The sequence below is a fragment of the Saccostrea cucullata genome, unplaced genomic scaffold (assembly GCF_032062105.1).
Source record: "Saccostrea cucullata isolate Sc308-1 unplaced genomic scaffold, CSIRO_AGI_Scuc_v1 ctg3877, whole genome shotgun sequence".
Classification (NCBI taxonomy): Eukaryota; Metazoa; Mollusca; class Bivalvia; order Ostreida; family Ostreidae; genus Saccostrea; species Saccostrea cuccullata.
In genome coordinates, this window is record NW_026936069.1 from 1 (window position 1) to 70,020 (window position 70,020).

General features: G+C 33.0%; 3 protein-coding genes across 3 annotated transcripts; all 3 read right to left on the bottom strand.

Annotated features, from left to right (window-relative positions):
• Window positions 1-10,833: 10,833 nt before the first annotated feature.
• LOC134244708 (uncharacterized) lies at window positions 10,834-37,613 on the bottom strand. Its single transcript, XM_062726964.1, has 5 exons — window positions 36,848-37,613; window positions 32,624-32,687; window positions 12,076-12,182; window positions 11,056-11,258; window positions 10,834-10,968 (listed from the first exon to the last, which is right to left on the bottom strand). The coding sequence occupies exons 1-5, from the start codon at window positions 37,611-37,613 to the stop codon at window positions 10,834-10,836; spliced, it is 1,275 nt and encodes a 424-aa protein (XP_062582948.1).
• A 5,202-nt stretch (window positions 37,614-42,815) lies between these two features.
• LOC134244706 (uncharacterized) lies at window positions 42,816-49,655 on the bottom strand. Its single transcript, XM_062726961.1, has 4 exons — window positions 49,439-49,655; window positions 47,960-48,304; window positions 44,349-44,480; window positions 42,816-43,231 (listed from the first exon to the last, which is right to left on the bottom strand). The coding sequence occupies exons 1-4, from the start codon at window positions 49,653-49,655 to the stop codon at window positions 42,816-42,818; spliced, it is 1,110 nt and encodes a 369-aa protein (XP_062582945.1).
• Window positions 49,656-58,427: 8,772 nt separating this feature from the next.
• On the bottom strand, window positions 58,428-63,254 carry LOC134244707 (uncharacterized). The gene is made up of 2 exons (XM_062726963.1): window positions 62,687-63,254; window positions 58,428-59,092 (listed from the first exon to the last, which is right to left on the bottom strand). The coding sequence occupies exons 1-2, from the start codon at window positions 63,201-63,203 to the stop codon at window positions 58,686-58,688; spliced, it is 924 nt and encodes a 307-aa protein (XP_062582947.1). The 5' UTR covers window positions 63,204-63,254; the 3' UTR covers window positions 58,428-58,685.
• Window positions 63,255-70,020: the final 6,766 nt, after the last annotated feature.

The following is a 70,020-nucleotide window of genomic DNA, read 5'->3' on the forward strand; positions in this document are numbered from 1 at the left end:
CCAGTGGTTCCTGAGAAGTTGAAAATGTGAAAAGTTTTACAGACGAATGGACTGATCAACAACGGCTAATTAATGGATAATAGGTCCTGGGTCCCCCTTGCTTGTCGTAAAAGCGACTAAATGGGGCGGTCCTTTGGATGAGACCGTATAAACCGAAGCCCCGTGTCACAGCAGGTGTGGCACGATAAAGATTCCCCCCTGCTCAAAGGCCGTAAGTGCCGAGCATAGGCCTAAAGCAGCCCTTCACCGCCAATAGTGACGTCTCCATATCAGTGAAATATTCTGGAGAGGGACGTTAAACAATATACAATCAATCAATCATAACACAGACACAGGATTGGATCAGTGATAATGGAGGGGTTTTACGTGGTCTTTGATCGACAGAACAACAGAATAGGGTTTTCTGACACAACATGTCCTGCAGTGGCCAAAATATATAACGAGTCACAAGTGTAAGGACCTCACAAATTTTCAGGTTAGTATGTAAGACTTCATCTCTGACACTACAGGTCCTAGAGCGTGGTTGCCCAAGTGTCTGCCTTTTTAATAATGATTGCACAGTTTGGGTCTGATTTGAATGAAAATGTAAACTAAGTTGTAAAATATAATTAAATGAATTTGTATCTTTGCATAATTGATGCTGAATCGCTGATCAAGAATTTTGCCAAAGTTAGTACTAAAAAACATCAGATGGCGTCAATGATCAATGCTCAATTTGAGAAATGTGCTATGTAAAGCTTCTCGGTAACATGTAAAATGGATCTTTTACTTCTTTCAAGTTTGATCTGTCATAGATGAGCTGATCACGTCTGCAAATGCCATTTTATCGATCCTATAGCTGGGGTAACTCTGATTGTACAGCATTTTAGGCCATCTTAACCGGCGTGCAGTGTTTTAGATAAAATATTGGTTTTACATATAACTCGTTTTGTATATAATTGCCGCTATTCTTATTCCAGGTACGGTTTAAAACTGTGCCTATGTAGCCAAACCCTGGTCACTGTGGTTTACGTATTAGCAGGGATCTGTGGAGCCTGTGAACTGCCTTTGTTTATTCTATAGACAGAAGAGAGACATAATTCTGACAGAGACTCCAATTATTAAATTGATGAACCAAACTGTATGCATGATTCTTAATTAAATGTAGATGATTTTGTCGTGATAGAGTCTTCTAGTGATGAGGGTTAAATTTGTAAGTGGTTGAAAATAACTAGGTATTCTTTTTACCGTGGAATAATTATTTATAGAATTGTAGTGGGAAGTGTTTTAATTGCTTTATTTTATTAAAAAAGTTATAACAATATTCTGGTTTAACAATAAGTATATCCATGTCATCTTCAAGTTCTGTATAGAAATTCGGATCTTTTTTTATAGATACCTGACACTATAATCAAAATTTCATCTAATGTAGGCTATAGGAACAAGGCATAATATGGTTGTTCCCCAATATAGTTTGAATATATATATTTCAGTGGAGCACTAATGATAAATTATATTTTTTTGGGGGGGGGGTTAAGAACTGGAATGATTGAATACGTAGTGCCTGCATTATCACGATGTTAGAAATTACTGCTTGATTTTTGTAACTTTATACTGAAATATAGTCTGTACTGTTGTGAGATGTGTATTGTTTCATCATGTATATTATTAGTAACATTAAGTTTCTTGAACATTCCAGAGTGGTCAATATGTTTGGTCATTTTTTTCTTTATTCATGTCCAGAACTTTCCAGGAATATCATGTATTTACAATTTCTAGAATATTCTAGATTTATGATACTGTATAAATACCCTGTCAATTCGATGCAGAGAGAAATTTGTCGTATAAGCATCATTGAGGTATTACTGGGATATATTTTCACTGGGACATTGTGTGCAGCAACGGACACTCTGATGTATGTATTTTTAGATTTTTGCTAAGTTTGTACTTAATGATTTGTATATTACTGTAAATAAATTATTGTTAAGTTTAAACTGTGTGATTGATCTTTGCTGGCATTTAGGGTTATTCTGACCCATAACAGAATTGGGGGCTCGTGCGGGATCAAGAATTTTTTTTGCATTTTTGCAGTTTATTGTCAGAATTTTGTTTAGTGAACCGTTAAATTTAATTATAAGCCAGCAGAAATCAACATGGTATTTTCGGTCACAAACTTTCTTAGTTCGCCAAGTGTTCAGGTTTTTGATACGTTAAAAAATGATGACTTGATCGCATTAGGTTTGCATCTTGGGTCAGATGTTAAATCTTCTCAGAAAAAGCAAGACATTAGAATAAAGGTTGCAAACAAATTAGTAGAAGAAAACATCTTTGAAAAATATGAATTTCCAGAATATACAGTTAAATCAGAATTAGGCTCTTACAAAAATGGCAGAATATCAGTTTCAATTAGAGTTAGAGAAAATGCGATTTGAAAGAGAAAAATTAGAAAGAGAAGATCGAGAAAGAGAAAGAGAAGAACGAGAGCTTGAACGAAAATTTGAATTAGACAAATTAGAAAGACAAGAGCGAGAAAGAGAGCGTGAAATGAACTTTGAATTAGAGAAATTAAAATTACAGAACCAACCAGAACCGTCAGTTGTCAAAACTGAATTTGACGCAGCAAAAAATATTAGGTTAGTTCCAAAATTTCAAGAAAAATCTGTAGACAAGTATTTTCCCCAATTCGAAAAAGTCGCAGAGAATCTTAAATGGCCACGAAATGTTTGGTCAACAATGTTACAAAGTGTACTGGTTGGCAAAGCAGCTGAGGTATACTCTGCACTAGGGGTAGCTGAAAGTTCAGACTATGAGAAGGTCAAAGCAGCAATATTAAAAGCATATGAATTAGTACCTGAAGCGTATAGACAAAAGTTCAGAAAGTATAGAAAGTTTGATAATCAAACATTTGTTGAATTTTCACGAGAGAAAGAAGATTTATTCGATCACTGGTTCAGATCTAAGAAACTTGATAAAACTTTTGCTAATTTACGCCAAGTCATCCTGGTAGAAGAGTTTAAGGAATGTGTTCCTCAAGATTTGAAAACGCATTTAGAAGATAAGAATGTGAAAACTCTTGAAGAGGCAGCAGTCATATCTGATACTTATGCCCTGTCTCATAAAAAGAATTTTGTATCAAGATCTCAGAATAGCAGTAATTCTACCAATTCAGACACGTATAAAAAGAGTGGTTCAGGGTCTCAGTCTTTCACAAGTTCCCAGTCTACATCACAAGGTGGTTCTAAGTCCGGTCCAGGACGTTTTGAAGGATCTTCTGGAATAAGGTAGCTTCCTACTTTGTAGTTATACTAAGAAAAAAGGTCATCTGATCAGTGAATGCTTTAAACTTAAGAGAAAAAATGATTTTGATAAAACTCAACCACATGCTTGTGCGGCAGTTAGAGGTGATAGAGAAGCCTTAGTTTCGATTTGTTCTGACACTCCTGATGTCCAGGGTTCACAGTCCAGTTCTATTGATTCTATGGAGGATTATAAGCCCTTTATGTCTCAGGGATTTGTTTCACTCAGTGACTCTAGCGAAATAAAACCTGTCCAGATTTTGAGAGAGATACTGGTGCTGCACAGACGTTATTGTTAGAGGGCGTGCTTCCTTTGTCTGAGCAGACTTCTACTGGTGGGTCAGTTTTATTACAGGGTGTGGAGCTAGGCGTCATTGATGTTCCCCTGCATAGAATTAGTTTGAAGTCAGATTTAGTTACTGGACCTGTTATCGTAGGTGTTCGACCTACTCTTCCTGTTCCAGGCATTTCTTTGTTGCTAGGCAACGATTTAGCTGGTGGAAAAGTTGTACCAGATCCTATAGTTTGTGAGAAAATCACTCCAGATGTTATGTGCGATAATGAAGATGATGACATTTATCCAGCCTGTGCTGTTACTAGAGCGATGGCCAGAAGACGAGAAATGGAGGCAGACCATAATCAAGCCTTTGACGAGACAGATTCCTCTGTTGATATTGATTTGAATGACACTTTCTTATCTGACCTTGATTGCACTCAAACAAGCATGGAACCACACAATATCAAGAAGCAAGAGAAGAAAGAACTTTTACCAAAATTTGGTGGTGAGGATGATGAGTTGCATCCACTAGTTAGCCAAGGCAAGGACATCCTCAGCCGAGAACGTCTACTCTCTGAACAACATAAAGACCCAGATATCATTCAACTTAGTAATAGGGCACTTCCACCAGAAGAGGCCACTAAAGTTGGAGAATGCTTCTATATGCAAGATGGCATCCTTATGCGAAAATGGCGACCACCTGACGCCTCTCCAGATGAAGTGTGGCGTGTTGTTCACCAGATAGTGGTCCCAGCTGCTTATCGTCGAGATGTCATGAGTTTAGCTCACGATACACCTATGGCTGGTCATTTAGGTATCAATAAGACTTATAATAGGATTTTGAGTCATTTTTATTGGCCTAAGCTAAGGAAGGATGTTTCTGAGTTTTGTAAGTCGTGTCATGTCTGTCAGATGGTAGGTAAACCGAATCAGAAGATACCATCCGCCCCTCTCCAACCAATTTCAGCTTTTGAAGAACCGTTTAGTCGAGTGTTGGTGGATTGTGTAGGACCTTTGCCTAGGACCAGATCTGGGAACCAGTATTTACTTACCATTATGTGTACATCCACTCGATTCCCTGAAGCCATACCTCTTAGGAATATAAAGGCAAAGAGCATAGTTAAGACCCTAACCAAGTTCTTCAGTTTTGTAGGAGCACCAAAGGCAATTCAGTCGGATCAAGGCTCAAATTTTATGTCGGGGTTGTTCCAACAAGTCATGCATGAGTTGGGTATTAGGCAGTATCGATCAACTGCTTATCATCCTGAGTCCCAGGGAGCGCTAGAACGTTTTCATCAAACCCTAAAAACAATGCTGAAGACCTATTGTTACCAGTATGAAAAAGACTGGGATGAAGGGGTTCATCTTGTACTATTTGCTGCACGAGAAGCAGTCCAGGAGTCTCTTGGGTTCAGTCCTTTTGAATTGGTGTTCGGTCATACAGTTAGAGGTCCTTTGAAATTGTTGAAGGAAAAGTGGCTGACTGAGACTAGTGATCTTAATCTTTTAGATTATGTGTCTGATTTCAAAGAAAAACTTTTCAATGCTTGTAAATTAGCACAAGAAAATTTGAAGGGTTCTCAGATGAAAATGAAAATGTGGTATGACAAAGATGCCAGAAATAGGGTGTTTAAGCCAGGTGATAAGGTTCTTGTATTTTTACCTATTCCTGGTCATCCTTTACAGGCCAGATTTTATGGCCCTTATGAAATTGAAAGCAAGATCAGTGATGTAAACTACGTAGTTAAGACACCAGGTCGACGTAAAGATAAACGGGTTTGTCACATTAACATGTTAAAAGAGTATTTTGAAAGGTGTGACCGAAATTCTGTAAAACCAGTTTCCACTTTAGCCAACGCTAAGACTGTACAAAATTGTATTAAGAGTGATACGAGTGTAGAGATGAATGAGAAAGATTGTAATCAGAGTGTCCGCTTGAAAAACTCAGAAATTTTGGCTGATTTTGATGCCAAACTTGGACATTTGAACATTCACCAAAAAGAACAAGTTAAAAACTTGATGAATAAGTACCATCAAATCTTCTCGGATGTTCCAAAGAAAACTAATGCAGTTTGTCATGATGTCATAGTGAGTGACGTTCTGCCTATCAAACAACATCCGTACCGTCTGAATCCAATAAAATTGCAGTACCTAAGAAGGGAAGTGCAGTATATGTTGGACAATGACATTGTTGAACCTAGTAAAAGTAATTGGAGCTCACCGTGTATTCTTGTACCAAAACAGGACGGTTCCTACCGATTATGTACAGACTTTAGAAAGGTGAATTCTGTTACCAAAACTGATTCATATCCAATACCTAGAATCGATGACTGTATTGACAACATTGGAAACGCGAAATTTGTCAGTAAATTTGACCTGTTGAAAGGCTACTGGCAAGTACCGTTAACAGAAAGAGCAAAAGAAATATCTGCTTTTGCTACACCAGATGGACTTTACCAGTATAAAGTAATGCCTTTTGGCATGAAAAACGCACCGGCTACATTCCAAAGGATGATTCACTCCCTTCTTCAAGACCTTGAGGGATGCGAGGCCTACATTGATGATGTCATCATATACAGCGACACATGGGACGAACATCTCCGAATCATGCGTGCTTTATTTGACATTTTAGCTAAAGCAAACTTAACTGTGAACCTTGAGAAGAGCGAATTTTGTCATGCCTATGTAGAGTATTTAGGTCATAAAGTAGGTCAAGGTTATGTTACACCTATTATGGCTAAAGTGGAAGCTATTGCAAAGTTCCCGATTCCTACAAACAAGAAAGAGTTAATGAGGTTTTTGGGCATGGCTGGGTTTTACAGAAAATTTTGTCCAGATTTTTCCTCAGTTGTAAGTCCACTTACAAATCTTTTACAAAAGAGGGTTAATTTTGAATGGACAAAGGACTGTGAAAAATCCTTCCATAAAATCAAATCTGTCCTTATGAGCAACCCAGTTCTGTCAACTCCAGATTTTTCGAAGCAATTTAAGCTTACTGTTGACGCTAGTGATGTTGGAATCGGGGCAGCTTTGTTTCAAGAACATAGTGATAATGTAGATAGAGTTGTTTCTTATTTTTCAAAGAAACTTACAAAATGTCAACAAAAGTATTCCACAATTGAAAAGGAATGCCTTGCTTTGTTGTTAGCCTTACAGCATTTTGATGTTTATCTGAATGTTACTTTGCATCCAATTCTTGTATATACGGATCACAACCCCCTGACATTTTTGCATAAATTGTCAAACAAGAATCAAAGACTGACTAGATGGAGTTTGTTGTTACAAGAATACAACATAACAATTAAGCATATCAAAGGCTAAGACAATGTTATTGCAGATGCCTTGTCCAGAGTATCATGAACAAATTAGATTTTGTATTAATGTACATATGTTTTAACAAGATAAGTTTTCATTGACATTCAAACTTTTAAGGGGGGAGGTGTTGTGAGATGTGTATTGTTTCATCATGTATATTATTAGTAACATTAAGTTTCTTGAACATTCCAGAGTGGTCAATATGTTTGGTCATTTTTTTCTTTATTCATGTCCAGAACTTTCCAGGAATATCATGTATTTACAATTTCTAGAATATTCTAGATTTATGATACTGTATAAATACCCTGTCAATTCGATGCATAGATAATTTGTCGTATAAGCATCATTGAGGTATTACTGGGATATATTTTCACTGGGACATTGTGTGCAGCAACGGACACTCTGAAGTATGTATTTTTAGATTTTTGCTAAGTTTGTACTTAATGATTTGTATATTACTGTAAATAAATTATTGTTAAGTTTAAACTGTGTGATTGATCTTTGCTGGCATTTAGGGTTATTCTGACCCATAACAGTACTAAGACTTTACTTACTTTTGATAAAAAAAAATGTTCAATCTGGTGAAAGTTTTACATTAACAAGAGTTGTATATGTTCTGAATCATGAAAAAGTTCTAATAAATCAATATTGAATGCCGAAACATCTTATTTTTCCAGGGCATATATATATAAGAATATATATCTCTTGATATCTCTGTTAAATCTAAAAAAGGAGGTTAAGAATTCCTACCCAGGTATTGTTGCCTAATATTTAGAGTGTTTGTCTACTAGCCATGTTAAATATTTATGCATGATTTGTTCATATAATAGGAAATATTTTGTTATTCTTTGTTATTCGATTTCTGATCAAACTGCTGACGTCATTATTATCATTTTGTGCCTGCATCCTTATTTGTCATAAAACATTTTCATTTTCTTGATTGTTAATAATCTAGAGTAGATTTACGGAAGTTAAATTGTTTTTTATAGGCAGCTACAGACAAGGTCAATACTAAAGATTGTTCTTGTAGCAGTTAAGCAGGAACTTCATTGTGGCCGTGAGGATTTAGAGTTAGAGTGGTGTAAAGTGGCATTATAGCTAAGCAAACATATAGTGCATTAAGAAGCAATAGAGAGTTTCCAATCTGTGCTATCTAAAAATTTCTGTTCCAAATTATTTTTAATACTCGATGTACATCTGTTTTATTGTGATATTTTACTGTGTTGATTTCTTTCTAGCTTATAAGGATTTGTAAAATAGCTGATAGAGGGAGTATTTTATGGAATTATAAGTAGATAATAGGACTCTGTAACTGTTGTTGCTTGATCGATGGGTTACACATTTACTTGCAAAAATGTCACGCATGATCATTGTACCATTTGTCGTAATATATTTTATTATTTGTATGTTATAAACATACATTTGTCTCATTTACATTTTAGATGATGTCAGATTGTTTGGTGTAATTTTTTTTACATATAGATTTCACTTTACTGACACAAGTTAATAAACTGCTACTCCATCATTAACATTTTAAGGAGGCTGGAGAGTCAACAAATTAATCCCAAATTAACCACCAGATTTAACTTATTTTTTAACATATGGTATCTTTAGCTGTCAACTATCATTTGACAAAGAAAAAATTCATATATTTTAGTTTTAAAATTTTATAATTTTGTATATCTTTATATGGAGCTCTCCTTTTAAAGGAGATTGAAATAGTCTAAAAATGGCTTCCACTCCCTAGCCTCGTTAAATTTTGTGTTGTCTAAAGTTTGCTTACGTTAAACATGCAATTTATACCTTATGTGTGTGTATAATTGCATCACAAGACAATACGAGGGGCGTTCAATAAATAATGTCATTAGCTCGATGACATACAACATAGTAGTCATACATGTATGACATAAAGCTTGACTTTCTCTCATTATTGAATCTTTAATGAATTTATAACAGTTTATGTGACCACTTTTCATCACATAGTTTTGTCGTGAGAAGCTGGGAAACAAGGGCTATTCGAGACAATGCATTATAAATGAAGGGTAAAGAATCAGTAAACTAGAGTGAAAATAAAAGCTACATTAAAGCTGCTGTAAAACTTGTGAAAAATCCCAAAGAAATATTCTCTGAAATACGTTGTATGTGACATTTACTGCAACCGATGCCTGTTTTATAGATAAATTAGCAGGTCAACGATAAAAAATTATATAATGAGTATCAAAAATGGGTACCCTCCTTGCCAAAAAAAATTATAACAACTTATGTACTGTTTGCCAAATTTCAACAAATTATATTTGATGTTGTATGAATGACTTTAAGACACATAGAATATTTGATAGACATCATATCGTGAGTAGTTTACACTGTTTTTAAGAAACGTTTGACAGTAATTAAACTTGGTACTCTAAGGTCACCCTGTATTTTGAAAAATAGGTGAAAACGACAGCGTGTACCAAAGTCTTAGCAATTATTTTACAATATCAGTAATTGTAGTAATCCACGTTTATTTTATATTCAAACAGATATTGAAACATGAATCTATTGCATTTAAACAAAATTTAACATAAGATGTACTTGATAAAAACGGCGAAGGTCTGTCAAAAGCAAAGGTATGCAAGAACATAAAAACAGATTTATATGCAATTTTCTTAAATATTAGTGGTATTATTGTTCAATTCGTATTCGGGGAGACAGCTTAATATCTGGAGGTGTCTAGAAAGCAGTTTTTTTGCAAAGAAATCGAAAGGTTTATCAGAGAAAGGACCCAGAATCAGGAATCCACTACATTGAATTTCTTCATGGCATCGTTCAAACCCGCATGCCCTAAAGAGTAAAGGGGTTTACGGGATAAACAGAAAGTTAATGTTTTTTCACATTAACAACATTTGCCAGATCTTTGACCTTTTGACTTGTTTCTATTTCCAAACTTGAAAAAAACACCTTTCATAAGGAAAAAACAAGTCCAGGATATCATTGGATCTGCCATTTTCCAGTATACTAAGGGTCATACCCAAAAAATGAGTTCTAAAAACAATAAGAAATTGGATAAAAAATGTAACGGACATGTGTTTGAATTAAAAGAGATTAATAAGTAAAATCATGAAGACTTAATCATTGAAAAGCGTCGTTTGCTTCTTTCTTAGCCCCAATGACATTATTTATTGAGCGCCCCTCGTATCTCCGGTCAACCGGGCACAGTTGCTGTGTGCTCCATATTATAATTCGGTAAAGAAAACAACTCTGTAAACAATATTCATTGTTCAGAGCGACAGTTCAGCTGCATATAATTGCTGCATAATAATTGTTTAACCTCTTCTATCTTTTGTAACAGTTTCAGTTTCCACTTTCTTATAAACTCCATGCTATTTTATATTGAAAAAATAATAGTGTTGATATTTATTTCAATTAACTTTCATTATATCCATCCATCTTTAAAAGTAATTGTTTTTAATATAAAAATTGTATGAATTTGTGCTTGTTGATTTCGGTACAATATCTTCATGTGGACAATTGAACCACAAATCTAAGATTTCCTGTGAAAGTGTCTGCATCAGTAATGAAACACATCAAAACCTTTGTCTAGGTAATCCATCATGACGTGGAAAGAGTAACTAAAAGAACAGCAGGAATGCATAAATTTTATTTATATGTCAGATTAAATTACAATCATAGCAACTTCTGAACATCATATGAAAACAACGTTACCATTCTTATCATATTATACTGAACTGCATATAATGAAATATCTATAACGGTTACTGGAAATTATTGATAATAAATTACAAATATTTATTTTCTTAATACGAGAGGCATTAGAATGATGTGCTGTCAAGTAATTGTATCTTTATTTTTCTTATATCATTAGTTTTCTAAAATTATTGATTCGAGTAAGATTTTTTTTATCTGGAGAAAGTGGGAAGTTGTTCAGATTCATATAAGAGTGAAATAATCGATGACATGTTAGTTTCAGTCTGATCCATTGATCATTACCACAGATAATGTTGTATCTGGAATGTTTGAGTACAGATGACCACCATCATATACTTGTATCCACACTCTGTCCCCAACCTGTAACTGGTGGACAACAAGGTTTGAGGCTGACTGATGGATATACGCAGAAGTTGGATGGACATAAGCCTAGACTCCTGCCTTTGGTGATCCATTAATCATTATTTGTGTATAAAATACTTGCTGATGTGCTGCCACATTAGTACAGAATATGATGTAGAGTCCAGTCTTTGGGGCAGTAAACACTCCTGTTGTAGGGTTGTATCCTCCTCCCACCTGGTATATGAATTTTGGAAATTTAACAATATCTCCACTTGCATATGTATGTTGCCCGTTTGTCTCTCCTAAAATTCCAGCTGTAAAAGCTACATTGGATTGAACACCTAGTAAAAATACACAAACAATAAAATGGAGTTCTATAATTGTCATGAATGGTAAATTGAAATTTTATAACAGGTTCATATCTCTGTGTAAAATTAATGCAACCAATTACCACAAACATGATATTGTATGATGTATGTCTATGTGTCAAAAATGTTTTTTTTAAAGTCATAGGTTCTGTAAGGTCTATTAAAAGGGAATGTTGCAAACTTGAATATCTTTTATTCAATTGAGGGTAGTGTTTGCAGTCTAATAATTATTGTTCATTTATTTATAGGAATTAGTATTATTTTGTAAAACAAAACAAAAAGTTTATCTTGAATGCATAAACCTGTACCGATTATTCAATAGTTTTATATACAATGTATTAAAAACATGAAATGTGTGAAACAGTTTAGGTTTTAAAGCTAATTATAACATTTTTACGTAAAATGACACTATGCATAGATCAATGAATTAACTATTTCTTTTATGTCCCTTTTCAAACATAGAAATAATGTAAAGTGGAGAAAGCATACATTTCGTGAGAGAACTCACATAAGGAGAAATTAGGTTTTCTTAAATTTTACAGTTTAGAAAACTAAGTGGGAGGAACCTCAGAAAAGAATTAAAATATGAATAAAACCCTTATCCCCCATTGCAAAAGAAAAATGAAATAAACTTTATTAACAGTTTTATCATTATCTTGTCTTGTATTTAAAAAAAAAATATTTTTCAGGACAAATAAGTCCCTTAATTAGTAAAAGTTGCTCTCTTATTACACTGTACTTATCGTTCTTTTCTGAACAAAAAGAAAAAAATAAGAGTAGGCATACGTACGATTTTTAAAATGGATAATTGTATTATTAAGTTGGGTGATCTCATTTTGCTGTGACTTTGTCAGTGCTTGGATCTCACTCTTCATTTGTTGCTTCTGTGCATCCAAACTGTAAAGAGATGTTGTTAGCCATGCTGATCGAGTTCATTCATGTCCACTTCACTTTATCAAATTAATATTGTCGACATTGCAACATGTGCAATCTAGACAATTTTAACACGATATATTGTTGAAATTGTTAGTACTTCTATATAATTTATTGACATTGACAACAAGGCAGTGTCGACAATGTTAAGCTTTTCGTGCATCATTATGATGTGATCGCATTGTTCACAATGTTTACGCGATATCGAATTTACATCCTCTATATTGATATTATTTCTACATTTAATGTCGACGTTCACATCGAATTGTATACAATGTTGATATGATTTCGAGTGTACTTCGTCTACAATGTTATAGTTTCCGTGTCAACATCGTCAACAACGCAATGTAATAAATGCTGATTTGAGACTGAGTTTTCATCGCGAACGTTGTGCTAAAGACGATGTAATTTATGTAAACAAGAAGAAAAGGTTTAATGTTTACAAGATGTTGACTTGATTTCGCCCAAAATTGCAATGTCGACACTGCTAACAATATAAACAAGAAAACAGAATGCAACGTTGAAACGATGTCGACTCAATATCGTCCAACATTGCGATGTCGACAATGTGAAGGATGTAAATGAACAAAAAAACTCTAAAAAGATTTCTACTCGATATAGTCAGTGGCGGATCCAGAAATTTTGAAAAGGGGGGCCCGCCCAGTTTCAGGTCAGGGTAGGGTCCCACAGCCGCACCAAAAAACATTTCATTTATTAAATATTGTGTAATTTTTGGGACACAAAAGGGGGGCCCAGGCCCCCTGGCCCCCCTCTAAATCCGCCAGTGATAGTTTAACACTGCTATAGAGATAAACAAAGACTTTGTCCAACATTGCTATATCGACAATGTATTCAAAATAAGACAGTGCAAAGTCGACACATCACCTGACATTTGAATGTTAAAAATTGTTTCAATAGTTAAAGTTATGATAATAATAGAATGAGGAGCAATGCGGAAATGTGTTTCATGAATAGGAAGGTATATATACAAAGATGTCCATAATATCATTAAAGTATCATGCGCTCCGAGTACCTCGCTGTGTTATTGTGTACATCCAACAGAGAAAATGATAGATATCTGTCTCGTAGTTCCAGGTCTGTGATTGTGGCAGACATGTTGTTCATCATTTTGTCTTCAATGTGTTTGACTGTCTGCTCTATTTCAAATGTAAAGATGTTATCCAGCCTTCTTATGTCTTCTGAAGTAGACATATTGTGTTGTATAAGCATGGAAGTAGAATTCAAAATCTGAATCTGGTCTTTCAGCATTGTATTCTCTGGAAGTAAAAATGCTGTTGTTGAATTCAGTTTTTCATTTAAGCAAATATCATGCTGTGATGGATTGGTTGAAGAATTCAAGTTGTCTAGTCTTTCTTTCAAGATTTTGTTTTCACTTTCTAACAATGATATCTAAATTTGAGCTGTCTGATTCCGTTGCCTCAGTGTCTAAAACCCTTCCTCTAGTAACTTTTGTTGCTGTTCAAAACGCTGATTTTTTAGAGCTTGTTGTTTTTGATCCATCAATATAGAATCCAATACTCTTTCTAAATGAAGAAGTTGTTTGTACACATCAGGATCAGAATGTCCATTAGATGCCGACGCATTGGTTTGCCCTTGGAACAACAGACTCTCTGCTTCTAAAAATGTACATAGAAATACCATGAAGATGCTTGAAATCCAGTGCATTTTGGTAAACTGTAATGGAGCTCAGTCATTCAAACACGTTTAGCCAGATGATGTAGCTTTATCAAAAATAAAATTATTATCATCTGATAAAACAAAATCATATGTAATCCTTGATAATTGAAATCTTTGACCTATATCAAAAGCTCGGGTTATCATTCAGGTATTGCATTATCTAAAACTATTGATTTATTTACAATACATTACGTGAACTACATAAATGTTTAAGGAATGACTCTTAGATCAGTTTACGCTTTATAATCCGCTTCGCAGATTATAAAAACGCGTAAACTGACCAAAACCAGGTTATCATTGAATAATTTGGCCAAGAATTAGAGTAATTCCTTATAATTTAATTTTAAAATAATTAAACAATTGTGGGTGTAAAATTGTGCTGATCATTATGAGTTCAAATTTGCCGCTCAATAATACATCCCTAGTAACGGAAGTGATATGAAACAAGGGGAGGTAATAACTGATACACAGATCTAGCAGCCGTGATGTTTGTTTATACGAGGTAAGATCGAGCTACTATTTGAAGTTTAGGTTCATTTGTTAAATCTGGAATTTTTCATGAATCCAAAGGACTGAAAATGAGGGGATTGCATGGATATAGATGATTCAGCTGGTTGCAAAGGGGGTGTGTCCCCATACCAAACCGGATTATTGAGAAATATTTTGCGTTCCTTTTTGGAAGTCAACCAATGAGAGACTAGAATACAAACAAAAATTAATTATTAGAAAATGTTACTAATAAGATAACATTTTTCCCTATTTGATTTAAACAAGCGAATTCAAAGATTTGTGGTCCCCCGCTTTCAGTGTCTTAGTTGATGGAATGCCATTATTTTTGGCATATTGTGTCAAATATTAACGCCCTATCATATGTCATTAAAATGTAATTGTCATGTTCTAAATTTTGAATTTACCGGAATTTGATTCCCCATTGTTTCCCTCACTACCCCAAAGGGCCATGATTTGAATAATTTAAATCTTTAATACACGATGATGTTTACATATCAATATGGCTTAAAATAGCTTTTCTGATCTTGGGACTTTTCCTTTTATTTTTCAATGTAAAACTTTGATCCACCATTGTTGCCCCAACCTACCTTAGGGGGTTATGATTTGAACAAATTTAATTCTACCTTACCCCAAAATGCTTCCATATAAATACTAGTATCACTTATCAATAACCATGGCTTTGCTTTTCTTGAAAAGATTTAAAATATATTTTAATCTGACTACTATTTAGGGATAGTGCACGCAAAACACAACACTATTATATAAATAGTAGAGCATGGGTTATATAGAGCTAGAGACAAACTGACAGGAAGCATAATAATTTATAATGTGTGTATAATTGCATCACAATACTAAAGGACAAGATAGGGTATTGGCCGAATCAGGCCCTTTATTTGATTTTAAAATGAGAACACTGGTAAAATTGTGATAGTTTGTTGTTAAGAAGTTAAAATGACGCTTGCTTTAAAACAAGCACTAATTTAGATTCAAAGCTAACTTTGAAGCAACTAGAGGGTGCAGAAGTAGGTCTTTTGCATTTTACAGAATTTCCTCAATTCTGGTGGAATTTCATCATATTCATCATTAAAAATAGAGCACAAGCTTGCCTATCTGAAATTTTTACACATAAACTGCATCTGATATGAGTGTATAAAATATATAAATTTTGGTAGATAGGCAAACGTGTGATCTATGTTAAACGAAACAAAATGCGCTGTAAAATCGATGAAAATTTGCATAAAAATGAGAAATTTCGAAAAATTAACCTATTTCCTGACCTCACTGTGACCCCTGTATATTCTAAATCTTAGAACTAATACTCATTTTGTGGCAGGGACAACAGGTTTTTATGGATAAACTGTTGGATCATTCTGAAAGACATCCAAAGTCTGGGACCAAATACTGGTCTTACCCTATCTTGTTCTTAAATGATGTTATTTTCTCCCTCGTTTCACTCCTCCGCAAATAAATATTTTCTTGACTAATTTATTGAAAAACAAAGAAAAAGAATATACTGTAGGATTGTTGCGTTCGTTACAAATCGCATTTTTATTCCAAAACATACAAATCAAACTCAAAAAATTTTACAAAATAAACAATGCAAGGGCTGGGAGGGCAGGGAAAGCCAAAGACTTACTACAACCTGCGATTCTTTGTAACGAACGTCGCATTAATCGAACATTCCCCGGTAAAAGTATTTATAGTGAGCGCTAAACCGCTCGTGCATGAAAAACCAGTTTCTTTAGATACGAAGTTACACGGAGAATACCGAAGTAAAAACGTAAAGAAATAAATAGAGGAATGTCTTAAAATGAACAGTGGAAAAAGAAGGTGTACACATTATTGATAACAACATTAAGAGTATGTCTATTTTGAAGGTCGAAGTTGAAGGATTAGAACAAAATGACTTTAATTCAGGTCCATTACAAAATGTCATTTACAGCAACATGTAAACATTTAATGGATACAATATAATACTAAGAAATCATATCAGTAATATTGGAAACATCACATTTGGTGGTTTTTAGTGAATTTTTAATGTTCTTTCATATTCATTAGTTATCGGTTATTGTTGATTTAATTCAGTCGGCATTTTTTTCAATTTATGAAGTAAGTTTCGGTTTAGAATAAAATAAAGCACCAAAAGACCTTGTTGGTCTTAACCTGATCCATTGATCATGATCACAGAAAAGGTTGTTTCTGGAGAAGCTGAGTACAGATGACTACCACTAAAGACTTCTATCCAGACTCTGTCACCCACCTGTAACTGGTGGACAACAAGGTTGGAGGCTGATTGGTGGACATCTATATTAGATGATCCAACATAAGCCATGACTCCTGCCTTTATGGAACCATTAATCTTTATATATGTCCAGAAGGTTAATATGATCATCTGCCACATTAGTACAGAATATGAGGTAGAGTCCGGCCTTTGGGGCAGTGAATACATGTATTCCTGTTGTAGGGTTGTATCCTCCTCCAACCTGGTAAATGACTTTTGGGAATTTAATTGTACCTGTATATGTATGTTGCTGACTATACTCTCCTAAGATTCCAGCTGTGAAAGCTACTTTTTTTTATTGCCCCAGCAGTATATGATTACATGAATGGCGCCAAGGTTGGGGAGCCCTGGACTCACCAAACTGACAAACAGAGGAATTTAAAGACATTACAGTGCATAGTACATATACATACAATATATATGTATGAAAAAAAAATTATGAAATCTTATGATGTATACATTGTAGTCATACTTTTAAGATGAAAAATATTTCCAAGAAATGACATTAACATCTCTATGATATATGATAATGCTGATCAAATGACTATTCACTTTATCAGGAAGTATATATGAACATGTTACATGGCACTATTATTTGTTAATGAACTAATTTCAATATGAACACTGTAAATTCAACCAGGACAATTTTTCAATGAAAAAAAAAAAAAAAAAAAAGACAACTAACAAATCCTTTCACACCACATTCATACAATATGTGTATGTATCGACAGATAAGTTATCCAAAAAAACAAACAAAAAATGGATAGCATAGTGATTTTAAACAAGTACATAATTATTATAAGCATGTGCAAGAAAAATTTAACCATTAGAAAACAATGAGGAAAAAACACCCCATCTCTTTTCAAATATAGGCAAATCATTATTTTTTTTATACATAAATCTTTCAATTTTATAGTAATAACTAATTTCTTTTTTAGCTCCATCAATGGTTGGTAATGTCTTACAAAGTCTTTTCTTATAAATATGTCTTTTTACTATACATATTAAAAGGTTCAGTATAATATGGTATTTACCATCTCTACCAAGTATAACATCTATAAGGTTTATTTCAATGTTCTGGTCACTTTTATCATTTATCCATTCTACCAGATTATTCCATAATATATCAACATATAAACATTCCCAAAACAAGTGGGTGATCGATTCAGGATGCATACCACAAAAAGTACAGAGATCAGAATTTACAATCCCTATTTTTTTTAAATAAACATTAGTGCTCAAAATTCTATGAACAATTCGATAATGAAACCATCTAAGTTGCACATCTTCAGTGATACTAAAAATAATCTTATTATGAGTTTTCCACCACATTTGGTTTACATTCAAATCTAAAGCATTTTCCCATTTACTTTCATATTTAGGTTTATTCCATCTAGAAGAAATTAATATATCATAAAAATCTCTTGATCCCTTTTGACTCTTGAAAATTGTTTTGAAGAAACTGGGATAATAGGGAGAGTTATAAAGAACATCCTTAACAGTATAAGTTAAATTCAATTTTCTGACATTTTGTATGACACCATGAAATAGTGTAAAAGGGGTTGACAGATTATACACCTCACAGAATTCTTCAAAACTCATAGGCTGGCCATCAGGAAGAAACAAATCTTTTATGTACTTTACACCTTTTTCAGCCCAATGTTTAAAGTATATACAGTTGTTAGATATCTTAATATTGTCATTGTACCAAAGAGGATCTAGCATAGACAAGCTGTCAGACTCGATTATATTTCTTAATTCGTAAAAAGCATCAAAAACATCTTTCCAAAAATGATTTGAAATTCTATTGGAAATTAATCTTGTAAAACTGTTACCATAACAGGGAAGGAATTCTACTTCTGGTGTTATACTATAAAGCAAAGTTTTCCATGCAGAAGCATTAACATTGCTAAACAATCTACGAATCCATGTAATTTTTAAACCCTTACAAAAATCTTTAACACTTATCATTCTTAAGCCACCTTTTTCATGGCACTGTATTATACAATTCTTTGCTACCTTAGGAGGTTTATTGCTCCAAATAAAATTAAAAAACATTTTCTCAAGATCCTGTAAAAATTTAAGGGGAGGATTCGGCAAGGAAATTAACAGGTGGGTAATTTTAGGAAAAATGATTGACTTTACTACTGTAATTTTGCCGGCCGTTGTCAACAGTCTTTTTGACCAAGATCCAATTATTTTTTTCATTTCGACAAGTTTAGATTGGAAATTAAGTTCATTCATAGAATTTGGGTCCAAATCTACAGAATAAGTTATACCTAATACAGTGAATGGTTCCTGAGACCAATGGAGATTAAAATCTGAGCAAATATCAACCTTTTCTTGAGACATGGAGCCAATTTTTATGCATCTAGTTTTTTCATAATTTGGTTTAAGACCAGAATATTTAGAAAACTGATCAACCAGTGATAGGGCACAAGTAAGAGAAGCTTTTGTACCATCCAAAAGGATGACTGTATCATCTGCATATTGCAATAGTCTATATTCATTTCTTTTAATAAAAATTCCTTTGATAGCAGGATTGTTTCTTATCATAATACCCATGATTTCAGCGCAAAGTACAAATAAATAGGGTGAAATGGGGTCCCCCTGTCTACAACCTCTTCCAATATCAAAAAATTCTGAAAATATGCCATGCTGGATTACACATAACTTTGCATTTGAAAACAACAATTTAATCCACTTTATGAACTTTTCACCAAAACCAAAGAATTGTAGAACTTTAAAAATAAATCTCCATGAAACTGAGTCAAATGCTTTCTCAAAATCAATTAGAAGAATAAGTCCTGGGATCTTTTCCTCATTACAATAGTGAATAACGTCATAGAGTAGTCTAGAATTTTCACCAATATATCTATCTTTAAGAAATCCCTTTTGGTTTTCATGAATAAGCGAGGGGAGAACACTTTTAATTCGTTCGGCTAAAACACTGGACAGCAACTTATAAGTAACATTGAGAAGAGAGATAGGTCTCCAATTTTTCAAGTATTCTCTGGGTTTATTTCCCTTTGGAATTACCGAGATTATGCCTTGAGTTTGAGTCATTGCTAAACATCCTTTATCATAACTGCAATTAAATGAACTTATCAAAAATTTGCTTAAATCAGACCAAAAAAATTTCAAAAACTCTGTAGTGAATCCATCTGTTCCAGGGGTCTTGTTATTTTTCATGTTTTTCAAAGCATTTAAAATTTCAGACTGGGAGATATCGTTATCTATTAGTGATTGTGTATTTGTGCTGAGTTTGGGAACTTTGCAATCTACTAAAACTGTGTTTAAATCAACATCAGTTAGTGAATCATCTACATTTTTATATAGAGACTGATAGAAGTGTTTAAGATTGTCTAATATTTCTTTTTGATTTACAGTTGAGTTACCTCTACTATCAATAATTTTTGTTATATTTTTATTTACATAGTTTCTTTTTTCTAGAGCACAAAAATATTTTGTTGGTTTTTCACCATCCTCAATCCATTTACTATGTGTTCGTATCAAAAGCCCTTCTAGTTCATATTTTCTAATATTTTCAAGTTCAACCTGTAGCTCATCCAGTAAATTTCCATAAATTTGTAGATGGTGCATGTTAAACATTTCATGCATAAATTTTACTTGCATTTGAAGAAGTTCTTTCTTTTTTTTCCTCTCTCTGGATTTTTTACTGGAAAAGCAGATTGCAAACTCTCTAATTTTCATTAAAATAATTTCTAGTAATAAATTATCGTCAATTGTTAGTGTTTTCACCTATCAAGTATTCTACCTGAGTATCAGAAATAATTTGTTTGACCTTCGTAACAAAATCAAAATCTTTCAACAGCGAATTATTAAAGCGCCTAAAGCCTTTTCCTTTAGAAAAATTGTCAAATCTTAGTTGAAGTTCAATTATTGAATGATTTGTTCTATAGCCTGGGAGGATATTTACCGTATCTAGTCTTGACATCAGTTCTTCTGATATTAAAAAGAAATCTAATCTAGCCTGCTTGATAGGAGATTTTTTAGCCCAAGAGAACATTTTTAGATCTGGATTGCAAACGCGCCATGGGTCAACTAAATTGAATCTATCCTTTAATTTTTCTACTTCAGATTTACTTTTTGTATTATTTTCACGCACATAGTTGTAACAATCAAGATCATAATCTTGTACAAGATTCCAGTCCCCACAGACTATAACAAAATCATCTTCAAAATCATCAATAATATTTGCAAGATCAATATAAAAATCTGGATTATCTTTGTTCGGGCCATATAGATTTACCAGTGTAATAGAATATCTATTGTCAATGAAGATACTTGAAACAATATAATTTCCAAGGGGATCAAGTTTGACTTTTGAAATTCTGGCTTCTACTTTGTCATTAAAAAGTGTTAAAATACCTCTTGAGTCACTGGACCCTGAACACATCAAAAAATCAAGTCCCCATTGCAAATAAACACTATCTCTCTCATTTTCTGTACAGTGTGTGTCTTGTAAGCAGTAAAATGTTGCATTATGTTCTCTTAAATATTTAAAAACATCTTTCCTTTTACTGTGATCATGTAGCCCTCTAGAATTCATGGAAATAATTTTAAGCTTACTAGCCATACTCAGTATACAGATTCCAACAAGTATTCAACATACACATAATTACACATACACAAAGTTCAGTCATTATAGACTTCCTGCATACGCTTAGACGAAAACATTCCTGAAAAAAAGCGGAGAGAGAGAATTTAAAAACAAGATGTGTTTGTGAAACACTATGCGCCGGGCGTCAACAAAGTTCGAAAAAGCTATTTTTAGTATATAGGTCACAGTCAAGGTCACAAAGTCATTGACCTTGGTGTTGTTTGTAAGAACTTAATTAGTGGGGTCTGCATACTAAATATGAAGTCCCTATCTCCTATGGTTCAGAGCATATAGGTCACAGTCAAGGTCACAAGGCCATTGACCTTGATGTCATTTGAAGGAACTTAATAGTGGAGTATGCATACTGAATATGAAGTTTCTAACTCTTATGGTTCAAAAGTTATGACAAACAGTTGAAAAAGCTATTTTTAGCATATAGGTCACAGTCAAGGTCACAAGGTCATTGACCTTGATGTCATGAAAGAACTTTATTAGAGGAGTATGCTTACTAAATAAAATCTCCTATGATTCAAAAGTTGTAGAAAAAGCTATTTTTAGCATATAGGTCACAGTCAAGGTCACAAGGTCATTGACCTTGATGTCATTTGAAAGAACTTTATTAGTGGAGTATGCATACTAAATATGAAGTCTCTATCTCTTACGGTTCAAAAGTTATGACAAACAGTTGAAAAAGTTACAAACAGACAGGACAAAAACAATATGCGCCCGAAAAAATTCGGGCGCATAAAAAACAAAAAAGAAACACCATGTTATGTATAAGGGCTGCTTATGAGAAATAATTACAAGTCTGTATACTTCATCCAGGTCGTTTCAGCGGGCTTACGGTACTGTAGCTCCACGTCATTTTTCACCTCGATTATACGCGTTTTGAGACCGGATTGTCTATGTTAATATGCTTCTTGGGACAGGATACCACGTTTTTTCTTAAGATGGCTGGGTAAGTCTGTTCTCACAGCTATCCCTTTTGATAAGTTACTGTTCCTCGCCTTTGATAGTATGGCATTGCGGTATTCCATCCTGGCGAACTTCACGATTATGGCTTCTGGTGCCGACTCCTTATAAAAATTGGTGGTCATGTTGTTCGGGTTTCCCGGGATACGGTGAGTATTCTGGATAATCAATTGTCGGATGCTCTCCTCATCAATGCCTAATTTCTCAGTAAAAAACTTTCTGACAACTTCTGCAACGTTTTCTTTTTCACTTTTTTCCACACCATATATGAGAACATTATACTTCCTAGACCTTGTTTCTTGGTAGGTAATGTAATTCTTCAGCTCCTCGACTTCTGACTCCAGTTTCTCAACAGCTTTCAGTTTTGAGATAGAAGACTCCATGTCTGTAACCCTGTCATCCTGATTTTGAACAGCTTTCTCAAGGTCGACCAGCTTTTGGTTAAATGCACAAAATTTGTCGTCGATGGATTTTTTTCATAGTAGTCAACCGCTCGTCAATGTTCTTCTCCATCGTTCTGAATAACTGTTTCATCAATTCCTTTAGGTCATTATTAGAAATATCCCCCTTCTCGCCTTCTCTGCACTTCCTGTGTCTTTTGACTCACTCTCTCGAATTTCCTCTGCTGAAGTTTTCTCCGGTTCTTTTAAGAATTGATCAAGGGCACCTCCTTGAGCTTTTTGACTAGTCCTACCTTTTCCTGGCATTCTGTGTTTGAACACGGCCCACTTCAACTGTCTGTTATAGCACTCAAGCCCTTTAAATAGAGAAAAAAAAATCTCGCGCCACTCGACACGTCTACATCGTACCCTGCACGCACCGGAAGACATATAATACACATAATATTTCCTGAGGCTATTGCTCCAGAGTCATCATATTATTTGAAAATATGTTATATTTTACAGTCTCGCAAAACTATTGAGAGTGAGCACCTGAATTATGAATCAATACAATCCTCACCCCTTAATTCCAAAAATGAAATGTTTTTTTTTAGCAGCAATAGGATATAAAATTACACTAGCATACAAAACTTCCAGTGTATTTTGAATACGGGTTTCTGCTCTATTTGAAATAGTGAAAAAAAAACACAGCTTTAAACATTTTTTTTTAAACAAAATTTTATACAATTTGAAAATAATGATATATTCTATGACGTCATTTTATGGATAAGTCTTATATATATTATGTCACCAAACGTCCAAGTAATTTGAAAAGCATCTGAAATTGAAATACTTATGTTTTCAAAATTTCACAGGTCTAAATTTAGGCCTAAAGTAAAAATTACAAATATACATACGATTCTTAAGATGGATAATTGTATCATTCAGTTTGGAAATGTCATGCTGATGGGAATTTGTCAGTGTTTGAATCTCACTCTTCATCTGTTTCTGCTGCGCATCCAAACTGGAAAGGAAAGACGATAGATGTGCTGTGATATTGTGTACGTCCAGAAGTGAAAGTGATAAATATCTGTCCCGTAGTTCCAGGTCTGTGATTGTTGAAGATACGTTTTGCATCATTTTCTGTTGACTGTCTATAATCGTCTGCTCTATTTCAAAGCTTAAGATGCTCTCCAGTCTTTGAATAATATTTTCTGGTATTGTCAAATTTTGTTGTGAAAGGGATGAAGAATTGAAGTCGTCTAGTCTTTCTCTCAAGATTTTGTTTTCACTTTCTAAAAATGAAATCTTCATTTGGGCTTTCTTAATTTCTTCCTCTAATAACTGTTGCTGTTGTTCAGATTTCTGAACTTATTGTTTCTGATCCATCATTATGGAATTTAACACGGTCTCCAGATGAAGAAGTTGTTTGTACACATCAGGATCAGAATGTCCACTAGATGCTGTGGTAGCATTGGTTTGTCCATGGAACAACAAACTCTCTGCTTTCAAAACTGTGCACAGAAGTAGTATAACCCAATGCATCTTCGTGATTTGCATAAAAACTCAAACAGACAGGATAATAAAGTGGCGTGGCTTTATCTTAAAGCAAAATAAAATTATCTGATAAAAATGAAATCATGATGCTGCTAAATGATCACTGTTATATTTAACCTGTATATTAAAATTACTGGTAACCATTTATGTATATTTAAAAAAGAATAATTATTGTTAAATTTGTAAAAAAAAAAAAAAAAAAAAAAAAAAAAAAAAAAAAAACGCACCAATTCCAAAAACAATGTTCCTTAAAAAGTTAATGTGTTGGGTTAACCTATGAAAAAGACATTTCTGATCGAAATTGCTCATTTTTTATGTTAGAAAACCTTTTCAAATATCATTCCCATCTCAAGAACCACTGAGCTAAAATCAATAAAAATAGTAGCGTAAAGATTTCTTAGGTGAATTGTAATCATTTTAATTCAAATTTATGGGTCTGAACTTTCCTAGTGCGGTCAAGTCAGTGGTGTTTTCAGACCCATTTTCATGATTTTCTGTTAAGTCTAAGTTGTAAGTACTGGAAATTTATATTATCCCCCCCTACAAAATTGTTTTTTTTTTCTCATCTTTATATTGTGTGTCTGTTTAAAATATAAATGTAATTGTTACTAATACTTTTGAAAATTAAAAAAAAATCATTTAAACGTCACAAAATGGCAACACACGATAAACTGTTTTACAGACGTTTTACTCATTGAAGAAGGATAATATAAGATGTTGTAATGATGAGAGGATTATGGAAAGAAATAAGCGTAGAAATTTCTTAGGTGAATTGGAACCATTTTTATTCAAATGAAAGGACAAGTCCCATTTCAGGCAGTGTCATTAAAGGAAATTCAAGTTTGACCAATTTTCCCCCCCCCCACCTTTTGAAGTAAAGTGGAGCTATTGACATTATTATGAAAATTCAGTCCTTTATCTATAAAAATAAGAAATCCACTGATTAATTGAATTGAAAAAGGATCTTGCAAGCAATCTCAACGAGGTTTGCTCCTTAGCTTTCAAGCAAAGTTTTATCTTGACCTCTGTTTTAAAAATTCTACATATTAATGTTTTAGTTCTTACAATTAATTTCGATTCTATAATGCTAATTTAAAAAAAATTATTCAATCAAAACCCCATAATTAAATTTCATGCAGAAAACATTTATGGAGGAACTATATTTTATGGCGGTATTTTTTTTAGAAGAAGAAACCTTACAAGTTTGACAGACCGGAGATGTACAGTGCCACCAATTGATAAAACTATATCTTTATTGCGCACAAAAAATACATTTTTTTCGGTGGGTGGTGCTGTAGCTCTCCGGTCGGTCAAATCAATATATTTTTTTCGTAGAGCTACAGTTCTGCAGCTAGAAGGATTATGAATATAACCGCTAATACTTCAGTTAACACCTCTTCTTTGTTAAGAAGTGTGAATGTACTGGTTGGCAAAACTATTTAAAGAAAGGCTTCAAGTTGGTAGGTTTTACATTTTAACATAGTACGATAGTCATTATAATTACGAGTAAAATGATATACAGTACACCTACTATCTCTCTCGCTGCTCAAAGATATTGCTAAAAATAGCTTAGTTTACACATGCATGAGAGCTCACACAAATGACATCACAATAGCCTTACTGTAGAAATAATTTTTCATGCCCTGTTCACACGGGGAATTTAATTTGAATTAAATGTAAGTTACTGTGAATTAGCTTAGCGTTCACACGGAGAATTTAATGCGAATTAGTTTAACTTGAATTAATTTACTGCGAATTAAGTTACTGCGCATTAACTCCGTGTGAACGATAAGCGAAGCTAATTTGAGTTCAATTTTGACGCATGCAGAAGGCCAGAATTAAGTCACAGGACACATTTTGGTGGTTTGATATAGGTCTCTGTGCTATATTTGGTTCAAAAATAAAGGAAAAGTATGTTAATTTCCAACTGTATACCTGTAGCCACTATGATAAAACAAATGGATGGCTCTGCATGCATACTTAACGTGATTTACAAATGACGTCAAAATAGGTTTTCTTTATAACCTTTTTGTAGAAATAAAATTTTAATTCGCATTAGTTTACTTCGCTTTAGCTGTCGTGTAATTCGCATTATAATTTACATTAATTTACTGCGAATTAAACGCTCCTTGTGAACAGGACATTAATTTGTAGTAGTTTACTTTGCATTACCTGACATGGGAATGTAATTTAATTCGCATAAGCTTGATTCGCATTACTTTACTTCACAATAATTTATTGCGAATTAAACTTTCCATGTGAACAGGATATAATAAATCAATGCACAATAAATGCAATCCATAAATGAAAGATGTTTTATAAATTTGAAAAATCCACCAAGATACTCTATAGGTAACTAATTTAATTAACTAGACACAGGTTTCTCTGTTATGCAATTTCAATGTTCCAAATCATGAATAGAATTGCATTCTAAAGTCTTGTGTATCTTTAGGTGTTCAGTCCAATGTAGCTTTTACAGCTGGAATCCTAATACAGGTACAGTTAAATTCCCAGAAGTCATATACCAGGAGGAGGAGGATACAACCCTACAACAGGAATATTTACCGCCCCAAAGGCTGGACTCTACCTCATATTCTGTACTATTGTAGCATATTTTCATGAAATCTTCTGGACATATATAAAGATAAATGGTTCAGTTATGACAGGAGTCATGACAAATGTTGAATCAACTTCTATGTTAGTCCATCAGTCAGCCTCCAACCTTGTTGTCCACCAGTTACAGGTGGAGGGACAGAGTCTGGGTACAAGAACGCAGTGGTAGTCATCTGTACTCAAACGTCTCAGAAACAACTTTTTGTCATCATGATCAATGAATAAGATTAATAATATCTTGTTAGTGATGACTTTCATTGATATATGTGTTTGAACACCTTCTTCACACTGCAGAGATCAAGAAAAAAAATAATTTTTCTCAATTTAATAATTACAGAAATTTAATGATCTACGAATGAACACTCTTTTCACAGTATATCATACTGATACCTCTCATATCAGAATGATAATGAATAATTATTTTATAATCAGTCTTTATCTTCTAAATTCACCAGTTCAAACGCACATAAATTAATTATAAATAAAACTCAAAAGCACTTTATATAGGATGAGCTCGCATGCGCGAATGCAACAGACTTTAATAACTTCTATAATACATATCATTCTACCAAAAAAAAAGATTCAAATAAATCGACAAGTCAACATTAATTCGAAAAATATGTACGAAATATGGATACTGGAAGGGGTGGATGGGGCGGGGGATTAGTCTGTTGCAATGTAGCAGCGAACTTCGAATGACTTAAAACACCCAAAAATCTACCTTATATGTGACTAAATCATGCGTAGCACGGATTCAACCTAATCAGCCATAAACAAATGAACAACCAATAGATCTTCTTTACCGATGGACTCAATCTACATAAAAAAGCACACACGTTTTACCATAACTTTTATGAATATATTTATCAATTAAAGATATTTCATTATATGCAGTTCAATTTAATTATGATTAGAACCGTACCATAGTTTTCATATGATGTTTAGAAGTTGCTTGATTGTAACTCAATCTGATATTCATGTATAAATAAAATTTAGGTATGCCTGCTGTCCTTTCAGTTTTTCTTTCCACGTCATGATAGATTATCTCGACATAGGTTTTGATGCGTATGATCATTGATGCATACACTTTCACAGGAAATGTTAGATCTGTGGTTCCATTGGTCACTAGGCTAAATTGTACAGAAATCAACAGGTATAAATTTATACAACTCTTTATCAAATGCAATAAATTTTGAAGATGGATAAAATAAAATTAATTGCAATAAACATCAACATCGTTATATTTTTTTTAATATTAAATAGCATGAGTTCAAAAGAGAGGGGGAATCTGAAACTGTTACAAAAGATAAAAGACAATAAAGAATTATATTTTTTCTGCCCATAATATTGAGAGTAATACGGTAATTTTTGGAGTACTTGAGCAGAAGTTATCTCTTAAAAATCTAGATAAATATTGACTTCATCTACTTCAACGTCAATCATACAAACTAGTCAATACCAACTTTAAACCGCACGTCTTATTTATATACATATATATTAAATTTGACTGAAAAGGCATACGTTTTGCAGCAGATTTGTCGCTTTGAACAGTTAATATTAGCTACAGCTTTGTTTTGTTTGAGCACATAGTGTGTAACCGGTTGACAGGGGATGCTTACTCCTCCATCACACCTGAACCTATCTCTGATTTCATGTGTCTGTGTAGGAACCGCTCTTAAAACATTTTTGTTATGTAATCCTTTGTGTTTTAGTACATTATATGGCATAATAGATTAGGATATTTAAAACCTGTACATTAAGTCACCTGTAACCGTACATTAAGTTGTCAAAACTCTCAATTCTTAACTTAATCGACAGCGTTTTGTCAACTTAATGTACAATTAAAGGTAACTTAATGTACAGGTTTTAAATGTTGAAAACAATACATAATTAAGTAGGCAATTAAATTTTTAATTTAATGCACGATCATGCATAAATATCAAACAATTGTACAAGAAATGTTCAACAGTATATTATCTTTGGAAATGACAAATCCAATGCAAAGAAGACACGTGTAAATCCTGATGCTTAATAACTCTAGAACATCCACATCCAGAAGTTTCTTTATTGAAAAACAAACGTCTCATCCTCATCACAAAAAATGAATGCTGGACGTCGTAGATCCATACCATGAATGTTTAAAATATATCCAAGAGTAATTTAAATTTAAAAAGAAAAAGGCTTATTTCCAGATGAAATGATAATCTCACTAGATGCACTGCAGGTGGAATCATTTTTGGGACAGAGATCACAAATTTTATCTTTTCATACACTTGCTATCATCTGAATCCCTCTTATTTCAATGAATTATTCCAATTACTCTCTGCTGCTATTTATTGTTGGTTCAATTGTAGGATCAAACTGTAATACATTTTTGGCCCATTTTTTCTGCTATAAACTGTTTCCTCAAACTTCATACAAGGGGGTCGCCGTTGTTGTTCTCAAAGAATGTTTCGTATCACAGTGTCTCTTAAATCCTGATTGTTAAAAAGATTTGCAATAGCTTTTGTCAAAACTTGAACACCAACTTCAGAATCTGCAAAACTACAAGCTTCTGCTTGTGTCAACCTACTGTAGAGTATTTACCACTCTTTGGCCCGTATTTTGGAGAAATATGTATTTTTTTCTCCATCCGATGAGGACACCATCTTCACTCATGAAGCTTTACATGGGAAGTGGTCAGAAATTAAGTGAGCTAACATTTAAATCTAAATTTACCTGCCAGTGGCACTGTCCAATCAGTTAAACAATACAGCTATTGTTTTCATCCCTCACTCTCTGGACAATCAAGTGTGTTACGTAATCATAGGAAATACATAACCATCACCTGGGACAGTTTATTAAGTTAACAATAGAGAAAATGTTTTAAGTAGGATAAAGTCCTCAAACTGTCCATTCTGTGAGAGAAAAAACTATTCTCGGCCCTTCGGGCCTCGAACAGTTCTTTCTCTCACAGAATGGACAGTTTTCGGACTTTCTCCTTTACATAACTTGTGTTGTTGAAATGGATTTTTTCTCTGTTCATAATCTTCACATTTCATTCATCCAGAAGTCGTGCGATGCAATTATACACTCATATAAAGTATAAATTGCATGTTTAAAGTAAGCAACTTTTAGACAACAGAAAAATTAAAAGGATGTTGATGGAGTAGCAATTTATTTAACTTGTGTCAGTAAAGAGAAATCTACAAGTTAAAACATTACACTAAAACGATCTGGAATCATCTAGAATGTAAATGAGACAAATGTATGTTTCTGACAAACAAATAATAAGATATATATTACGTCGAATAGTGTAATGAACATGTGTGACATTTTTGCAAGTAATTATGTAACCCATTGATCAAGCAACAACAGTTACACAGTCATATTATCTACTGAAAATTATCCATCAAATAGACCCTCTATCTGCTATTTAACAAATCCTCATTAGCTAGAAATAAACCAACACAGTAATATATCACAATGAAAATCATTTCAGTATTTAGCAGATGTACAACGACTATATAAAATAATTTGGAACGGGATCTTTTTAAAAGCACAGTTTGGAAACTATTACATCGTAATTTACGAGGGTTGATCCAAACGTTTGTGGAATTTCTTTCTAAAATTTTATCGTGATTTGATGAAATTAATCAACAGGCATATTCATAATATAGAGTCATAATGTAACAATATTGGAAAATTTCACCACTTTCCAATTACCAATAAGGTCACAAGAGCTTTCCGAAAATGGATAGTTGGGAAACCCGGGGGAGACTTTAACGTAACGTCAAGTAAGATATGTCACGTCACGTTCTAGAAGCATTTCGCCCAAATGTCCATTTATAACACATAATTCTACAAAATGCCGCCTTTTTCTCCACTTTTTTTTTTTCAAGAAAAGCCTGGGTATCCTCTCTCACCAACTTATCTTCATTTTTTACTCATATTTTAAAATACTACCCATCTTTCTATATGATGTTTCAATTTCAGTAGCAATGTCAAGAACAGTACGGCAGCCGACAACGTCCATTAACGCTTTTGTCTATGGGGATACGTACTTAAACAGAGCCTCTAAAAAGCGACCACACCTTTTATCAACGTCCATGGAAGTTCTGTTTTTCTTAAATTTCTTGTGCCACTGGAAAACCAGCAACTATATGATTTTTCCCAAGCCTATATCAATAATATACACGTTTAAGATAGAGTGATCCCGGGATTTTCACAAAACGTGTGACTTGACCGAAATTTGACGTTATCTAACAACTTAAAGATTAACAAGAAATCATCAACCTATAAACTAAATATCCAGTAAAATCAGTAAACTCTAACACAGAGGTTTATAAAAGATCAAGCAATCGTAAGAATGACATAATTTTCGTTTTTTATACCACATAGGGTGGTTTAATTCTTATTTCACGTATTAAGAATTAAAATGATAATAAACGCGTTAATGTCTCCCCCGCATTTCCAAGCAACTGCCATAAAGTTACTATCCAAGATATTTAAAATGTTTTTTTATTTTAAAATATTCATCAAGTGTCTATAATTTCATTTGTAATTTTCAACCAATTCCACTGAAAAATAGATAAAATATGAAGAAATTCCACGAACTTTTTGATCAACCGTCGTACTATATTTTTTGCTTAGCTATACTACCACTTTACACCACTCTAATTCTAAATCCTATTACCTTTACATGTAATACCACTTTACACCACTCTAATTCTAATTCTAATTCCTTTGGGCCACAAACAATGTCCTGCTTCATTCCTACAAGAACAATCCTTAGTTTTAACCATGATATGTAGCTGCCTATAAAAACATTTAAATTCCGTAAATCTACTCTATATTATTAAAAATCAAGAAAATGAAAATGTGGATGCACATAATAAAAAAATGACATCAGCATTTTATCTGAAATCGAATAACAAAAAATAAATAAAACATAAAATGTCTTGATAGGTAAACAAACCATTAAAAACTATTTAACATGGCTAGTAGATATATACTCTAAATATTGGGTAACAGTACCTGTGTAGGAATTGTAAACTTCATTTATAAAGTTAACAGAGAAATCCAGAAATATTCTTATACAAAACATTATGCACTGGAATTTAAGATTTGTCGCCATTCAATATTAATGTGTTATAACTTTTCATGATTTAGATCATACACAACCATTGTTAATGTAAAACTTTCACAAGATTGAACAAATTAATTTTTTTAGCCAAAACTAACTAAGTCTTAGTAAATATTTTGTAGTTACAAAAATCATGCAGTAATTTTTAACATCAGGCGTTACATATTCAAAAATTCCAGTTCCACATCCCAAAAAATGAATATAATACCAGATAAATCATTAGTGCTCCATTGAAATATACCGGTATCTAGTCAAACAATTTGTTTTAAACAAAACAACCATATTATAAATGCCTTGTGCAATAGCCTACTTGAAATGAAATTTTGGTTATAATGTCAAGTATCTTAAATGAAATTAAGTAAAACACTTCTTACTACAATTCTATAAATAATTATTCAACGCTAAAAAGAATATCTAGTTATTTCCTACCATAGACAAATTTAATCCCAATTACTAGTAGACTCTATCACGACAAAAGATGTCTAATTAAGAGTCATGCATGAAGTTTGGTTCATCAATTAAATCATTGGAATCTCCGTCAGAATTCTATCTCTTCAATTTCTTTGACGTCCTTTTTTGATACTCAGAATAAAGAGAATAAACAAAACCAGAATGCAGGCCCCACAGACCCCTGCTAATACGTACGCCACAATGACCACGGTTTGGTTGGATTTCTCTGGTTTGACGTAGGCATGATTTTCAACCGAACCTGGAATAAGAATAGCAACGTTGATGCACAAAAAGAATGTTATATGTAAAACTAATATTTTATCTAAAATAGTGTACACATGTTCAGGTATGATCTAGAACACTTAAGGTCAAAGGTCAAGTCATTCAAAATATGAAAAAATTTAAGCTCTTTATATAGCTTTTATGTTCTCCGCCAAATTTTAAACATCTTTGCATATTGAATATGTACTCTTAAAACCATTTCAAAGATTTCATGCTTGTTCCCTAAGATTGACCCCTCTAAAAGTTAGTGCCCCTTTCAGCGTAAACCTTTGTTATCGCTATACTCCCCCGAAACTGTAAATCGTAGAAGTACGAAACCTTCACCAATGTCTGCGACTAATTTAGTACACTTTTTAATCTATTCAGTGCGAAAGAATTCGTAAACCGTTAATGCCCCTGACAGTTTATGATGTTTACGAAAAACTAAAAACTTCTTAATGAGAAGTCGTAAAGACATGAGTCTAACTGCATGAGATCCTTTGATCTATGACCTTGAAAATGAGGTTAAGGTCAGAGATCAAGATCATCAAAATATGAGAAATACAGAATACACGTAAGGGGGAGGGTGTTAACTAATATAAATGTGTGAAATAAAATTTCACGCTTCTATTGCCTTGTTTTCTTCTTGAAATACATGTAGAACTCCACACAGAAGCTTGTTTCAATCAGGAATTTTCTTTCTGAACCTGCAAGAAAGTTTAAATTCCAGTCTGGTCGCCTTGAGTGAAATCCATGTTTTCCCATATGCCGACCTACAGACAATAAGCCTCGAGTTCGAACAATATAGGCATACATCATATGTCAAGTATATGACTTTTCAATTCTATGAGTAGAATGTTTTTGTCTTATAGTTTCCATTCTTAAAGACAGATTCTTGTTGAGAAGTTGCTTCATCCTAATTCTTAAGTAGAAATATTTGTTGCTATGCTTGTAATTCTGTTGCTTGGGAAAAAATAACTTAAAATTTCTTTTAAAAACCTTGTCTGACAGTGCCGAACTTGGGCAATAGCAATTCAATTATAAGAATCAGATATGTTAAAAACTTTAATGAATATGCTCTAAAAATAACTTTTATTGCTTCGTTGCTAGGGAAAATTTACTGTTGCCAAGGAAGTAGAAATTCTTTTAAAAACCTGGTCTGGCCATGCCAAACCTGGGCAATAGCAATTCAACTCTAAGAGTCAAATAATATGTTAAAAACGTTAATTGATATGTTCTAAAAATATCTTTCAATGCTTCGTTGCTAAGGAAAATTTACTGTTGCCATGGAGATATCTTATTTTAAAATAGTCATAGGTACACAAGGAAGAATATTTTATGTTTTTTATTTTTTAAATTGTTTTTGGTACTCAATGATTACAATTTATATGATTTTTCTACCAATACTTTAGACTTTCACCATTTTTAATTTATCAAACCATCCATTTTTATTGCCTAGCAACAGCTAGAAAATTCAAATTTGCAAAACTTTTTATTTTAAATTTTAAGAAAGCCTTTCCTGTAGTTTTACAGGAAATAGATGAAACAATTGTACTAGGATGGTGAAAAGAATAATATGTACTTGATTTTTACTAAAATCAAGCAAAATGCTGAATCAGCAAAAAATGGGAAATATGTACCTTTAGCTGTATCTATAGTAAATATATTTAAGAATGTAATTTCTTTTTATTACGTTGTCAGAGCACTTCAAGAGTTATCTTTCTTGTGACACTAAGGAAGAATAGAATTACTTTTTTGAATTTTTTGTACAAAGCCTTCAAAATGGGTAAAATTTCATCAATCTATAAAGAAAAATTGGCCTGTTGCTAAGGAAATTTCTGTGTCCAGGTTTCCATAGTAACAATGACCCAAATTATTTTTCCTTCCACATACATGGCTTATACCCCGAGGAAAATCTGTGAGTGAAATATCATTAATTTCTGTGAACCTCATGTATCACCTTTTATATATAGGCTGCCTGATTCTTACATGGACCTGTACTTAATAAAAGTTTTTTGTTTGTTTATTGTTGTTTTATTTAATCAAAGAGAAAAATCAATATTTATATCGTAAATGCACACATTATAATAAAGACCATTAATCGGAATGTTATATAGCCAATCGTACATAATGAGAATTTCGGCAATGTAAAATAAAATTTTAAAAATTAAAAAAAAAAATGCTTTTTGATTAAGAATAAAATTCATTATCGGCTGCAGCAGTGGTCGATCTATTTGTGGTTGTGTTAGAAAGTGCAAATGGGGAAATGAGAGGTAATTTTTTAATCAGTTCAGTTAAAAAACTTCTTAAATGACAAGTAAAAATAGTGAGTAGAATATTTCAAAAACTTGATTTAAACTAAGTAATTACATTTCAATTTCATTATCATTTTTCATCAGATAATTGATAATTCATGGTTAATAAAAAAAGTTTACAATAGGCACTACCCAGTCCTGGAGTGTGTAAGATATGAAAGGATATCGTCACGATTTTCCGGATAATAATGACATAGAAAAAATGCATGGTGAATAAAAAATTGAAAAGTTTTCAAAACTAGTAAAATGTTTTGAATACGCTCTTTAGCTGCAAATGACACAAAGATGTTTTTTTCTACATTTTGCACCGCGGCTTCTTGCAGCATAGCCTATATTCTGGAGAAACCGTGGGTATTATCACGTGACTAATTGCAAGATCCAGGGTATCAGCATAAACTGCCAGTCTAGGTATCAGTGCATCTTAAAAGGCCTCATCAGTAAATTCTTGCCATTCATCATTGACTTTTGTTTTTACATCGATGAATCTATTTATGAGCAAATGCGTTGAAATTTCTATTTATTTACTTTTTTGAAATTATTTAGTTTGCTTTGAAGACAGCCTGAAATAAAAACGATTCAACTACCGGGGATTCACCTTTGAATATCTTGACGTGCTTTCCTTGCATGGACGCTTTTAAAATCATAAAAGAATTTTTTTTAATGCTAAATTTTGTTTGCGGCCGATTTGATGCTTTGCATCAATTTACTTGTTGTATACGAAATGAAATAAACATTAAGGGATAGTATTTCATGTCTTGCTTTTTACGGAGTTTAATCGGGTTAATTAAAAAACTAATAGATTGAGTATGGTACTCATATTCACAGCCAAGCCCAATATCCCATTTTTCTTTTATGATTGATATACATCCGGATCGCTTTACTCATCATTTCAAAGCTTTATTTTGCTATCTAATATGACGTATGCATTGTTTATTTTTTTCCTTCAGAATTTCACAGTGTCAGAAAAGGTTGTCGGTAAATCTTCTACTACTATTTTTAATTTAAAACAAGATGTGTTTGTGAAACACTGTGCCCCCGGCGGCAACAAAGTTCGAAAAAGCTATTCTTAGCATAAAGGTTACAGTCAAGGTCACAAGGTCATTGACCTCGGTGTTGTTTGAAAGCACTTAATTAGTGAAGTAGGCATACCAAATATAAAGTCTCTATCTCCTATGGTTCAAAAATTATACCGAAAGTTCGAAAAATCTATTTTTAGCATATAGGTCACAGTCAAGGTCAACAGGTCATTGTCCTTGGTGTCAGTTGAAAATGCTTATTTAGTGGAGTATGCATTTTAAATATGAAGTCTCTATCTCGATCTGTTCAAAAGTTATGGCAAAGGTTAAAGTTGATAACAAATAGAATAAAAGTAGGTCAAACTCCAAGGTCAAGGTCAAGAGGTCAAATTTGGTGGTACCCAAAGAAAGGTCATGTCACAAGTAACACACCTATGAATTATGAAAGCCATAGCCCCAACCACTCAATAGTTATGGGTTAGGTTAAAGTTGGGGGACAAACAAACAAACAAACAAACAGACAGACAGACAGACAGACAGACAGACAGGACAAAAACAATATACCCCCGATCTTTCGATCCGGGGGCATAAAAACTGAGAGGAAGCAAGATGTGTTTGTGAAACAATGATGCCACTGTATGAAATTATATTAAAACGAGGGTTGAAGTTCCTCAAATAGACGTCAAATTCCAAGTTCAAGGTAAAAATTGTTGGTATCACAAGAAACACACCCTTGGAATATTAAAGCCTTAGTTGTTCAAACGTTATGGCCAAGATTAATCTGAATCTTTGATTACAGGGGTATAAGAATTTAATAGTGTACATACAATTCTTCAGATGGTTGATTGTATCATTCAGTTTGGTAATGTCATTTTGCTGGGAATTCGTCCGCATCTGGATCTCGCTCTTCATTTGTTTTTGCTGCGTACCCAAACTGAAAAAAGAAGTTGACAGTCCTGCTGTATTATTGTGTACATCCAACAGAGAAAATGTTAAGTTTTGTATTATCATATTCTGTTGCTCTTCGTTTGTCTTCTGTTGCTGCTTGAGCTTGGAAAGTGTATAGTCAAGAATTGACATGTTGCTGTGTACATCCAACAGAGAGAGTGATAAATATCGGTCTCGGAGTTCCAGGTCCTTGATTGTGGCAGACACGTTCTTCATAATTTTTTCTTCACTGTCTCTGACTGTCTGCTCTATTTCGAACTTCAAGATGTTCTCCAGCTTTCCTAAGTCTTCTGATGTTGTCAAGTTTTGTTTTAATAAAGTGGATGAAGAATTCTTGTTTTGTAGTCTTTCTTTCAAGTTTTTGTTTTCGCTTTCTAACAATGATATCTTTATTTGGGCTGTTTGATTCCATTGTCTCAGCGATTTAATCTCTTCTTCTAATAAGGTTTGCTTCTGAGCTTGTTGTTCCTGATCCTTCTTTATTGAACTTAAATCCGTTTCCAATTGAAGAAGTTGTTTGTACACATCCGGATCAGAATGTCCATTAGATGCTGAAGTACCATTGGTTTGTCCATGGACCAACAAACTCTCTGCTTTTAAAAATGTACATAGAAATGCCATAAAGGTGCTTGTAATCCCATGCATTTTGGTATAGTAAAAGTCAATTCACACAAGTCAACTCATGTGATGTGACTTTATCATAAAACAAATTGATTTGTTTTTATCAATTGATAAAAACCGAATCAGATGCACACTTTAATCTTTTATTTATGTTTACCTTGTAATGAAATCACTGGTAATTATTCGTGCATTATGAAGTGATTAGTGATATGAAAAAAATGAATCAGCAGTCAACTATTACATACCAGTATTTATAACAAACTTAAACGAAAACAAATATTTTCCTTCGTTTTGGGTAAATTACTGGACGGAGTCCGTTTAGAATATTTCTCTATGGACAGAAAAAGAATTTTGATAATATTTATTATTTTTAAGCATGATATGTCAATGCCTGTATCATATAAAATATCAGTTTATTTATTTGTTAGTTGGCATAGACAGTATTAATTCTTAAAGTCTTGAACAAGTATGTGGAGTACGATAACACTGTAAGAATGAGGTGAAATCCTGGTGAAAGCAAAATTTGAATGAAATTTCCCAAGGGATATAAAGCACAAACTATACCCTGGAGTATAGCTTTACTACACGTGAATTTTTCAGAATATAAAGATAAATATGCCCTTCTGACACACAAAGTTAAATTATAATTAAATACAAGTTACTGCAAATTAAATTTGAACTGGGTGTTCACATGGAAAATTAAATGCAAATTAGTTTTATTCAACTAAATTTACTGTGCATTGAATTTCATGTGAATTCAGCGCTAAGTGAATAATTTGAATTAAATTCAGATGCATGGGTAATGGCAGAATTTAGTAACATACCACATATCGGCGGTTAGATATAGGTATCAGTGCTACATTAAGGAAAATTATGTTTATCACTAAAATCTGTACATTCACTGCAATAGATCTGTTTTGCATATATGGCATGATTTGCAGATGGCGCCATGAAAGTCTTAATTAAAAGCCTTATTACTATAGGAATAAAATTTTAATATGCATTAATTTACTATGCATAAGCTGTTAAGTAAACACGATTTCATTTTCGTTACCCTAATTCGCATTATTTTTATTTTTCTGTGAATTAAACTCTCAGTGACAACAGGATATCATTTATTTTACCTTCTAAGCTTTATATAGGACTCAGGAAATGCTCTAACAGAGGATTGTTTGATTGATTGATTGTATATTGTTTAACGTCCATCTCGAGAATTTTTTACTCATATGGAGAAGCCACCACTTGCCGGTGGATAGCTGCAAATTTTGTCCTATGCTCGGCACTCAGGGCCATTGAGCAGGGAGGGATCTTTTTCGTGCCAGCACCTACTGCGACACAGGACCTCGGTTTTTACGGTCTCATCCGAAGGACCGGTCTCCACGTCCAACAGTGGGATTCGAACCCGCGACGTAAGGATTGATTCCTTACATCGCCACTTTAGAGCAGACGCTTTAACCACTGCGCCATGCGGGCGACTTCTAACAGAGGAAGTATAATCATAATGCAAGGTATTCATAAAATGTATCAAACACCATACATGTATATCTATAAAATTTCTTGATATTATGAAACTATTTTAGCAGATAAGAGTGAATAAACATAAATGACATTGAAAATAATAATATTTTTGTTGAAAGTGTGGATGGCTCTATATTCCTTGAAATTCTTCTCATGGAAATACGAGGAATATCTATTTCATATTCTTCATTTAAGAAAAGAGAGAATTTTTTTTTTAGAGAAATTCCCTTGTAGAAGAAATAGAGAGATTGGGAAAAAAATAAAATAAAATAATACAGATATTTTGGATGAAACGTAACCCCTGAAAATTTAAGAAAAGTTTAAATGCAAGGCCATTTAATTAGATCCTGTGCTAGATTGGTAGAATGCCGACAAAATATTTTTATTGGCACGCCAAATTCACAAAAATAAGCTAAACCTAGTTTCACATTTGATAAACTAGGTTTATCGACTGTTAACTATAGTTTACGAACCGTAAACTATAGTTAACGATTCGTTAACTATAGTTTTCATCTGTAAAACTATATTTAACGGTTGTTAACTATAGTTTACGAATGCTAATTTAAGTTTAGCTGTCTGTAATAAGCGTTAACAATAGATTCACGTTTGTAAACTATAGTTTACAATCGTAAACTATAATTAACAGTTGTTAATCATAGTTTCACAAATCGTGAAACTATATTTATCAGATCGTTAACTATAGTTAACGGTTTGTAAACTATAGTTTACAAATCGTGAAACTATATTTATCAGATAATCTATGTTTTGCGATCGCAAATTATTGTTTCCGTTGTTAAGTAAAGTTAACGATTGTGAAACATAGATTATCGCGTTAACTATGGTTTACAAATGTCAAATATAGATTAATGTTGTTAACTATCGTTTACAGTCCGTAAACTATAGTTTACAACTAACAAACCTAGTTTATCGACTGTGAAACTATGTTTTGCTCATTTTTGTGAATTTGGCGTGCCATATATTTTTGTAATTTAAAATCGAGAAACTATATTAACAAAATTATTAAAAGGGTTGAGATTGATGAACAACACATTGCTTATGATTACAGTCGCACCTGCTGTTACGGCCACCCTTAATCAGCGGCCACTCCCCATGAGCGGCCAGTTTCAATCCCGCCCGATCATTTTTTCACTATATTTTAACTCATTTAAGCGGCCACCTGTCTAACGCGGCCAGTGGCCAGTGTTTTTAGGTCCCGTGCGCTCAACATGCCTGTTTTCAGCGGCCATTTTGTCTGTTTTGTCACATGACTTCCGTCTGACACGTGACCTCGTATCCTCATACGAAGCCAAACATGAACAGCTGATAATGAGTTAATGACCAATAATTGCAGGTGTAAATTGAATTCTGTCAGGATTTAATGATTTAATTAATATGATTAAATGATTTATTTGTTAACAAATATTTTTTGGTGTTCTTAATATACGAAAGTGATATAAACTCAATTAATAGGCTACATATTAATAACAATTTCTTCTGAGGTTATCAAGTCAAGCGGTCAATCTTGCGTTTTAACCTTTCATGTTATATAAATAAATCTGTATCTAGAGAAATTAAAAAGCTTTACACAGCATCAGGGAAATGCTAAGTTGTTAGAACATTTCATGATTTCCTGTGATGTAAATTCTATGGCTGTACAATTAAATTACCAACACACATACACAAAAAAAAAACAATAACAGATTTTTTTTAAAAAAAGATCATGTAAAATGAAATGTAAAAAAGGGATTTCATGTGACTTAAAACTTCATAAGTTATTAAATGTGTTGAAATGGGATTTGGAGATGTGTGAAAATAAATATACAACTGTGGTCGCAATTTTTTATTCATTGGTTTGAAACCTGGAATAAGTGGCCACCTGTCTTATGTGGCCAATTTGACATTCTCCCAAGAGTGGCCTCTTAAAACAGGTTTGACTGTAATTTGAAATTTTGAGGACCGTCTCTTCACAAGAGCAAAGTTTTTTTTTCTGGACATTGAGAAAAATATATTGTATAAAGGATTTAATATTGAGCTTATTTTTTAAATTTTCAATGTGTGGTGCGTGACGTTTACCCCCGGGAAAAATGTTCAAAGACAACACAGTATCAGTGAATAAAAATCACTATAAATTACATCAATAGAGAAAATAAATGTAAATAATACGTTTAGTTAATTTATCTTGCCCTTTTAAAATGTTTAGAATACTTAAATTTAGTATAAATTGGGTGATATTTTGTAAATCTCTATTTTATAGAATTTAGATCTAAAGGCAGATCACTCTAAGTGCAGAAAAATACCTAAGAATCAGAACTCTTTAGCGTGCAGTGTAGAAAGGGTTCTTAAATCAAGTTAAATCTTTTTATGAAGAACTCATCCGTATTCTAATAAAGATTCAGAATGTATTGACATGGATCTGATTGATATTATTGACCCAGCGTTAGTTACAAAACTTGACGAGATGACTTCTTATATTTTTGAGAATGATATAGAAGAGAGTGAAATTTTATATGTTCTTAAGAATATAAAAAATAACAAGTCTCCATGGAGTGATGGTTTTACTGCTGAATTTTTCAAATTTTTCTGCATAGATTTGGCATGTTATATTTTAAATGCAATTAACTGTATTTTTTCAAAGAAAGAACTTCCAATTTCTCAGAGACTTGGGATTATTTCCTGTATACCCAACCAAGACAGTTTTTATTTTACCAAAAATTAAATCAATGATCCAACAATGGAAAAGGCGAATACTTACACCTATCGGTCATGTCACCATTGTAAAAATACTTATTTTACCATATTTCCTTTTGCAACCTTAGAGTTTGCTGAGAATGAGCATTACTCATTCAAAAGCATTGCAGCTCAACAGTTATAAGCGTAATTTCCTTAGCTAGAAAGCAGAATTCATTGTACAGCATATTTAGACAAAAAAAATTCAGACAACCGGATATATCTAGTGAGGTGATATGCATTTAATGTTAAAGTATTAGTATCAAATTTTCTTTTGTTTTTCTTCTTTCATTTTTAAACACCTTTATGCTTTTCTTTCCATTTTCAGCAATATATTAAATCTGTTAGGAAAAAGGACGACAGAGTTCGTCTGATTACAAATAAGAAGTTATTCATTAATAGTCTTATCATCTATTCAAGTGATATCAATTCACTCTTAAAAATATTGATTTTTGAAGAATTCATACTAAGATGTTCTTGTTTGATTTCATTACAATTTTCCCAAAAGCTTTGTAGACAGTGGAACTTATGAAGGTTTATGCAACAGTGATCAACCATATCAAGACTTATGTCCAAGTATATTTAAATATCGTGAAGGTCAAAGTTGAAAGGTGTAAACACAATAACCTTGATTCAAGCCAATTAATTTACAATTACAGTCATTAACATCCATATACTAGTGTTTAGTGTATAAATGATATTATATTGTCATATCAATTCACAATGAACTAACGTACATGTATTTAGGCTGATTGGCAAATATCAAGTACATATGTAATATAAGAATCAAGTATTACATTTTATGATTTTAAGGAAATGTGAATCATTTTATGATTATAAGGAAATGTTGATTCATATAGTTTATTTTATAGTTTCATGTACTTGCTGATCGATTTGAGTTGGATATCCTGTAAGTGAAGTAAGTGTCAAGACAATATAAAATACCTATGGATTTGAAAGTTATCATGTCACAGTGGTACTTTATTCTAAGCCACTAATCATGACAACAGAGAATGTTGTGTCTGGAAAATATGAGTAAATATGACTTCCATATTCCACTTCTATCCAGACTCTGTCTCCCACATGTAACTGGTGGACAACAAGGTTGGAGGCTGCTTGGTGTACATTAAAAGATGATGATGTCCAAGCCATGACTCCAGCCATAACTGAATCTTTAATCATAATTTTTGTCCAGAAGGCTTCATGGTCATATGCCACAGTAGTACAGAATATAAGATAGAGCCCAGCTTTTGGGGCAGTAAATATTCCTGTTGTAGGGTTGTATCCTCCTCCTATCTGGTAAATGATTGTTGGGAATTTAACTATGCCTGTATATATATGTTGTCCGCTTACCTCTCCTACAATTCCAGCTGTAAAAGCTACACGGGACTGAACACCTAAAAAATACACTTGTAAATATATGCATGCAATTCTATTTAAGTCATGATTATGGTATATTGAAAATGCATACATGTAATTCAATCAGTTATCATAAGTATTGTAATATATGACCTTGTCTTTAGTCAGCAACGTTAGGGTATAGGTTATGTTAGGACTATTATCATTATAAACTGTTATAATATATAGCTGGAGTTGTTATCTATATAATCCATATTTCTTAGCAAATGATGCAATTTTGAATATTTTTCTTCGATACAGTTTTTATGCATTAAACCAATTGATTGACTATAATAACAATATTTAAAGCAGACACTTCGTGATTTCATTTCCAAAATACTTTTGTCCACCAGATGAGACAACTTTTTTGAAAACAGGATATGTGAAATTGTAATAAAAATAGAAAAACTCTTTAGTGTGAGCAGTTTTAAAAAGAAAACAACCCTCGGCCCTTAATCCGAGAAAGTAGATGTTATATATTTTTAGTAACAATTCTATCATCATGTGGAAAAAATAATAAATAATAATAATAAATATCTTTTTGAAACATCCTTGCATATATACAAATTATAATCTTATTCTTAATACTTAAAAAAGCACACTTTGAAAAAATTATTCAAAGTGCTTAATGTTTCAAAGTGCGTTGTAACGATGGTTCACATTTCTTGGGATATGTTACATATTTTTTATATATTTCATCAGTTTAGGAAGCCTATTAATTTTTAAATCTACATTGTTTTATATGACTTACTCAAATAATATCGTGACTTAAACGTTGCTTGGGCTTTTCGCACTGACATATATCATATGCGTGTTTGAAGACTACCTTTATCTGGAAAATGTTAAAACTACAAACCCCGGGAAGCGTTTTATTGACACATGCTCATGCAATGAAATAGAGTAAACTTTATCCAATTAATGATAATATATGTCATGTAATAAAAATGTCTTCTTTATTGAATACTTTGAATATTCATGTCAAAATTATTACACTGAAGGTCCTGTTGGGTAGAAATAGACATTTCAAATTATAAAAAAAAAAAGAAAAAAACGTAACCAGCTCCCTTTAAATTCTTTGAAAAAATATATACTTATAAATTTCTCAAATATACATACGATTCTTGAGATGGATGATAGTATCGTTCATTTTGGTAATGTCATTTTGCTGTGAATTTGTCAGCGTTTGGACATAGCTCTCCATCTGTTTCTGCCGCTTATCCAAATTGGAAATAGAAGATGATATCCGTGCTGTGTGTCATTGTGTACGTTAAGTAAAGAAAGTAATAAATATCGGTCTTGTAGTTCAAAGTCCTTAATTGTGGCAGAAATGTTCTTCATCATTTTTTCTTCACTGTCTCTGATCGACTCCTCTATTTTAAATGTGAGGATGTTCTCTAGTCTCTTCAAGTCTTCTGATGTTGTCTAGTTTTCTGTTAAATGTTTTTAGGTAGAGTTCAACCTCTTAACTTGATCTTTCAGAAGTATATTCAAATTGTCTAGTCTTTCTTTCAAAATGTTGTTTTCACTTTGTACATCTAACAATGAGTCCTCAAGGTTTGTTATCTTTGTTTGAGCTGTCTGTTTCCACTGCTTCAGAGTTTGAATCTCCTTCTAATATGGTTTGCTCTTGTTCAAATCTCATGTTTTGTTGTTTCTGGTCCATCATTATAGAATTTAACACTGTCTGCATATGATGAATTTGTTTGTTCACATCAGGATCAGAGTGTCCATGAGATGCCGAGGTAGCATTGGTTTGTCCATTTAACAACAGAATTCTCTGCGTTTAAAAATGTGCACAAAAGTACCATATAAGTGCTTTTAATCCAGTGCATTTAGGTGATTTGTGATAAAGCTCGATAATTCAAACAAGTTCAGATGGGTTTATCAAAAATAATTTTATTATCATCAAATGAAAGCATGCAAACTGTAATCTTTGACCTATATTTAACATATTTGCCCCTTTGAACTAAGATTCGGGGGTATATAGTTTCGGCTTGTCCATCCGTTTTTCTAGTTGTCTGTCTACAAAATCTTTTAACTTGCCCATTTTCTGGATGACTGACTAGTTTGAAATTTGTGGATGAGTCCATTACGAAGTAACTGCAATGAAGCCATATCTGATCAAAATTGCTTTTTGTTGCATCTTGGGATATAGTCATTTAAATAAATGACATAATTAATCTGAATGTGTTTGATCTGATTTGTAACAAATTTAGCCAAAAAAAAAAGCTGTTGTGAGCTTGGCTAGCATTAGAAGACAAAGATAACTAGTTAAATGTGTGATTTAATATATACATGTTTTTAATTTATATAAAGGCTTGTATCTCTACTTCAAAATATTTTTTTCTTGTTTTAGTAATTGCTTTCTTGTTTATCGGAAGCTAAATACCACCAGCACGAAATCTAACACGGTTTCCATATGAAGTTGTCTGTACACATTTGGATCAGAATGTAAATTAGGTGGTAATGTAGCAGTGATTTGCCCATGAAACAACATTAAAATATGTACATAGAAGCACGAAAACTCTCATTACCTACCAGCACGTTTTGAATTAATTTGACAAATAAATAAAAGTGAAGAATTTAATTTCGCTGTCGTCATAAACATAGAAAAACAGTATAATGTTGACTTTATGATATATATCGGTCTGGGAGTTCAAATTTAATATATAACTTGATTGCAATAGATATATTCTACTTCATCTCCTCTTCTTGATCATTTATTGGCTGAGTTCGAGGGCAACATGCGTTTTATCGGACCCAAGAACCAATTTGTCTGCCTGAGGCCGTTTGGTTCGAGGGTCTGACAAAACGCATTTTGCCCGAGAACTCTGTCAATAAATGTTTTGTTATACCTTTCGTTTTATTATATTTACATTTACTTTGTTTGATCCTTATAAACAGCAATATAAAGTGATAAATACACATAACACACAAGACCAAATCACCAAAGTCTGTCTTGCGTATGAATGCAGGAACTACGCCATTACAGTTTACACAAAGCGAAAAATTAATGTCTGTTACACTATTCATTTGTATTTCTTTTTTGCAAAAATATATTTTATCGTTTAATATTGAAAAATAAATTAAACTTTGATTATTGTTATCTGTTTAATGTGCACTATTTTTGTTTCCGGATTTAAGTTTATGAGCAAACGAACTCTGGCGGGAAGATTGGATTAAGCTGTTCCAAAGGCTGTTCTATCAATTGCAACTTACATGAAGGATAAGGCGGGAATTTTAATTAGAAAAATCTAAATTGCGGAAAATACAGGGTCTAAGAAATGTAAATATAAGCATTGAATTATCATTTTTTGAAAGATGCAGTCTCATAACTGCAATGTTGTGTGCAAACAAATTTTCATAACGCGTTAACTCGCGTTATTAAAATTTGTTTGCACAAACCATTGCAGTAATGAGACTGCATGATAATTAAATGCTTAATTATTTTTTGACATATATGTATTTTGTACTATATTCCGTGATGTAATATCATGTCTGAGACTGTTAACACCAACGAATGAAAATGAGATTAAGCTCCGCCCATTCTGTGAAGTAAGCGGTCCAACATCTTAATCAGCGGTCCAACATCGATTTTTTTATGCCCTTTCAGTAAAACATTATGAATGCTAGACTTTTTTTCGCACAGATTTGTAAAGGAACATATTTTTAAATGTATAACAATTTCATTTACTTGTTTGTTAATAGAATTTGATTGTTGTTACCTGGCATTATAGCTGAGCAAAAAATACTACATAAAAGCAACAGAGAGTTTTGAAAGAGTGCTAAATATCCTTCTTATATTTTTTTCTTTTTATTTTCAATACTTGGTGTTCATCGGCTAAATACTGAAAAACAATCAATGCGATCTTTATATTTGTTTTTCTCAAGATTTTAAGAATGTGTTAAGTAGCTAATAGTGAGAATATAATTATCATGGAGAACTATAGCGAATTTTCAGTAGATTTATTTGTTATTCATGTATAGCTACTGTAATTAATTGATCAATGGGTTAAATTAGCTCTGTTTGTTCCTTTGAAATATGTTTTGGGGTGTGTACAAATACTGCACTCTGATTGGATAGAAAAATATTTACGTGTATAATTATGATGTACTAGTATATTTATAGCAACTTTCAGTTGTCGCTCTTGACTTACATATTTGGAAATCGTCCAGACTTGCTAAATGGATTGTAGAGAGATATATTTGAAATAACCATGAAATCAATTCATTTAGATATATGCCTGTTTTATAATTAGGATATATGTATCTTAAAGGGCAAAGTTGAAAGGTGTAAACAAAATGAGCTTATTTCAAGTCATTTCATTTGTAATAGCAACATCAAATATTTAATGAGTAAATGATACTTTATTTGATATTAATTCATAATGAATATATATATATATATATATATATATATATATATATATATATATATATATATATATATATATATATATATATATATATATATATATATATATATATATATATATATATGTTGATAAATATCAAGTAATACATGTATAAGAAGAAGCACTACATTTATTGTCTTGCATGAATGCTCATTTATAGTTCATGGGGATTTTTAAGCTCATAGTTAGAAGATAATATAGAATACTTATGGCATTAAAAATAATCATGTTATCATGGATAGTCTTATAATGATCCATTGATCATAATGACAGAAAAGGTTGTGTCTGGAAAAGCTGAGTACAGATGATTACCCTGATGGACTTGAATCCAGACTCTGTCCCCCACCTGTAACTGGTGGACCACAAGGTTGGAGGCTGACTGATAGGTATTAGCAGATCCACTAACATAAGCCATGACTCCGGCCTTAACTGATCCATTAATGGTAACTTGTGTCCAGATTATTCCATGGTTATATGCCACATTAGTACAGAATATGAGGTAAAGCCCGGCTTTTGGGGCAGTGAATACTCCAGTTATGGGGTTATATCCTCCTCCCACTTGGTATATGACTTTTGGGAATTTTACAGTACCGCTATAAATATTTTGCCCGTTCTCTCCTAATATTCCAGCTGTAAAAGCTATTCTGGATTGGACGCCTAAAAATATACCAGAACATAGAATACAGTTCTATTTGTCAAAATTTTATATAGTAAACTAATTTTTTTAACAGGGATAACTGTGTAAATTTAGGATATTCGATCCTCAAGTTTTGAAAATAAGGAACTGAGTAATAAAATATACTCACAAAATGTCCCTGTATTCTCAAAATAATATGTTTTACCCATGGTATTTCTTCAAACTTCATCATAAAAGTTAATAATATTATATAGGAAAATTTACAGGTGTATTTTATCTCAAAAATAGTATTCAGGAAATGCAATTCAAAGTACATATACCTGCAATACATTTTCTTATTGAAAATTAAATAAAATATATATTTTACAATAAAAAATAAAAGGTATCTAGGAAGAAGAAATCTTCTGTATCCAAAAGACAAAGTCATGAGTCCATAAAACACAGTCTTGGTCATATCTCAACAAGACAAAGAATAAATATTTTGGCGGTAAAACCAACGACCATAAGAATAAATCCAATAAAAATCAATTTCACAACCAACTACCAATAAGAACCAATAATACTCCAAGATCTTTGAACTGCCTTTAGGTAACTAATTATCTAAATACAGGTGTACAGGTAGGGCTAAGGATATAAAGGAGCGGATCAAACGCTTCATTATATTATTTATTTGGTAGTTTAATTTATTTACATTAAATTTAAAACACTTATTTATTAAGTACGCATGTAATACACACTACTGTATATGGATACCTCAACCACAATAATTTTTTAACATTGATTTAAATGGATAAAACAAAGTTAACAATTAATGGTCCAAGCGATATGTAAAGGTATTTCGTTATATTTTGAATTATTTATTTTTCAGAATTTCACAGGGCCAAAGGAGGCTCTAAATTTAAACCTGTTCTTTAACTATACTATTTGTTCTTTTTAAAAGAACTGAAAGGAAACAAAATCAAAGTATACATACGATTCCTAAGATGGATAATTGTACTATTAAGTATGGTGATGTCATTTTGCTGAGATTTTGTCAGTATTTGGATATCACTTTTCATTCTTTTTTTGTTCTATTTCCAAATTTGAAAGAGAAGACGATAATCCGGCTGTGTTATTGTGTATATCCAGAAGAGAAAGTGATAAATATCGGTCACGTAGTTCCATGTCCGTGATGGTGGCAGACATGTTCTTCATCATTTTTTCTACACTGTCTCTAACTGTCTGCTCTATCTCAAAAGTTAAGATGTTTTCCAGCTTTCTTAAGTCTTCTGATGTGGTCAAATTTTGTTGTTGTGAAGTGGATGAAGAATTAAAGTTGTCTTGTCTTTCTTTCAGAATTTTGTTTTCGTTTTCTAAAACTGATATCTTCATTTAGGCTGTCCGATTCCATTGCTTCAATATCTGAATCTCCTCCTCTAATAATTTTTGTTTTTGTTCAAAATGCTGATTTTGCAGAGTTTGTTGTTTTTGGTCCATTAATATAGAGTCCAAGACTTTTTCCAAATGAAGGAGTTGTTTATACACATCTGGATCGGAATTTCCATTAGATGCCGAAGAAGCATTGGTTTGTCCATGGAACAACAGACTCTCTGCTTTCAAAAACATGCACAGAAGTACCATAAATGTGCTTTTCAGCCAACACATTTTGGTGATTTGTGATAGAGTTCAATAATTCAAACAAGTTCAGTCAGACGGCGTAGCTTTATCGAGAATAAAATTATAATCAACTGATAAAACAAAATCATATGTAATCCTTGATGATCATTGAAATCTTTGACCTGTATTGATATCTCGGGTTATCATTCCTGTGTTACATTGGCCATTCATTTATTATGTAAAGCATCTGTGAACTAAAAATATATTAGGATATTAGAAAATGTTTGTAATTACATTTTTTCCTATTTGATTAAAATCACAGGGTACAAACAAGAATTATTTCTTGTGAATTGCAATATGATATATATGTAATGTGAAGCATATATGAATGACATGGTTTTTGTTTTAATAAAAAAAACTATACAGCTGTATACCAAGTAGAAGGTCAGATAATTAAAAGAAAAAGATTAATCTCATAATTTTTGTAAGGGTTTTTTTTTCCTATTTGATTAAAATCACAGGGTACAAACAAGAATTATTTCTTGTGAATTGCAATATGATATATATGTAATGTGAAGCATATATGAATGACATGGTTTTTGTTTTAATAAAAAAACTATACAGCTGTATACCAAGTAGAAGGTCAGATAATTAAAAGAAAAAGATTAATCTCATAATTTTTGTAAGGGTTTTCTATCTATGTATTGTAGAAATGTCTTAATGCTCCCCCACTGAGTCTTGGTTTTTGAATTTGGGACTTAGACTTATGCTACAAAGATGGAGATATTCCTCACAAATATATTTTCCTCTAGCGTCAGAATTTGCTGAGAATTTGCAACAGCCTTTCAAAATCATTTCAGATTTATGGATATGGATGTTGGTATAGATTTTCAGACCGAATATTGCAGGATTCATTTGAAAAGAAATCTTAAAATATATCTGAACATAGTAATAGAAGCATCTTATAGGCTGTTATGTACTGAAATGATACATGTCAACATACATATCTCGCATGTTGACATAATTAACTCTCATATAAACATAATTATCTTGCTTATACACATAAATAGATAGCTTTTATGATGTCATATATATAGTGGCGTTAGTAAGTAGGTTTACCCAAATGAAAATTATATTCTCTTAAGAGATTAGTAACTTACACGTAAACATTGATTATTTTACATGTTGACGTAAATACCTTGCATGTCTGCATAATTATTTGCATGATATAATAATTTATCTTGCATGTAAGGGTAGAAATGTCCCACAAATGTAACAGTTCATACAGTACATGTATAGTAGTGCACCTTTCTCTTTTGGTTATGTCAGCACTACATGGGTAAATAATGAATTTTCAAAGTGATTATTATTTTTTTTAGACCTTCGGAGGAGTGGATCCCACCCTTCACAGTGGCCCTGTCTACTACACAAACATACACAAACAATGGTACTACGAGGTGGTCATGGTGGACGTGGAAGTAAATGGCGGCACTTCAATCAAGATTGTAAAGAAGTAACTTCTCTTATTGTAAAGAAGTAACTTCTCTTATACATGTATACATAAATATAAATGTGCTATCACTTTCTATGTCTATAGAAAATGTTTGTTCCTTTTTTTCAGGTAGTATGAGTCATACATGTATATCTTTTATAAGGCACATATATGTGTATTCATGACTGCACTGTAAAGCATTTAGCATAAAAGCATCCCCTAACCCGAAATGTTTTCCTTTACCAGCAAATCAAACGTAATTTTAAACTGAACAAATATACGAGGGTTGTCCAAAAAGTTCGGCGCAACGTACGCACTTCCGCGTTCTAGCAATAATCTTTAAGTATAGATTATAATTTATTAAAATTTTAAAATTCAAAACAATGCACAAAAATTTACGAGCTTCATCTAAATAAACATGCACAGCCCAGTCCGACGCTGTGCTAGATTTAAAACAACGTCCATTTTCAGTAAATTACATGTGTTGTGTCTTCGAATTTGTACACATCGTTGTACACATCGTTGAAAAATCGTATATACCAATCTCAAATCTATGTATTAAATATATTTCAATAATTTTGAGTTGTACATGTTGGAAAAATTTTGCCTCTTACGATGTTTCAAACGTATTAAAACTTTTTTGATTGACCGCTGCCCCGTGCGGACGGCCGACGTCGCTTTTTTTGGTCGAGTTTTGACACATATTTATTAGGGTTTTTGTTTAGTATTTGTACTTTCTATATAGTAAGCGTTACTTAAGATATCATAAAATGATAATAGCCTCTTTATTTGTGTTACATGCAATTTTTATTAATTTTTGACTTGTTTTATATAGAAAATAATCATTTTAATCCGAACACTTTATATCAAAGTTTATGTCATTTTAACCTTGGTCCGTGCGCACAATCTGCGATCTTTAAGGACCCCGATTTTTACAAAAATAGTACGTTCAATCAATAAAAATTAAATCATTCTGACTTGTTTTTTCATAAGAATATTTTGATATATAACAGATTTATATAGAACCATTTATTTTTCACAAAAACGTCATTGTCCACGATTTTTTGGACAGTCCTCGTAAGACATGGTTCATTTAAGTACAAATAAGAAATTATTCATTCGGGGGTCTTATCTTCTATTACAGTATATTTCAATTCACTCTTAAAATATTGTTTTTAAGAATTCATACTAAGGTGTTTTTGTTTGATTTCAGTACAATTTTCCCAAAACCATTGTGGACAGTGGAGCCACAGATCTCGGGTAAATTGTAAAGATTTATGCAATATTGATCAACTCAACTACATTAACGTCTCCATATCAGTGAAATATTCTGGAGAGGGACGTTAAACAATATACAATCAATCAATCAATCAACTACATTAAGACCTATGCCTGAGTATATTTAAATATCTTGAAGGTCACAGTTGAAAGGTGTAAACACAACAACCTTGATATAAATCAATTAATTTGCAATTACAGCCATTAACATGCATATACTAGCATATAATGGCTAAATGATACTTCTATTCACATCAATTCATAATGAAATAACGTATATATGTTGATTGACCAATATCAAGTAATATAAGAATCAAGTAATACATTTTATGATTTTGAGTAAATGTTAATTCATATCGTTTATTAGTTTCCTGTAATTGCTGATTAAATTGAGTTGGATATCTTTTCATGAAGTAAGTGTCAAGAGAATATGAAATACTTATGGCATTGAAGGTAATCAAGTTACAGGGGTACTTTATTCTGATCCATTAATCATGACAACAGAGAATGTTGTGTCTGGAAAGTATGAGTAAATATGACTTCCATATTCTACTTCTATCCAGACTCTGTCTCCCACATGTAACTGGTGAACAACAAGGTTGGAGGCTGACTGGTAGACATTAAAAGATGATGATGTCCAAGCCATGACTCCAGCCATAACTGAACTTTAATCATAATTTTTGTCCAGAAGGCTTCATGGTCGTATGCCACAGTAGTACAGAATATAAGATAGAGCCCAGCCTTCGGGGCGGTAAACACTCCTGTTGTAGGGTTGTATCCTCCTTCTATCTGGTATATGACAGTTGGGAATTTAACTATGCCTGTGTATATATGTTGTCCGCTTACCTCTCCTACAATTCCAGCTGTAAAAGCTACACGGGACTGAACACCTAAAAAATACACATGACTTTTAAATACATGCATGCAATTCTATCAAGGTATTTCGATACTCTGATAAGAGAGATAACTTTAATGACATAAATGTCTATTATTCCTTTATAAATTTGTAAAGTTGAAGTGCTTTTGTTGTCCAATTTGCCCCGTAAACCATGCTATAAATGTTTGTATTTTACTCAGGATATACATTTCTTTTGGAAAATCGTAAGATTTAAAGTAACTTTTTATATGAATAGGCAGAGGGTTTTGAACCTTAAGGCATGATTTGGTATATGTCATTCAATCAGTCATCACAAGTGACTGGTATAAAGTGGGTTGGGGCAGTTTACGCTTTATAAACCGCGAAGCGGTTTATAAGAAAGCGTAAACTGTTCCAACCTACTTTATAACGTATAAAATGGGTAGCTATTAATTTCACTGCTTATAATTTAATTTTTATTCATTTGATGGAAGGAAAAAAGATGATTGTTCAAACAAAATGACTTCAATTTGTACAAAATTTGAATGTAACGTAAGGCGGATTGATACGTTTTTGACGAAAGTCATTGTGACGTAGGCAACCTATTTTATACGATATAAAGTAAATTTTTAATCCAATCAAATACAGCGTTACAACTAGAATTAAATTATCATAATATATAAAAACTTATTTTCAAATATTTTACACTTCAGATTAAAAATAAACAAAATAATTCTTCTAGAATAGTTTCTTGCAATCCCCCTTCCTTCACTCACATAATAATCTCAAAAACTATCTGTAGATTATACCTAAAGCATTGAACGTTCAAAATTAAAGAAAAAGATTATGACGTTTATGTTGCACAAGGTGACATCATAATAGAGAAGACGAACGTAACAGGTGATGAAACATTGGGAATGGAGAAAATATTGCCGTTTTTATACAGTAACAACAGTCAGCATAATAATAACAATAGTGTTGTGTTTTGCATGCACTATGCCTAAATAGTAGTCAGGGTTTGACACATAGTGCACTCGCCTCCGGCTCGTGCACCATGTGTCAAACCCTGACTACTATTTAGGCATAGTGCACGCAAAACACAACACCATTATATAAATATAGATGGCGTTATTATATATGTTATCCATATTTCCAAAGATGTTGCAAATTCAAATATTTTTCTTTAATATAGTTGTTTAGAACCATCGTTAATGCATAAAAATGTCTTGATGCAAATGCCCATAAACCTATTGTTTGACTCTCTTTCTTCTGACACATTTCAAATAATAACAAAATTTAAAGCAGACACTTCGTGATTATTTCATTTCCAAAAAAACTTTTTATCCAACAATTAAATGAGACAACTTATTTGAAAACAGGTTATGTGAAATTGCACACTTTAAAAATTTACTTTACGTTGTTTTATATGACTTACTTTGTCACCAAATAGTATATAAATTAAACTTGTACCAATATTTTATATACAAATTCGATTATATAATTCTTTTATTAATTCTTTTCTTAAAACTTTAAAGGGGCTGGAATACATACTGGAAGCTCGTATTTTCTAACACTGTCTAAATAATATCGTTACTTATACAATGCTTGAGTTAAATCAAATGCGTGTTTGGAGACTTCCTTTATCTGGAAAATGTTAAAACTACAAACTTCGGGACGCGTTTGATTCGCACATGTTTAGGCACTCAAATAGAGTAAAATTTATCCAAATAAGATGTCATGTACTGTAAATCACGTTTTATTCGCGAGAACTTTATTTTTGCGTGATTACGCGAGACAAAGGGCTCGCGAAATTTTCATTCTCGTGTTTAAAAGTATTCATAACAATTATATAGAGGAAAAACAAAAATTCGTGAGCATTACGTCTCGCTAATAAAGAGTCAATGACTATGATTCTCGCGAAAATAAAGTGTTGCAAAAATTTAGTGATCTACAGTAATCAAAAATGTCGTCTTCATTGAATACTTTGAAATATTCATGTCAAAATTATAACACTGAAGTTCTTGTTGAGTAGAAATAGACATTTCAAATTGTAAAGAACATAACCAGTTCCCTTTAAATCGTTTGAAAAAATATATACTTATAAATTTCCCAAATATACATACGATTCTTGAGATGGATGATAGTATCGTTCATTTTGGTAACGTCATTTTGCTGTGACTTTGTCAGTGCTTGGATCTCACTCCTCATCAGTTTTTGCTGCACATCCAAATTGGAAAGAGAAGACGATAGCCATGCTGTGTTATTGTGTACGTCAAATAAAGAAAGTAATAAATATCGGTCTTGTAGTTCCAGGACCTTATTTGTGGCAGACATATTCTTCATCATTTTTTTCTTCACTGTCTCTGATCTTCTCTATTTCAAATGTGAGGATGTTCTCCAGCCTCTTTAAGTCTTCTGATGTTATCAAGTTTTCCGGTTTTGAAGTAGAGTTCAATCTCTCAATCTGATCTTTCAGAATTAAATTCTCTCGAAGCAAAAATGTTGCTGTTGAATTCAGATTATTAAGTTTTTCATTCAAGAAGACATCAGGATTGGATAAAGAATTCAAGTTGTCTAGTCTTTCTCTCAAAACGGTGTTTTCACTTTGTACATTTAACAGTAAGTCCTCCAGGATTGTCATCTTCGTTTGAGCTGCCTGTTTCCACTGCTTCAGAGTTTGGATCTCTCTTTCTAATATGGTTTGCTTTTTTTCATATGTCATAGTTTGTTGTTTCTGATCCATCATTATAGAATTTAACACGGTCTCCAGACGAAGAAGTTGTTTGTACACATCAGGATCAGAGTGTCCATGAGGTGCCGAGGTAGCGTTAGTTTGTCCATGGAATAACAAACTATCTGCGTTCAAACATGTGTACAAAAGTACCATATAAGTGCTTTTAATCCCTTTCATTTTGGTGATTTGTGATAAAGCTCGATAATTCAAACAAGGTCAGTTAGATGGGTTTATCAAAAACAATTTTATTATCATCCGATGAAAGCATAATCGCATGCAAACTGTAATCTTTGGCCTATATTAAACATATCTGTTTAATCAATATTCCCCTATAAAAAAGATCCGGGGGTATTTATAGATTTTATCTTGTCCACCGATTTGTCTAGTTGTATTTCTGTCCACAGAATATTCAAACTTTCCCATAACTTTGTGTTTGATACTTTACAACAATTTTATTAAACTTTAAACTTAATGATAACTTTTCAATATGTGCACTATGAGGCACTATTACCCTTCCTTTGGATGCTGGACCGGACCTGCATTAATTGATTGTATGTTGTATTACGTCCCATTAGAGAATTTTTCGCTCATATAGAGACGTCACCATATAACGCCGAAGGGCTCAAAATGTTGACCTTTACTCAGCACTAAAGGCCATTGAGCAGTGAGGGACCAAACCATGCCAACACCTACCATGACAATGGACCTCGGTTTTTAAGGTCTCATCGAAAGGTCCGGATTGGTTATGATGTTAAATATTTTAGAGCATGTCCATTACCAAGAACCTATGTGAAACTATGTAAACCAAATTTGCATGGATGATGCATCAACAGATTAAAAACTCTCAAACTTGCTCCAAATACTCTATTCTAAATGAATGTTCCATTACGAAGTAACTGCAATCTCTATCTTGCATCTGAGAAACTTTAATCTTTGCCATAACATGTTATACGTTTCATTAACAGCAATGGCCAGTATGACTTTAAAAACCTAGACTTCCATCGTTTATCAAACAAATGAATTTGTTTGTCTTAGTGAGCATGAAAATAATAGAATTATGAAAACGCTTTCAGTAACGAAATGGATGTGGAAATGGTCTTTGTGCCTTTTCGATCGCCAGAAAACTTTCATTTTTTCAAGCCTAAAACTCCTCCTGTAGTATTCGTAGTAACCTATCATGCAATTCTCATTCAAGTGATTTGTCATATTGGTTCCTCATTTGCTAATCTGATGCCAAAAAATATAGTCCCCGTTCCAATGCAAAAATATTTTTCCAAAAAGAAATTTTAATTCATGACTGTAGAAAATTGTATCACAGAGCTCGAGAAAACCTACTGTGGTTTTATCAATTTTCGTTGAGCAACAATTTTCGAGGATTTCGTTGTTGAACAGATCCAAGAATTTAAATTTTCAATGAATTAAGAAATATATTATTCATTTTTATATGCAATTTTTTTTTTTCCGAAATAACGTATCCTCGAAAGCGTCTATTTTACAAAATACACGAGAAATGATGGCAGCGAAAATTGATGAAACCACGGTTTTTTAGTTTGAATGAAATCAAGATAGATCGTTTGAAGTACATTTCTAAAAATAAAATAGGGTGGTGAAAACTGAAACGCAACATATATTTTCTGTATACTATGTCTCAACGTGCTAGTTACTTCCTATCCACATTTCCGTGAATAATTATATAACCCTTTCTCGCCGTAGTTTCGGTAACTCTCGCCATAGCCATTGCCAGAGCTACTCTGAACTCATCGAGTTTTATGATTTGCAGAGCACCGAAAAACAAAAGGTTCCGAATACATCAGTAGGGGTGATTTGTATCTTTATTTATAGCAATAATGGACATTTTAGTGAATTTAATGACACTTGTTATAAACAAAAATTGATTGCATTGATTCCTTTAAATGATGTATCAAATCTCTCAAACATTTTTATTTTGACTGTAGAATTTTTATTAGCTTGTTTTTTTTTCTCACTGTCACTCTTATGAATCTAATACTGTAGTATATATTTTTAAAAAATTACAGTAAATAAAAATTTTCTGAAAAAAATTGGATGGGATGAAAAAATTAAACTTTATGCGGCTCAAATCAATTTTAGTTTCATAAATATGTACTTACATGTAGTTGTTAATCTAATGACTTTTGAAAAGAATGTTTATAAATTCTGTGCTTAACTAAATGTTCGAATTCATAATTTAACTAAGATAAGCAAAATTTTATAATTTTGTGGAAAAATGTGGATAATATATACATATTTTATAATCACAGAAAAGTTAATGTCAAGTAGGTGGATACTAAATATGTGTATTCTATGCATACCCTTATTCTTGTCTGTAACTGATAAACAATAAGTTTGGAATTCACAGTATTCACAGTAAAGGATTCAAGATAAGTCATACATAACTTAGTCTAGTATTTTAGTGTATTATTCTATTCAGTTGATCATAATCACAGAAAAGGTAGTGTCTGGAAACTCTGAGTACATAGTAGTACCAGTATACATTTCTATCCAGACTCTGTCCCCCACCTGTAACTGGTGAACAACAAGGTTGGAGGCAGACTGATAGACATCAGCATTAGAGTGTGTTACAACAGCCATGACTCCTGCCTTTACTACACCATTAATCTTTATTTTTGTCCAGAATGTATTATCACTGTTTGCCACAACAGTACAGAAGATGACGTAGAGCCCGGCTTTTGGGGCCGTAAACACTCCTTTGGTTGGGTTGTATCCACCTCCTACTTGGTATACGATTTTATCAAATACAATTATTTCTCCAGGAGTAAATGTTGGTCTTGAAAAGCTACGTCCAGCAGTGAAAGCGACTCTAGATTCAAAGCCTAAGAAGAGGAATCAAAGACAAATGATGTAAATACAGAACAAGAGGTCCATGGGCCACATCGCTCACCTGAGCACTGTGGCTAGGAAGTAGAAATTGGTTTATTATTGAAAAGTTTAAATCCTATTAAAGTAAACCTTTGACCAGTTATGGTTTTGCTATTCTTAAGAAGATGATTTTTAAAGAATTTTCTTATATATTTCTATGTAAAACATTAGTCCGCCATTGTGGCCCCGCCCTACCCCCGGGGGTCATGATTTGAACTTGAATCGACACTACTTGAGGATGCTTCCAAATAAATAGGATCAATTATGGCTTTGTTATTCTTGAGAAAATGATTTTTAAAGAATTTTCCTATATATTACTATGTCATGATGGGTCATGATGTGAACAAACTTGAATCGACACTACCTGAGGATGCTTCCATATAAATATGATTAATTATGGCTTTGTTATTCTTGAGAGGATTTTTAAAGAATTTTCCTATATATATATATATATATCTATGTAAAAGTTTGGTCAGCCATTGTGTCCCCGCCCTACTGCTGGGGGTCATGATTTGAACAAACTTGAGTCAACACTACCTGAAGATGCTTCCATATAAATATCATCAATCATGGATTTGTTATTCTTCAGAAGAAAATTTTTAAAGAATTTTACGATATATATCTATGTTAAACTTTGGTCGGCCATTGTGGCCCCACCCTATCCCCAGGGGTCATGATATGAACAAACTTGAATCGACACTACCTGAGAATGCTTCCATATAAATATGATCAATTATGGCTTTGTTATTCTTGAGAAGATTTTTAAAGAATTTTCCTATATATATATCTATGTGAAACTTTGGTCGGCCATTGTGGCCCCGCCCTACTCCATGATTTGAACAAACTTGAATCAACACTACCTGAGGATGTTTCCCCATAAGTTTCATCTTCCCTGGCACAGTGGCTCTTGATAAGAAGATTTTTAAAACATACCACCAAATTTTCATTAATTCCCAATTATCTCCCCTTGAATGAGGGCATGGCCCTTCATTTGAACAAACTTGAATTCCCTTCACCCAAGGATGCTTTGTGGCAAGTTTGGTTGAAATTGGCTTAGCGGTTCTTGAGAAGAAGTCAAAAATGTGAAAAGTTTACAGACAGACAGACAGACAGACAGACGGACGCCTGACAAAATGTAATCAGAAAAGCTCACTTGAGCCTTCGGCTCAGGTGAGCTAAAAACTTGCTTATAACAGTGTTATAAAAAAATCTTTGCTCTAAGAGATTTTATTTACATAGTCATCTCCTATATTGTTAACAAAGAAAACTTTGATCAGCAGTTATCGTAAATTCATTTGTCTTACATGTCTACATTGAATTAGCAAAAATGAGAGTCATTTTGTAGCAATGGAAAAGCAAAGGGCAGTAACTCTAAAATTTGCTTAAATTTTGTTGTCAAAAAATGGTGTAAAAAATAATCAAAAGGGTGGTAGTGTGTTACGGACTGATACAGTGAAACGACGACATGTACAGTCTTGAAAGTTTTTCAGAAACCTTTTTAAAGAATTACTGCAAGTGTATATCGATGAAAATAAATTAATGCATTGCATCGTTTTCATGGAAAAAAATAAAAATGAAATATTTCTTTCGAGAGAAAAAAATTGAATTTCTGAATATACACCAAGAAGACTTGATTTTTATAAAACAGTAAAGTAATTTTTATGAGAATTTGATCTAAAATATTTTTGAAAACCCTGTATTCAACGCCAAATCATGCTTGGTCACATGGTCTATCTTTGCCCGATAATGTTATTTGCCCTTTGCTGTCAGGATCCTTGCAAGGTGCAAAATGGTCACAACACTATATGAATATCTTGCTTTCAATAATTTAGTTTATTTTTACATTGTAGGAGTGACATAACAATGATGAGGGTCATACAAGGGGGGGGGGGTATTCAGTAAATGACAGTGTCAGCTTTTCACTTTTCATATTAATTGTGTTTAAAATCGAAGATTGTTTTCTAAATACAAAAATACACTCAAGAAATGATAACTTTTACTTGATAATTATATTTATAATATTATTACCCCCCCCCTTTTTTTTGAAGCCATTAGTTTATCCAAATTGAAACTACAGGTCAATTTGTTTTACTTAAAATAAGAAATAACTCAACAATACTTCAAATTAAATTTAGAAATTACAGTACATGTCATGTGTACAATCAAACAGAACTTTGTACATCACATCTGACTGAGAGAAACAATATCTGTATTGTATAAGTACGTTAATAAGACATTACTGGATCTAGATTTCAGTCATTTAACTTCTTGAACATGACTATAATCATGCAGTTACAGGATTTTCGATCATGATATTAAGTTTCTATCTTGCAAAGAATGAAAGAGGGTGAGAATGTTATCACACTTCGTACTTCAAATTTCTGGCAACCATAAAGTACTTTACATTAATTGAAGAATTGCAGCTTAGTAGATTTTGTCCATTTATTTTTTTTTTAAAAACGGCAATACTTTTTATTTCAAGATGAGAAAAGATGACAACAAAAAAAAAAAAATCATAACTTTTTTTATTTTTCAACCAATTTCGAAAAACGAAACTGTTTTGGAAATGGTTTTGAATGCTCTTAAATAAAAAGCATAGCTTTTTAATCTGAGAAGTGCTTTTAAAAATCATTTTCCATAGCTACATCATGTTGTATATACGCTTTGTCGGATCTATGCTACTGAGAGGACAAATATAATTTTAAGTTGTGAATGTTTATTTATTTATTTTTCTTTTAGGTTTATTCGTTTTATGATATAATCAATCAATTTGCTCACTTGGTAATTTGCATAAACAACAACCAAGGCGTAAAATTATCGCAAGAGCAAACAGATAGATTATGATATTAACACCCCCAGCAATCGACGGCCCACAAAACACAAAATAAAAACTACCATCACCAATTTATTTTGTCCTTACATTTTCATCTGATCCTTGTTTGATAAACATGATAATTCAATAACGAAAATCTGTGTTGGTCCCTCCTCCACTGAATAAACAACACAACTAGGAAACATTGAGTTCTGTCACCTGCTGAGTACCGGTAAATCGTTTTATGAAGAAAAGCTACTACGTTATTTATACAATGTACGTAGTTTTATCTCGGACAAAGAAATTTGAAAATGTAAATATTTAATTAAGTTATACAGCACATATACATGTAGATAAGAAATCTAAATGTATTGTATGCCAATGCAGGTATATATTAGTATTTTACTACATGTATTTTCATTTACGGATCTTTCATATCGTAGTTATAGGAAACTTGATTTGAATGTTGGTGTAAATGTGTGATGTGAATATTCTTATAAACAAACAACTGTTAACGAGTCTTTCTAACCACCTAAGAACTTGATATGCCCCCCCCCCCCAATTAAGTGTAGGTGAAACTTGAAGGTTCCCAATTCAACTACAGTAACTATGATTTGACTCATGATGCTTATTGATTGAAAACTCAGACACGTTAACTTGAGAAGTATGATTAGATTCGATAAATAGTCTATGTGTTAAAGGAAAATTAAAAAAAAAAAACAATTTAGATACATACTATTTTGGAGACGGGAAAGGGAAGCATTCATATTAGCGGCGTGACTATTCTGTGAAAGCTCCAACTTTCTGATTTCAATGTCTGTCATCTTTTGCTGTTCTTCGAAGTGGGACAATAAGGACTTTAATGTCGATGTGTTATTATATACATCCATCAGAGAAAGAGTTAAATATCGGTCCCGGAGTTTCAGGTCCCTGATTGTGACAGATATATTCTTCATCATTTCCTGTTCTCTGTCGCTGACTGTTTGCTCTATCTCAAAGGTTAGGATGTTCTCCAATCTTTTCAAATCTTCAGTAGTTGTGGCATTTTGTTGTGAGAGTATATATGTAGCATTCAAAGAGTCTAGTTTGTCTTGCAGAATGGTATTGTGTTGTTGCAGCTTGGAATTTCGTTCCACTAATAATGTAGATGTGGAATTTAACAAGTCCAAATCGTTTTTTAGATTATTTATAACATTTCTGACGTCCATTTGCATGGAGGCTGCTTTCATTTGCTCTGTTAAATTAACGTTCATCACCTTCAAGGCTTGTATCTCGGCTTCAAAATACCTTTGTTGATGTTGAGATGTCTGTTTTAGTTGTTGGTTCTCTTTTTTAACGGAAGCTAAGTCTATAAGCACTGAATTTAAAACTGTCTCCAGATGAAGAAGTTGTTTGTATACATCAGGATCAGAATGTCCATTAGATGGTGATGTGGCATTGGTTTGCCCATGGAACAACAAACCATTGGCATTAAAAAATACACACAGAAGCACAAGAAAGTCGATTATGCACCAAGGCATTTTCGTTAATTGTGATAAATGAAGGTGAGTCGCTTACATGTAGCTTTGTAATCATTAAACAAACAAGATAATGTTATATATTGTATCTGATGGTATGTATGATATTATATTATATAAAAAGCGTATGTGATGAAGCTCATCTCGATTTCATGCCAATTTTTCCGTTTGTGTACATCTTGAAATTAATATTCATGTCAGTTTGATTTAAATAGGGCATATACATTTAGTTACTCGGGAAAAGAATAGACCTGTTTCAAAACATTTAACATGTTCACTCATCACTAAAACGTAGATTATAGTTCCAATATCCGAAGCATGTTCGGTAGTGTCCATCACTTGTCACATCATCATTGCAAGTTTCATCACTACAGGAAACATAGTCATAGAACTGCTACAAAACATGTCTACGGTCAGTCATTTGGATAACATCTAATAGATTAGGTCAAAGCAATCATCCGAAGCAAGTCTGTTAGTGTCCGGCCATACTTAGCTAGATGCTTCATCATAGCAAGTTTAGTTAAGGTAGGTCATACAGTAATTTTGGAATGGACATGCTCTAAAAAAATAATATTCTTGTCATTTGTTAAAGAAATGTAGATCAGATCCAGCATCTGAAATAAGTTCGATAGGGATGGGCAGATTAACCACAAGAGAAGTGATGTACAACATGCAGTGGGCGACCTAACAGACAATGGCGAAAGGCCCATCAGCATGTGTGAGGAAAATGACTTTGTCATAGGTTGTAGTTTCTTAAAACCATCCACAAGCTGACCTAGACATCAGCAGGTAGACGCACCAAGAGTCAGATTGACCACATTTTGATTAAGAGTAAATGGAGGCACTCTCTGCAGGACGTTTGGACAATGTACCATGCCGACATCACCACAATCTTGCCACCATTTGTCTTAAGCTAAGAAAGGGCAAGATGGTACTAGTAACATCAATTGATTTGATATCAGCAAGCTCAAGGAAACAGGTGTCAGAGAAAAAGTTAACATCACACCCAGGAACCGATACAGCACACTTCAGGATGAGACAGATAGCTATTACTATCGACCAATTCTGCGAATCCATAAATGATGCTGCTGCAGAAGACATAGGCTACAAAAGATGTGTCAAATCGAAACGGTTATCCAAAGACACGTGGTCTACCATTGGAGAGAGGAAACAACTAAAGAAGAATCTCTCTGATGCAAAGTCACCCAGATTGAAAGAAAGGGGTAGCTGTAAATAACCTCCACTATACGGAGCAACTCGCCGAGGAAGCACAGGAAGCTACTGAAAGAAAACATGATAACAATCTACCAGTGAGATCACAAACTAAAAGGTGATCAAGGTCCCAAGCAAAACACCCCTGTAAAAGCAGAAGATGGCTCAGTGAAAACAGAGAAATTGGCAAAACTAAAGAGGTGGAGAGAACATTTTCAGCAGATTCTGAACCGACTGTATATCCATCAATACTTCTTGACATTGAAAAGGCAGGGACAGACCTTGAGGTAGAAATGGGCTGCATTACGTTGAATGAGGTAAAACACGTATAAACTAGAAAATAGAAAAGCCGCAGGAGAGGATGGTGTATGCCCTGAGAAGTTGAAAGCAGGAGGAAAAGAAACACTTTACATGCTGTAGCGTATGCTCCAAGATATATGAAATAAAGAGGATATTCCAGATGACTAGAAGAAAGGAGTGATAATCAAGCTGCCCGAGAAAGGTGCCCTTGGAGACTGCAAAAACTGGCGTGGGTATAACTTCTCTCTCTCTCACCAGCAAGGTCTTCAGCCACATATCATGCAACAACGCATTAGAGTCGCTGTAGGTTACATACTTCGCCAGGAACAGGCCGGTTTCAGAAAAGGAAACCCTGTGTTGGTGATATTTTTGTACTTCGACAGACACTGGAGCAGAAATGTGAGTGGGATAGCACACTCTATGCTGTATTCGTTGATTTTAGATGGCTTTTGACAGCTTTCACCACAATACTCTCTGGAAGATCCTATGTCACTACGGCATCCAACAGAAACTGGTTCATATTATCCAGTCCCTCTACGAGAACTTTGAGTGCCGAGTGATACATAACAACTAGCTCACGGAGTCCTTTGCAGTGAACACCGGAGTGCCATTCTCCCTTGCAATTGACTGAAATATGAAAAACACCACACAAGGTAAAAGACAGAGATTAATATTACAGTGGACACTGACCTCAATCCTCGAGGACCTGGATAATAATGATGACCTTGGCCTCCTATCAAACAGACATCAGGATATTCAGCAGAAGACAGAGCTCCTCAGTGCAACATCTAACAAAATCGGATTGAAGTCAACATCGAATTCGAAAGACACAGGATTTACAAGTAAACACCACTAACAGTAATCCAGTACTGATCGATCAACGGTAAGCCACTAGAGGATGTTGAAGAGTTCACATGGCTTAATATAGCAAGATCTCCACAACGGGCGACCGCGACAATAAAATATGGCACCAGGATTAGCAAGACAAATCAGGCTTTTGCAATGATGAAACCCATATGGAGATCCACGTCACTTAACATCCACACCATGCAAGATCAAGATCCTCAACAACAATGTCCTAGGTGTCCTCTTGTATGGATCAGAGTGCTGGAAAACCTCTTTGGCGTTTGAAAGAAAACTAAGTATTCCAAGCTAAATTCCCCGGACGTATTATCAAAATCTTTTGGCCTAACACCATATCAAATGAAGAACTATTGGAAAGACCTTGGATGCCTACAATGCAGACCATGGAGACAAAACTGAAGCTGGCGATGGTTTAATTGTTGGTCTCATGTCCCGTGCATGCCTTCCAACTTAAGGTAAGTCACTCCTGAAATTTGTTATATCAAGGATTTTTTGAGAAGTATATTTTGGATAAGTACTCATAAAGTGTAACTCAAAAGCGCAAAGAAAATAGGGGGTCAGTGTGCATCCTACTGATCTACGGTACATTTAAGTTGACCTTTTTGCACTTAAATTTCATCTCTTTGGTTAATTACTTTAACCCTTATTATATTTGATCAAATGTAAGCATGGCAATAAATATAATCTTATTTTACGTAATATGGTTTGAATAATATTTATCATTAAACAACTCTTGCAAATTAATGCGCGTAAATTATTGTGTGCCCTTTTTGCACTAAAAAATAACATTTTTCGGGTATTAAAAACTTAATAGGCAATAAAAAATTTTCTTATATTAAACTTTTTACGATTTTAGTGCTGATCAGTCACAAGTATCGAGTAGTTTAAAATAATGAAAGAAAAAGGTGGGGTCAGTGATGTTAATTTTGAAATATTTGTCAAAATATGTGATTTTCAGGCAAAAAATAATGTAAATTTGATCTTGACTTCTTTAACATATTTTCATTTTTTGGATAAGTACATTGTATGTTGAGGGAAGGTGTTAAACTTAGTCTAAAAACATAAATTAAGACCTACATTAAATATTTTTAGCAATATCAAAACGGAAAATATTCTCCGAGTAAAAGTATGTGAGGCTAAATTTCCATAACATTAAATTAAAAAAAAAAAATGTGCAGATTTGCAGAAATTTCTGCTAAATATCCTTCCACCAAAAGAAATAGTCCCTCATAAATCTTGCTTCTTTGTAGATTTTAAGGCAGTTTTTTCATTGAATGTTAAAAAATTTACATTGTTGAATTTAAATATCTTATAAAAATTGAATTTTAATAAGTAGTTTTGAAGTAAAAGCTTCTGCGTGAACTTTTTCTAAAAAGCTGACGAGTGACTTACCTTAATGCCCAGAGTTGCCCTTAGATGCATGGACACCCCAGGGAAAAAGAAACAGATGTCGGTCAAAGGAGACATAAAGAAGAACTTTCTTCTCATAGACCTGAAGAACAGAGGTCTGACCATGGAGACAGCACCACGAGTAACCATGGTAACTGCAGACCGAGCTAGGTTGAAATCCCTTGTAGCCGCTTCAAGCACCTGCTGGCGCAAAGAGGAAAATTTCACGAACTTTAATAAATCATTTGAAATATGGTAAACTCATTTATTTCTTTTAAATAAGCGTAATATATTTATGAGGAGGGGACTATGTGATTTTTAAATGTGGTGCGACTTATTTTATTTTTTTCACATTTTAAAAAATCAGTAATCACACTACTCGTCAATTCAATGCGATACACATTTGGTAACATTTTCAGTATCAACGTTAAGTTTTTTTTTAATTTAGGTCTAAGTGTATAAAAAGGAGTAGTCGAATCTTTTATCCGAATTGCCTTAGGAGCGAATTGTGTAGACACCCATAGTTTGAGGCGCGTTGCTGCTGTAAACATCCGTTTACAAATATTGAAATAAACACGTATGTTTCGAGCCACTGAATGGTATGGGGAGGTAACTTAAACACGAATGTTATGAGTGACACTCAGCTAGAAAACAAGGTAATTAACAATTTTATTTGTTTCTCTTAATTGATAATAAATTCAGGACATGTCGAGAAACAACAGAGGAAACGCTGGTTAGCTGTGAAACATTGCATTGTTTTACGATATCTTTTAATCTATGAGTGTTAAGTATTTTTTCAGATAGGCTTAGTTAATTTATAGGAAATTACTACTCTGTTCAACAAAGCAGTTAAAACTGATTTATATCATAATAATACTATGAAACCAAAATAAAATAAGTTTAGAAAATGAACATACTGTATGATGAATATCCTGGCGTATTGTATTTTCGACCTATTTAGATGTAATTTATTAATTTATTGCAAACTTTATAGAAGCTGAAAAACTATGGGCTTAAAATGTTAGCATATGTGTCTATGAATAAAATTTTACGACCCAAATTGCCATTTTGAGTTTATTTTGTTTATATGCCATAATTTGGGGAGGGTGCATTTTTACCTACAAAAATATTACCGTCTTGTGTTTTCGACCTAAATATAGTATCAATGACCAAACAGTATTGGCTTTAAATATCTGTTGGACATTCCAAACAATAAAAATATGATTGTCTGTCTTTCAAAAAAACATTGAACAAGTTCGATATTTCTGTTGCAAATACATTTATTCGTTGGTTGAACCCATTTGTCAGGAGCTGTGCATTTCCAAAAGAAAACAATGAAATTACGTTGCATTTTTCAGTAAAAATCTGTAAGAAAGTGCCCATTTCTAAGGGAGAAAAAAAATTCGTTTGATCCACCCATTCATTTCAATATTCATGCGTCTCTTTGACAGAGATCTTAATTTTCTTTTAGGAAAATGTCATAAAAAAATCTTTGTAATTAAGAGGTTACGGCTTTGATTAATCAACAGATAAAATGTGCATTAGTAAAAAGACTATAATTTCTGACATCGGACTAAAACCACGGAGGGAATTATGTTGAATTAATTATTTTGGGTATTTTCACTACAGTTGTGCTTGAAAGGTATTTTTCCAAGTGTAGCAACTGAAAATAATGTTCTAGCGCGCGAAATCTGCACGGGAAACAGATTTAGAAAAATAGGTCGAAAATACAATACGGTCGAAAATAGGATACGAGACGATATTAGTTAGAATAATCTAACTGTGTCTCGGTACAAGCCTCACCACAGTTAGAATACGTTTCACATACCTGCAATGTAACAAATCTGAGCGGATCCGCTCTGAAACGATTTTGAAGAATATAAAAGGATTTGCACGGGAAATAACTACCAAATTAATCAAAACAAACCTTTTTGAGATTGCTTATATCTTTTATCCCAAAAATTATTCCATATAAAGACGAAAATCCAATCAATTTTCTCAACGTTTTTCTCTCGCTTCAAATTTACCTGCTAAGTTTCCGTTCGTAACTCTCTAGATTGTCTGAGTAAATGCACTGAGTTACACGAGTTATCGCCCGTGTTTCTTTTGCTACATTACGAATACACAGAATGAATTCTATCGTTAAACCAATATCATTTTAATGATAGAATGTTCTATCTCGATGAATATACAATCCAAGATTCTTAAATGATAATTAAATTCCCACAAATTTAGACCATTTTCTTTTATTTTCAGTTATGTCAAATTCATTTCAAATAGAATTCCTAAATAGGCCTATAAGTCATATCCAAAAATAGGGAGCACAGCAGCGCTCGTAATGCAAGCTCTAACAAAAAACACCTGGACTAAGAAAAAATTCAGACTTGCACATTGATTCAAACGAATTTTTTCCCGCAATAACTTCTGGACCCACAAAGCATCACTTCTTTAAGCTACGTTCTCGTGAGAATAACACGAAAAGTTCACCAAAAAATAAACATGATAAACTCAATATGATTTATTGGATATATTGCAGATAAATAGTGAATAAAATAAATTGTTCTTCATATAAAGTCAGCTGTGTTGAGGCGTCGGATTGGTATTGCAATCTAAAAAAGACATCATGTGATGTCAGAGTCTAGACACACCAAATGTTATGTACGGTTTGACGAGCGTCATTTGAATTAAAACTGGAAAACACTTGTGTGTATGCTATTCATTCATAGTAATTAGTATGTTGCAGAGATGTAGAAATTAATGTACAGTATTGCCAGCTTAATATAAAGAT

Bases quoted from the DNA above. Each gene is read 5' to 3' on its own strand.
- LOC134244707 (XM_062726963.1), bottom strand. From the start codon at position 63,203: ATGAACGTTAATTTAACAGAGCAAATGAAAGCAGCCTCCATGCAAATG. The intron at 59,093-62,686 runs GTATGTATCTAA...TCCTCTTCTTAG, and splicing joins CCTTTCCCGTCTCCAAAATA to GCTTTGAATCTAGAGTCGCT.
- LOC134244708 (XM_062726964.1), bottom strand. From the start codon at position 37,613: ATGCATGGGATTACAAGCACCTTTATGGCATTTCTATGTACATTTTTA. The intron at 32,688-36,847 runs GTATGTACACTA...TTCTTATTCCAG, and splicing joins AATCAACCATCTGAAGAATT to GTTCGGTTGAAAATCATGCC. The intron at 10,969-11,055 runs GTATTTTATACA...TATATCCATCAG, and splicing joins ATGTGGCAGCACATCAGCAA to TCAGCCTCAAACCTTGTTGT.
- LOC134244706 (XM_062726961.1), bottom strand. From the start codon at position 49,655: ATGAAGATATCAGTTTTAGAAAACGAAAACAAAATTCTGAAAGAAAGA. The intron at 48,305-49,438 runs GTGACCGATATT...GTATATTTTTAG, and splicing joins CATCACGGACATGGAACTAC to GCGTCCAATCCAGAATAGCT. The intron at 44,481-47,959 runs GTAATCATCTGT...AATGACACACAG, and splicing joins CTGGATTCAAGTCCATCAGG to CACGGATATCATCTTCTATT.